At 45.7% G+C, this 72,089-nt stretch overlaps 3 protein-coding genes across 3 annotated transcripts; 2 read left to right on the forward strand and 1 right to left on the reverse strand.

The window, feature by feature from the left end:
- Positions 1 to 1,412: 1,412 nt before the first annotated feature.
- LOC136515828 (protein ALP1-like) lies at positions 1,413 to 2,789 on the forward strand. The gene is made up of 2 exons (XM_066509313.1): positions 1,413 to 1,654; positions 1,745 to 2,789. Exons 1-2 carry the CDS (start codon positions 1,413 to 1,415, stop codon positions 2,787 to 2,789), a joined length of 1,287 nt encoding a protein of 428 aa, XP_066365410.1.
- A 5,329-nt stretch (positions 2,790 to 8,118) lies between these two features.
- LOC136515663 (TATA box-binding protein-associated factor RNA polymerase I subunit B-like) lies at positions 8,119 to 11,608 on the reverse strand. Its single transcript, XM_066509192.1, has 7 exons — positions 10,990 to 11,608; positions 10,832 to 10,910; positions 10,552 to 10,742; positions 10,312 to 10,475; positions 10,069 to 10,225; positions 9,229 to 9,353; positions 8,119 to 8,748 (listed from the first exon to the last, which is right to left on the reverse strand). The coding sequence occupies exons 1-7, from the start codon at positions 11,606 to 11,608 to the stop codon at positions 8,287 to 8,289; spliced, it is 1,797 nt and encodes a 598-aa protein (XP_066365289.1). The 3' UTR covers positions 8,119 to 8,286.
- Positions 11,609 to 19,103: 7,495 nt separating this feature from the next.
- LOC136517671 (SAGA-associated factor 11-like) lies at positions 19,104 to 29,927 on the forward strand. The gene is made up of 3 exons (XM_066511303.1): positions 19,104 to 19,238; positions 19,325 to 19,663; positions 29,169 to 29,927. Exons 1-3 carry the CDS (start codon positions 19,197 to 19,199, stop codon positions 29,361 to 29,363), a joined length of 576 nt encoding a protein of 191 aa, XP_066367400.1. The 5' UTR covers positions 19,104 to 19,196; the 3' UTR covers positions 29,364 to 29,927.
- Positions 29,928 to 72,089: the final 42,162 nt, after the last annotated feature.

The raw sequence follows: 72,089 nt of genomic DNA on the forward strand, positions 1-72,089 counted from the left end.
AAAATTAGAGTAGGCATTAGTTTAATATGGCCACCAAAGGGGCAGATGTCCGTGTGAATGGTTGGCTTGTCCTTTTATGACTAACACCTTTTATTGCACTATTTCACCTTGTATATATTCGGTCCTCACTCATTGGCGGACCCAGGCCTAGGGCCGTGGCGTAGTCGTGGTTCACCGTGCATATGACCTGCACGTGCGGAAGAGGGCTACAGCACCCCGCTGTGGGAGCGGCAGATAGAGAAGATCGGCTGATCGTTCCAGCCTTCCAGGGAGGAAGATGCATGCACTGACTGTGACTGCACGTGTGTTCATGTATGTACGTATTCAAATTCTAGATTAGATAGATGTATATGTTTCAATCCATATACTACTTGCTCTCCGTGCTTGGATTGGCTTCAATTCAAATATGTAGGACTTGCTCGAACTTCACAAATATGCCGACTCAGTCATTCGGATGTGTTTATAGGGGTAGAGTTTGCGTACGCTTATTCATAGGGGTGGTGTGCGTGCATATTGTGGGCGTGTACGTGGTACTGTGTAATTCTAAAATATTCCAGTTCTGGGCCAATCATCTTCATCAAACCAGCCTATGTGTAATCTATCAATCACTTAAACCTAAGAATTTCGAAGCATTTATATCAGCTTTTATGTGTTTTCAGCAATATTATTTACTGTTTATTTAGTTACGTGCGAGCGATGTGCTCTTTGTTTCTTCCGAAAACACGGCATAGAGGAACAAGACTTAGACATGTTATTTTTCTCGTGCTCATGTTGCACAATTCAATGAACTAATATGATAGTCGATCTTTCAGACCCAACTTATACTACTAAGAGCAACTCCAACAGTTTGCTAAACATCACTTGGCAAATCTATAGTTTTGCCAAGTCTCAAAACCAAATGCCAAGTGAAAAAAGAGGCCTTCTCCAATAGTTTGCTATTTGGGCTTGGCAAATTGAAAATTGGTGGCCCACATGTCTTAATTTTTTGCGGGGTCGGTGCTGGGGCGACGCCCCTTCATCTCGCGCGAAGGAGATCGCGCGGCGCGTCCGTCCATCTTCGACGCGCGTACAGGGCCGCGGCGCCAATCTCCTCCCTCTGCCGCCGCCCGTTCTTCGTCCCTCTGCCGCCGCCCATCTCTTCCTCCCTCTGCCGTCGTGCAGAACGAAAGGCCGAAAGGAAGTCCAAAGTAAGTAAAGTAGAAGTCGAAGGAAAAGAATCGCAGAAGTTGCCTACTCGCGTTGCATTGGGATCCCCGGGAACATCGAGTGCCTCGACGGGGAAGGACTCGCGTGTGCACCGGTGTAGATCGATGTTGCCTGTGCTTTATTGGCTTTCTCCTTGCTTGCTTTTTTTTTGAGAATCTTCTCCTTGCTTGCTTGGCAGCTGCCCGGCCGGTGGCACTGGCGGCACCATGCCTAGGAAGAGATCCCGTGCTCGGAGACAATTAGATGAATCTTCATCCGATGACGACGACCTTCTCATATTCTCGGCTGCTCAAATTGTGAGCAATTTTTCCAACGCCAAAAGAAGGCCCGGTGGCTCTGTCCCTAGTCATCGAGTTATTTATCGTGATAGAGAAGGCGGCCATGACAGGATGTTTCAAGATTATTTGGCGGATAATCCAACATACGGCCCTGACATATTCCGTCGAAGGTACATGATTTGATCTATCACATCGGATTTGTTTGTAATATGTGCTTAATTATTATTTGAGTTTTAATTTTTGTTAATTTGTTTCTTTAGGTACATGATGTCCAGGGAGCTTTTTCTACGCATAATGAATGCTGTTGAAGCGCACGATGATTACTTCGTCCAGAAAAGAAATGCAGCCAATGTACTTGGATTGAGTTGCTTCCAAAAGGTCACTGTCGCAATGCGTATGCTCACTTATGGGGTTCCAGCTGATGCTACAGATGAGTACGTTCGCATTGGCGAAAGTACTGCACTGGAGAGCCTTCGAAGGTTTGTTGCTGCAGTGGTTGATATTTTTGAAGATGAATACTTGAGGTACCCCAATGAAAAAGACACAGCATGCTTGCTTGCAATGGGTGAGAGGAAAGGTTTTCCTGGAATGTTAGGATGCATCGATTGTATGCATTGGGCATGGAAGAACTGTCCATATGACAAACAAGGTCAGTACAAGGGGCATGTGGACAAGCCCACTATCATTTTGGAGGCAGTTGCGTTGGACGATCTTTGGATATGGCATGCCTTCTTCGGGATGCCTGGGTCGCACAATGACATCAATGTTCTTCACCGGTCCCCTCTGTTTGCAAACTTGGCGGAAGGTACAGCTCCACAGGTGAACTATACAGTTAATGGGCATGATTATACGATGGGCTATTATCTTGCAGATGGTATATACCCCTCCTGGGCTACATTAGTCAAGTCCATCACTCTTCCAATGGAGAACAAGAGGCAATATTTTGCGAAGGCACAAGAAGCAGCGAGGAAGGCTGTGGAGAGAGCTTTTGGTGTTCTTCAATCAAGGTTCACCATTGTTCGTGGACCAGCTCGTATTTGGGACATAGAGACATTAGCATTGATCATGAAGGCTTGTATTATCATGCACAACATGATAATTGAAGATGAAGGGCATGTGGATCCTGACGAGCGTTTCGATAACGGTGGTGAAAATGTGGAACCTGAACATGGCCAGACCACTCGAACACTACAAGAATTTATTGACGCGCACAAAAGGATCAGAGACCCCGAAACACATGTCCAACTCAAAGAAGACCTTATTGAGCACCTATGGAACCATCACCCCGATTTATATAGTTTTTAAATTCCATAATGAAACGGTTCTGATAAATTCCATAGATAATACTGACGCATTACAAACTGAATGATAAAAGGTTCGGATGATTAAACAAAAGACTGCGCATATGAAAAATAAACTAAGGTTCAATGTTTCGATGACTTGATCTAATTAGCCATACGACGAGCAATGATCTTCCTCTCCATGATCTCGTAGTACTCCAGCTGCACCGAGTCGAGTTTGCTCTTGTCCACTTGCATGATTTCTTTTTCTTCTTTCATCAACTTCGCTTCCGCTAGTTTTCCTTCATTTGATGCTCTCTCCTTGTCTACCTCTAGTGCAGCCTTGTCTAGCTCAAGCGTTTCCTTGAACCTCTCCTCTTTTGCCTTCTCTTTTTCCTTGTCCAAAGACTCCTTCTTTGCCCACATCTTTTCTATAGCCTCCATGCAAAGTTCAGCAGCTCCCCCTCGCCTAAGATTTTCTTTTGCCTTCTTGATCCCTTCTGACCTTTTTCTTGGTTCAGTTTGTTCAGCAGCGACATCTATTACTCCTTCATTGATGGTTGCTTCCTCATCCCTTGGCCTGGATGCCTTGGTGGGCTTTTGTTTTTTGTTTGCTTGTTTCTCCAGCTCGGCAAGTTCTATCCTCTTGGCTTTCCACTTATCCTCTCCCTTCAGTATGTCATAACAATGGATAAGCGTGAATGACTTCTTCTCCTTGTCTAATTCCGTGTACATCTTGGAGGCTTCAGAGATCTGTACAAGAAATTTGTCAATGTACATATATTTTAAAATAAACCAAAATAAGAAAATGGTTGAATAAATATCACATACCTTGTTTTGGATAGTCTGTCCACTCTGATTCCTTCGTTCAATTGCCTCATAGCATGAACAATACTTGTTCACTTGTAACTGAATTGTCAGCCACCTGTGCATAATGGAACTTTGTGTCCTCACAGCTGAAGTTTCCTTGTTCTTCTAAAAAAAGCATGAACTCTTTTCCAAAATGATGCACGAGATTGATTGGCACCGTGAATTGGATCCTTGCTAACATTCAACCAGCCGGAGCATATAACTTCGTCTTCATTCCAGAAATTTTTTTTGGTCCTCTTGGATCCCTTTGTGCTGCGACTTGCCTGCACTTCTTCCACATCGCCATGCTGCGTTTCTTGGGTCATCGGAATGTCGAGGTCGTCGAAACCAGCAAGATCACCATCAACTTCGTTGGCAACTCCGTTGAGAAGAATGTCACTCAGAAATCCATCCCCTTCCATATGAATGAGTCTACAAAAAATAAAACTGGCAGCATCAGACCACTGATCGATCTGTACGGCAGCAGCATCCATCCCCTTCAATTATCAAGAACCACATATCGATCTAGCAATTACCATGAAGCTACAGATGCATAAACCTAGCGGGCAAATAAAGATCGATCTAGCATATACCTAGCGTGCACCTACAGATCGATCTACGGTGCTTGATCGGGATAACAAAAAAGTGCAGCTCATCAGACCTAGCTGATCGGATCCTAGCAATACCCTAGCAGCCGCCGGCAGCCAACGAGAATAAATATCGATGAAACGAGATTGAGGGAAGAACCTACCTTCTCTGCTCGCGTCGATCCTTGTCTCCTCGCGACAGCATCCGCCGGCGATCCGGCCGTCTCCTCCAACTCGCGACGAAGAAGGACGCCGGCGGTCCGTCTACTACTCCTCGCGACGCTGCACACGCGAGATAAAGGAAGCCGCGCCTGGCTGCTCGCGCGCGCGGGAAAGGAAAGGCGGGACCGCTTCGCGCGCGCGGGACAAACAGCGGCGTCGCCCGAATTCGCGATGGCAAGCGACCGAAGCAGGCGCAAATATGCGCGTGGAAGGGCCTAGGATGCCAAGTTCCCCAAAATGCCAACTACTTTTGCCAACTTGTTGGAGGCTCATTTTTTGTTTTTGGCAAAAATCCTAGGATGCCAAGTCCTTTTAGCAAACTGTTGGAGTTGCTCTAAATTTTGGCTCTAGTCTTCATTAAATCCTAGGTCCGCCACGGGTCCTCATATCAATGCTAAACACGAGTTCTTCCTTTCTATTATCTCCCTTACATTTCATACTTTAACAACACTAACCCACCAAAACCGATATTCAAGGTGCAAATAACATGCTACACAAACATACAAATATTAATCATTGAAGCCTACATCTTAGTTCGACCAATTTCTTATACCTTTAAAACGGTCAGCTCTAGTTGCGGGAGGCCCTATATCTCAAGTACGCAGCTTTGTCCAATGTCTAGTTGGAACAAAACAGATGTTGCCAGCAAGGGTCTGTGTTGGTTCTCTTCTCAGTGTCCCTGCACTGCACCTGGCCATACAAGCTCCCGCTGACTAGGCTAGGGTGTGCAACTTTTATTTGGTTCGCATGAACTGCAGCGCCTGGCTGCACACAGGCGTCCGTGCGAGCCAGGCTGCGAGAAAACGGATTCTAAGGGCCTGCATCTGCCTGAACCAGGCTGGCGAGATGCAGGGTGCTCTTGTTTGGTTGCCTGCTCCTGGCGTCGGGCTAGGCTCTGGGCGTGCAAAAAGCACCCCGTGCCCGGGCTATGGGGAAACGCCCGAATCGGCCGTTTCTGCTGGGCCAGGCTCGCTCGGTGTAGCTGTTTACTCGACTAATGATGTATTAGTGTATGATTAGTAAATATCAAGTGATATTAATTTGTTTTAAAGATGTTTAAGACATAATTAGATAAAATAAGAACTTTAAGAGTGTATTTGTACAAAATAAAAATCATAATCATAACCTTATAATATTTTTATCCTATGCAATATCTCTTCGTACAGGCAACCAAACAGTATCTCTTCTCAGCCAGGCTGAGTAGATACACTCAACCAAACATGACAGCGTTGCATGTGCTCAGCCTATCTCATATGAGCCTGGCTCTCAGATACAAGCCAGCTCTACTGCTACGCGAACCAAACATGCCCTAAATCCGTTTTTTTAGACAGGCTCGGGTGCCTTGGCTGCATGCCCAGGGCCAGACCCAACGACGGGTGCAGGGAATCAAACATTATAAAATTGCATCCCAAGAGCCAAGCACAAGTACATCAGGGCAACCAAACAGGCCCGGGTGGCTCTAGCAGCCCAGCTCACACACCAGATCTAGGCCATGTTTAGAATGAAAAAAATTTCAATCCGATAAATAGTAGCACTTTCGTCTTATTTGGTAAATATTATCCAATCGTGGACCAACTAAGCTCAAAAGATTCATCTCGTGATTTCGAACTAAACTGTGCAATTAGTTATTTTTTTTACCTACATTTAATGCTCCATGCAAGCGGCTAAAAATTAATGTGATGGAGAGAGAGTGAAAAAACTTGGAATTTGAAGGTGATCTAAACAAGGCCCTAGACCCAATCACCATGTTCAATTATACCGTGTTGGAAGGTACATCAAGGTGATTCCATTGGAAGCTGCAAACACTTCAGTCAGCAGCAAACAAATACAGATGAGAAGGCATCGACAAGTCTACCCGCGGGTGTGGGTACTGTATAGGGTGGTGTTTGGATACAGTAACTAAAATTTAGGAGGTGTGTCGGGAGGATGTTGTATAGGGTGTTCGGATACTAATAAAAAAATAAATTACATAATCCGTCAGTACTCCACGAGATGAATTTTTAAGCCTAATTAATCTGTCATTAGCCTATGTTTACTGCAGCACATATTATCAAATCATGAACTAAATAGGCTTAAAAGATTCGTCTCGCATATTAGTCGCAAACCATGCAATTAGTTTCGTAATTCGTCTATATTTAATACCCGTCCAAACATTCGATGGGACAACGACTAAAATTTAAGAGGAGCAAACAAACACCACCTAAGATTCCCATGGAATAGATACGGGTATGTCGCTTCACCTATTAATGCTAAAAATACATGGAATAGATACGGGTATGTCGCTTCACCTATTAATGCTAAAAATACAAAGAACTCGCGGGTGAAGGTGCCCACAGGTATGGTACCCAACATGTGAGGGTACAGGTTTAAAATTTTACCGCGGGCATGGGTGTGGGTATCAATTTTTCTCAATATGCAATTTGCCATAGGTGGGCATTTACTCCACCCGCAACTGATCCGACCCGCTGCCATCCCTATCAGGTTCCTCGAGCTGCATGCCTGCATCAAACTCCACAACCTCAGCTTTTTTTTAAAATTTTTATTTTTAGTTCTGTCAGCAGCTTTGACAAATACCAATTATACTAACCCTGACAACGTCATAAATGGAAGCAAAAATGAAAAGTTCTTTGACAGACAAAGATAGCAGGTTTAACTGTCCCTAGTAGGTCAAAAAAGCACCCAATGGGAGAACCATCAAACAATTTCATTGTTCATTGTCTTTTGAGTAGCTACTAGATAGGACGGAAAAAGTCATCTAACTTCTGCAATCCATCAAGGACAACATTTGTGTTTCTGTTTCCCAAGATGCAAAAGTGTAATAGTAAGATAAGCGTTCAGGGCGATGTGACGTTTTCGGGTAAACTCTTAAGTTTAGTTTCAGAGCCAAAATCATCATTGTGCAATTGAAAGCATGCAAGTGAACTATTATTGTCCAATGATTCAGAAAATGGTTGCACCAACAATCTTTGAGAAATCACGTAAACACCATGGTCTTCAAATTAAATGTTGAATATTCATTTTGCATCATAACTAGGGAACAGAAAAGGTTTGCCAAATTCCCTTGTTAGGTTGTCACAAAAAAAAATTCCCTTGTCAGGTTCACCCATTTTCCTTGCTGTTCGTCCCACCCAACTAGTGTTCCAGATTCCTTCCTTTTTTTTTGAAAGCCTAGATTTCAGTGACCGGAAGGTCCCGGGTTCGAGTCGTGGTCTCCTCATATTACACAGGCGAGGGTAAGGCTTGCCACTGACACCCTTTCCCAGACCCCGCACAGAGCGGAAGCTCTCTACACTGGATATGTCCTTTTTTTGAAAGCCCAAATTCCAGTCTTTTTCCTCGTCACTCCAGTTCCCAAACTGAAACTGCCTCATGATTGCAGACCCCCAAGTATCATTGCTGCCAAGCAGTGAGATCTACTACTGGAACTGTTGCTGCATTCACCACAGTACTGACTAGGACCTTGACATAATTATGTCCATTCTAAAGAAGGGGAGCATAATTCTTGGTACATATTGCTTCAGCAAATAAAGATCCACATCCTGCCCTGCCCTTCTTGTGCTCAGGTTGCTTACCAATGCCAAGAGGCCACAGAAAGAAGCCCTTTGAAACCACAGTTACACAATGTGACTCTTTTTTCCAGAAAAGGAATGGAGGGGGTATTCCTTTGTGTGCCATCAGTACACAAACACATTCAGATAATACTCAAAAATCACATTGTATTCCTGGATTGAGAAGTGCATGAAACTAAATGCTTGTATACGTAAAAACAGCAGTACTGGGAGGCATAATGCTCAAGGACAATTATGTTTCTCAAGATGCCAAAACTTTACCATGTTAGCAGAGTATGAGACTACACTAGGAACTTCAGTCAGATACAGATCTTAGCTCATCTCCTGTTCCAGTAGAAAAGTTCTGTAAGGTGTTCAAGCTTCTCTCAATTCGCTCCTCAATACATGCAAGTCTCCTCTCAAGTTTTAACACACTAATATGCATGATACGAATATCAATTTCTGCAAGCTTTGCAAAAGCACGTAGCAACATGTAATAATCCGCATGTGCAACATAAATAAAGCCACCGCTTAACCGCTTCCTCCTATAACGAAGATAACCATCTGATTTCCTTGGTTTCCTAGGTGGCATATAATGAAATCCATGATCTTGCATCTCTGACTTGAGCATTTGCATTGCATCATGACCTGAAGATGCAGAAAAGGAACTTGCTTCAACAAAAGCTCCATCTCGGTAGCGCTTCTTCACTTCATTAGTAATTGGAATGTCTTCAACAGAATGAGACTGGGATTTTACATGATCTTTTGGATTATTGTCCTGCAATGAAACACCATAAGCATCGAAATAATTTACAGTTCGAAAAAGTTTGTGCAAGCCAACAAGAATGGTGTTATCATAATAAAATCTAACCAGGATTCTACACCAAACAAAATTTCAAGGTTCAAGGTCTAACTCAATTTGTGCTTATAACCTAGTGCCGCAAAGTTCTGCAAATAGAAGTCCCCACTCCATTCCTCTCTGGTTATTTTTCCCTTTTTTTCAAATATGGAGTTTAATTTGTATTCTATAGAAAGTTTACCGTAAAATTTACCTGATGTGCCACACCTTCTTATCAAGTCGTTTAAAGCTTACATAATTACCTATCAAGGACAGGAAGAACTGCGCAAGAGTATGATAAGGGAAAGCGATTGATCCATAATGGGCACAATTTAACAGTTACATATACAATATTTTATCCACCTCATGCAAAAGGAAAATAGGTAAGAATTAACAATATTGCCAATCAAAGTGCAGTACCTCTCTAGCTTTGTACATATCCCAAAAGATCTCTATTAGATGATTCTCTTCATCTGGAAATGTAATCCCAGTAAAAATAACTTCTTTGCAGTATTTGAGATAAGAGCGCAGATCACTCGAGTAGTCTGCAGAATAAGAAAACTTCAAGTCAGTGTCCTACCATTAAGAAGTATTCCCACCAGACACAAAATGTCAACCAAGATCAAGAATATGTCCAATCAACCCTTGATAACTTTTATCAAAGATATCAATTCAAATATAGACTAGAATACAATGAAGTCAGTAATTTATTCGTAATAATCTTTCACAAAAAAATCCCATATTATTTTATTCATGAAATAGCATCTTATTGACTTTGCAAAGTTCTACTTTCTGTAACTCAAAACCATAGAAAGATTCTTGCACTTCCCATTCCAATGCTGAAACAAAGTTACTCAACATCTTTAGAAAAAAAAGACAAAAGTAAAACTTTGTCTTAATTGAAGAACATGGCAAAGTGGTTCAATGTTCTCCATCAGTTTGCCCTGTTTGTGCATGGCAAAAGTTGATGCTAATTGCTCTATGTTAGGGTATTACTAGAAGAGTAATAATCATGTAGTGTAGGACAGTTATGCATATTTTGTTAAGTTTTGAGACACAGAATGATTGACAGAAAAAGACATATGTTACAGTCTAGGATTCAACAGATGTGAAATATGCAATCGACAATTCATACATTTAGTATAGTGTATAGCAAGTTGAATATAAACTACCGACAGTCAGCATAAGCATGCCACAAACTACCATGTGTACTACAAGATAAACATAATGTGTAGACAAGGCAATGAAATTCAAATTTACCATGTGTCGTATTGATTTTATCATAGGCAGCTGCAATAGCACACAACAGTTCTCTTGTGCCAAACTCCTCACTGTTACTATCCTCAAGCTTCCTGGAAGTTGATGAATTTGTATCATGGTGAGATTCACTTGGGTTTCTTCCTTCCTCACAAATCTTCTGCAAAGAAAGGTTACTTCAGGACATATGCATTTATCAAGGACCTAAGATGTTTTGAAGAAAGGTAATCAATGTGACAAACACACCTCCCATATCCCTTGACCATTGATGTTATAAAGAAGTCGTAGGGCCACAATTAGGATAGCCATCACACAAACCCGTGTAGGGACTCTAGCAGGATTACTAGACAACCATAATTCTGCAGGCATTGCCCACTCATAAATTCGGCATGCGTGGGGGAGGATTCTACCTATAGGCAGTAACAAGTCCTTCAAACAACGTTGAGCAATTGCATAGAAGTTAACTGAAGGAAGCCTCAAGCCTACTTTTTGTGCTATGGATCCAGCTGCAGCTTCCAGTTGCCATGCTCCGATAACTCGCACCGGCCTGAACAGCCTTGCATCCAAAGGGCAGTCTTGGAAAGAGCTCCCAAGGAACCTGTCTACTTCGGTAAATGCAGCCACGTAAGGGATATTCCCCTCCATTGCCCACCTGTAAATGTCGCTTGGCAGGATGGCTTCACGGGCAATATGACAGGCCAAGAAACAAACAGCCAACGTTGAGTAAACCGGCAGCATCATCCTCAACGAGCGCAAAAAGGCAAACTCCACCTTGCGCCTGTCTTTTCGTTGCAGCAACATATCATCATCCGATTCATACTTCACCTCATCAGGTTTCTTGTTATCTGCAACAAGAGATGTATGTCAGAGTCTGTTCAGTTCTTCCGATGGCAATGACTAACAAGGGCTAGCATAACGGCTCACCTCCGCTGCCAGAACAGTTCTCTCTCCCCGCGGCCTTGTGGTCCTCAAGCACCTGGCGCGCCCAGATTCCGTCAAACACCCTGGATGCAGCAACCCACCGCACCCAGACAATGCCAGCGACAGCACACACAAACGGGCCTACCTGGTGCCGCTCCACCAGCACCTCCATCTGCCGCTGCAGGATCACCTGGAGACCGCATACATAGCGCCAGCGGACCCGCACTGCCAAATCCTCGGGCTCCCCCCATGTTCCAGATCCAGGAGCAAAGTCCCGCGGCTCACTCAGCTCCGTGAAGTCGTCAAAAGCGGCAGCAGCAGGCATGGGAGCAGCCTGAGGGGTCCTCGGGTAGGGCGCGGGTGTGCGGGCACCAAGCTTGGGGGTGGGCTGGGTGGCAACACGGCGGACAGAGATGTTGCCAGTGACAGGAAAGTCATGAGGGTCAGCAACAGTTGCCTGTGTGGTGTGCACGGCAGAGCACGTACGGCACGTGAATTGGCCATCATCAGCGTCGTCAGTGTTGTAGTTGTCACTGGTGCCGCAATGATCACACACTAGGTGGATGCTTCCACCACCACCACTGTAAGGATCGGGGGAGGTGCCACCAAGGTTGTAATCCATGTTTTCACCTGAAGAAGGTGCACAAATTTAGAGTTATTTTACCTGGAAAAAAAGGTGTGTTACAGACAGAGATTCCAATTGCCAATAAAAGATTCAAGACAAAACAAGGAAACCAACACTTTTGGCATATGATAAAATTGAAATTAAAATATAGTGAAAGCATGCTCAGCTATCCTCCACAGTCAACAGTACCACACATATTCACTCCAATTCAACAACCGTAACCTGAGAGCAGAAGCTATAAACATGCATAATCTCCCAATTAAACAAAAAAAAAGGGCGTACCCAGTGCAGAAAGCTCCCGCTCTGTGCGGGGTCTGGGGAAGGGTGTTAGTGGCAAGCCTTACCCTCCCAATTAAACCAAACAAATAAATAATTGGAGCAACTAGCATTAAGATAAAATTGGATCCAAAATGAGTTTAAGCCTTTTTCTATTAATTGCTGATCAGAGTTTATGGCCCTGTTCGGCTGGCTGGAAAAACGGCTGATGCTGATGCTGATGTTGATTTGTTGTGAGAGAAAAACACTGTTATTTCGCTGAAACGGTACGGCTGATAAGTTCAAGCGAACAGGTAAACTCTGATAAGTGTTTCTTTTTTTAATTAAATAGTGGCATGGTACTGTTAGAGGTAACAAAGAAACTAATCAGCCAGGGCTTAAACACCCAGGCGACTGCTCTTTCATATATAGGAGATAAGTAGCACATTGATTACATTGATGGCTCATTAGAGCATTAACTAAACAGCTAACTGCCTGGGTACTTGCACAGTCACTTGTGCTGCCCAAGGCCTTAATAGCAGAAACATAATTAAGCACAGATAACTAAGTGATAACTGGGAGCAGGACTTAACTTCTACAGTTCTCCCCCTAAGACCTGCTTCCCCCATCCTTGATCTTCATGATCCCAATCTTGCTTCTCATGTCTTCAAACTTGGCCTTGCCTAAGGCCTTAGTCAGAATGTCTGCCAGTTGATCATTTGTGGCGACGGACTCAGTCTTGATGCTGCCTTCTTCAACACAATCTCTGATGAAGTGTTGTTTGATTCTGATATGCTTGCTTCTGTCATGAAAGACAGGGTTCTTTGCAAGTGCCATTGCTGATCTGTTATCCACTCGCAGCTCTACTACTTCCACTTTCTTTCCCAACAATTCAGCAAGTAACCTGGACAGCCACAGAGCTTGTGTTGCAGCAGTAGTCATGGCAACATACTCTGCTTCACAGCTAGATAAGGCAACCACTCTTTGTTTAATGGACTGCCAACTGACCAGATTGTTGCCTAGGAAGAATAGACAACCTGTAGTGCTCTTGCTTGAGTCAATATCTCCAGCCAAGTCTGAGTCACAGTAGCCAATGAATCTGGCTTCACTGGATGCCTTGGTGAAGTGCAGGCCATACTCCAGACTGCCTGCCACATACCGAAGGATACGCTTCACTGCCTGCTGATGCTCTATGGTGGGCCTCTCCAGAAATCTACTCACAAACCCGACTGCAAATGCCAAGTCAGGTCGAGTATGAACCAAATATCGCAGGCTTCCAACCAGCTGCCTGTACTGTGTTGGATCAACTTCCTTGGCTGTACTCTTCTTGCTCAATCTTAGCCTTTCCTCCATAGGAGTGGCTGCTGGGTTGCAGTCCACCATACCACCCAATTCCAGTATCCTTTTGGCATAGTGAGTCTGTCTAAGGGTGATGCCATCGGTGCTCTGCTGTACTTCAATGCCCAGATAGAAGCTTAAGAGCCCGAGGTCACTCATCTCAAATGTTGCTTTCATTTCAGCCTTGAAGCTTTCAACATCCTGCTCTTTGGCCCCTGTGATGATCAAATCATCCACATACACACCGACAAGCAACAGAGAGTTTCCAGAACCTCGCCTATAGATTGCAGCTTCATGGTTGCTTTGTCTGAAACCTTTCTTCTTCAATGTTGAATCAAGCTTTGCATTCCATGCTCTTGGTGCTTGCCGTAGGCCATACAGAGCTTTGCGCAAGCGATACACCTTGTCTTCTTGTCCAGCAACAACAAAGCCAGGCGGCTGATGCACATATACCTCCTCGTTGAGGTCTCCATTCAGAAATGCGGACTTGACGTCCATCTGATGAACAGACCAACCCTCCTGTGCCGCCAGAGCCAACAAGACTCGAACGGATTCCATGCGTGCGACAGGGGCGAAAGCATCATCATAATCCACGCCTTCTTGCTGGACAAAGCCACGAGCGACAAGTCTGGCTTTGTGTTTGATAACATTACCGTGTTCGTCCTTCTTCAATTTGAACACCCACTTCAGGGTGATTGGACGGTGACCAGCAGGAGGCTTCACAAGCTCCCAGGTCTTGTTTCTCTCTACTGATCGCAGCTCTTCTTTCATTGCTGCGCACCACGCTGGATCTCTCTTGGCTTCAGTATGCGAAGTTGGTTCGCCAGAGTGCGTTAGATGCAGCTCTGCGAGCAGGCGAGTTGCAGGTGGCGGTGTGGGCTGCTGGCCAATGATATTGCTGACAGTTCTGTAGCGAAGTGGTTCATCCTCGTGATAAGCATCCAGTCGATCATCATCATCCTCCAGAGGCGTGGCATGCTCAATCTGAGGACTTGGTGGCGGTGGTGACACTTCCAATGCCGCTGGAGCAGAATTAGCTTGAGGATGAGTTGATGCGGAGCCCTCTGTTCCTTCAACTCCAATTGGGCTGTTTGGTGCGGATGTTCTTGGTGAATCCGGGAGCAGAGGCGACGACGGCGGCGCTGGTTCGCTCACCTCCTCTGACCAGGCATACTCAACTGTGAATTCACTGCTGTTCACAGCTGATGGCCCAGATTCCGGCGAGGACCAATCCCAGCCATGTTCTTCATCAAATACAACATCACGGCTGATCCTGACACGCCCGCTCACAGGCTCAAACACCCTATAAGCCTTAGCTCCTTCTGCATAACCAATAAACACTCCAGCTTCACCACGATCATCAAGTTTCCTGAGCTGAGACAAACGGCGAGTATATGCCACACAACCAAACACCTTCAGATGGCCAACAGTGGGTGTTCGGCCATGCCATGCTTCATAGGGAGTGACATCACCTAGAGCCTTGGTTGGTGACCGATTCAGAATATGCACAGCAGTCATCACTGCCTCCCCCCAAAACTTGGCTGGCATCTGGCGCTGCTTGAGTAAGGCACGTGCCATGGCCACCACGGTTTGATTTCTACGCTCCACCACGCCATTCTGCTGTGGTGAATGAGGAGCACTGTAATGCCTTTTGACTCCTTCATTGGCACAATAAGCAGCAAATTCTGCAACAGTAAACTCTCCTCCATTATCTGTGCGCAGAACTTTCAGTTTACGCCCACTTTCCACCTCTGCAGCAGCCTTCACCTTCTTGATAGCATCTGCTGCAGCATCCTTAGATGACAGCAGCACTGCCCACATGAATCGTGTGGCATCATCTACAAGCAGCATAATATAGCGATTACCTGCCGAAGTTGCTGGTGTAACTGGCCCACAGAGATCACCATGCACCAATTCAAGGTGATCCTGAGCACGATATATTGCTGCAGCAGGAAATGATCGCCTCCTCTGTTTGGTGGTGACACAAGTGTCACACACTTGCTCAACATGATCGATCTTTGGCATCCCTCTTGCCATTTCCTCCTTGCCAAGCCTCCGCAGGGCCTCAAAATTCAGATGCCCAAAACGCTCATGCCATTTCCATGCCTCCTCATCCCTGCGCGCAGCAAGACACACTGGCTGTGCTGTCTTCATATGCAGTACATACAGCCGGTTCGCGCCACGCCTCACCTTGGCCAGTAGGCGACCGCTGCTGCGTTCCCAAATTCGCAGTACTCCATCATCAATCACCACCTTTGAGCCATTCTCATCAAGTTGACCGAGGCTCATGATCGAGTTCTTCAACGCCGGAATGAAATAAACTCCATGAAGAACACGATGCTCACCAGTCTTTGCTTCAAAAACAATTGAGCCAACGCCCTTGATTTCCACCTTGGACGCGTCCCCGAACCGAACCGTGCCTCGAACGTCCGTGTTCAGGTCTGAAAACAGGTCACGCTGCCCAGTCATGTGGTGTGTTGCGCCTGAATCAAGGTACCAGCCGCCAGCCATCTCTTCATCATCTGCTCCTAGATAAGCACGTGCACGTGGCTCAAAGAACTCAACGCGCTGCGCTGTATAGTTGAGCTCCAGCGTGCTCTGTTCCATCTCAATGAAGCCGTGAGACAGAAACAGAGCTGCATCTTCCTCACACTCAGCAAACTGGGCACGCCCTTCATGTCCTCCTTGCTGCCCAGCTTGGTTACCGCCGCCACGGCCTCCTCCACGGTTTCCGCCGCCGCGTTCACCACGATTTCCTCCCCCGCCGCCGCGCTCTGTTCCATCACGGCGCGGCTGGGGACATTCACGCGCCCAATGCCCTTCCTGATGGCAGTTGAGGCACGTGTTGGGGCCAACACGGCCGGCGCCATTTCCTTCTTCACGTCCGCCGCCACGGCCAGCACCTCTGCCCCGTCCGCGTCCACTTCCGCGGCTGCGTCCTCCACCACCGCCGCGCTGGTTCTTGAAACCAGAACCGCCAGCTTCTTCTGCGCCTTTCTTCTCCTTCCTGAAACGTGCACGCCACTGCTCCTCAGTGTACAGCAGCTTGCCGTTGATGGACACCGGCTCTGTCACAGCTTGCGCTTCACGGTCATCCACCGCCTTTAGCCTTCCTGTCACTTCTTCAAGCGTGAGCGCCTCGAAGTCGAGGAACTGCTCAATGGCGACGACGATCTGCGCGTACTTGGTCGGCACCGTGCGCAGAAACTTTTCCACGACACGCGCCTCATCGATGTCCCTGTCTCCATGAAGCACCAGCTGCTGGTGCAGAGTTGACAGCCGCAGGGCAAAATCCTCCACCGGCTCGCCAGGCTTGACGTCAATGTTCTCCCACTCCCGACGCAGTCGCTGCAACGTCGCTCGGCGGACCCTGTCCACACCGATACGAGTCGCAGCGATGGCATCCCATGCCTCTTTTGCCGTCGCCTTGTCGAGGAGCGGGAGCCCCAACTCCTTGGGCACAGCAGCGACGATCACCTCCAGAGCTCGCCTGTCGTCGCGAAACTGCACTGGGCCTCCTTCGACAGCTTCCCAGAGGTCGCGCGCCTGCATCCTGAGCTTCATCGTCTGGCTCCACTCATAATAATTGGTCTTGTCCAGCATTGGCCATGATGTGCCGCTGCCGGAATCGCGGTAGACCACCCTGCCTTGCGGCGACTCATAGCGACCGCCGCCACGACGCCTTCGGTCACGCAGTGGTGACTGTGAACGGCGCCTGTCCCGCGGCGGAGTCCGCGGCCGCCGGTTCCTCCGGTCCTCCTCTTCTTCTTCCTCCTCCTCCTCCTCATCTCCCTTCTCTGCTGCTATCTCCGCCCGCAGCTCCTGCGCTGTCCTGGCTGCCGCCTCCGCGGCTGCTGCAGCCTGCTGTGCCGCCTTGACAGCCAGCGCCGCCGCTTCCTCTGCTGCCTTCAAGCGCGCAGCCCTGCCAGAGGGGTCGCCCAGCTCGCCCTCAGCGGCTCCCTTGGACTTCCTAGCCCGGCGCTCAGAGGAGGTTGACGACATGGAGAAGATGAGAAGGTGAGAAGGTGTCTAACCTAAGCTCTGGTACCAATTGTTAGAGGTAACAAAGAAACTAATCAGCCAGGGCTTAAACACCCAGGCGACTGCTCTTTCATATATAGGAGATAAGTAGCACATTGATTACATTGATGGCTCATTAGAGCATTAACTAAACAGCTAACTGCCTGGGTACTTGCACAGTCACTTGTGCTGCCCAAGGCCTTAATAGCAGAAACATAATTAAGCACAGATAACTAAGTGATAACTGGGAGCAGGACTTAACTTCTACAGGTACCAGCTGAAGGGCGGGCCTGGTGCAAGCGGTAGAGTCTTACCGCATGTGACCGGAAGGTCCCGGGTTCGAGTCGCGGTCTCCTCGCATTGCACAGGCGAGGGTAAGGCTTGCCACTAACACCCTTCCCCAGACCCCGCACAGAGCGGGAGCTCTCTGCACTGGGTACGCCCTTTTTATGGTACCAGCTCCATCCAGAAGCCTATTTCAAAATCAAAACAGGGGGCGGGCAGTGTCAACGCTAACATGAAACATAACAAATTATGAGCTTCAAGTACATTATTTGGCTAATGATGAACACTTGAAATTTCCATTTTTTCATAATACGAATGTATTGCTCTGAAATAGGTTATGATCAAACAATCAGTCAATACTCATCTGTAGTACGGAATCAGCAACCAACGAGACAAATCAGATTCAACGAGTACCTAATGATTTATGAATGGTGTATAACATCTTTCTTCTTTGGAAGCCATAAAATGGATGGTTATTTTAGAAGAAAGCGAAACCATAAGTGCCAAAGTTTACAGATTAAAAAGGAGAAAATATACACCCCTGAAGGCAAGGAAGACTACAGCCTCAAAGAATCAATAACCCAAGGCAGACTTTCCCTTTCATCATGCACCTAGATGTCGAACAATAGATAAGCAACACGACTATATACACAATAGGAGGATTAGCAGGCGATGCAAGTGATTGGCATAGCATGGCAATCTAATCTGGCGGTAGTGCGCACGAAAGAAAAATATTTCTTGTGCATAGAAGCAACAACAGATATATGGATACATGTATTGGTATCGACAGATACGGGTATACACAGATACCTTTTACTATTTTTAATAAAAATAATAATTCATATTCTAAAATTCTAAAAGCAGTAAATTATCTTGCAAATGCAATCGCTGGCCAAAGCAAGGTTGGAAGCATCTCTCTGAGCATTCCATATGTAACCTTTGGACATTTACTCCCTGAGCAAATGAGCTTCAACTCTAGCATAGCAATGAGCTTTTGAATAATAGTTTTGGCCTGCAACGACAGACGGCCTGGCACTTCAGCGTGCACTAGCAGTAGCCCTAGCCAGATTTGGAGAAGCCGTTGACGGAATCACGGAAGAGCGAAACAAGTAGATCACGAAGGGGGGGGGGGGGGGGGGGGGGGGGCGGAGAAAATGAAGCAACAGAAAGAACCTACTGAAGAATCTACTAATGTCTAGGCAAGGAACTCACCGCAGGAGGACAGCCGTCGCGGGCGTGGCGGTCTGGCGGAGGACGAACGTTGGTCGCAGACTCACGCTCACGGGCATGGCGGCTGGCGGAGATTCGTCGCTGGCGGCTAGCGGGCAGCGGCGCTCATACGTGCGACCGTGAGCGCCTGCGCGGGTGGAGGCGGTGTGATTTCAGCGTGTGGGACAGTGGGTAAAGGCTGCTAGGGCGTCCCGTGAGCAGAGGTTCGTCGCCGGCGGCCGGCAAGCGGCGGCGCTCCTCCGTCCTACGTCGGCGGCGGCTCAGTGCTCGTGCTGTGCGGGAGGCGGAGCGACGAGCGCTAGGGCGTTGGGGGGCTGTGCTAGGCCTTGTGGATCTGGCACTATTGGGCCCTAACAGCCCGGCCCGAAGCACAGGATTACCCTGAAAGAGTGTCCCTGTGCGGCTGCGGCCGAGCACGGAGTACGTCAGAAACGGCCGGAAGCAGGAAACGAAAGGCATGTCGTCGTCCAAGGACGCTCCACTGAGCCCTCGATCCCAGGTACGCCTCCCCTCCTCCCTCTCACGATCTCACTCCCAATTTCTCTTGATCCGCGATCTGACCGGTAAACCACCCGGCGCTGGCAGCTGGCGCTGAGTTGCTTCGAGGAGCTCCTCGACTGCGCCGTGGCGGACGTCGCGTCGGAGTGCCACCGCATCGCGCGCCTCGGCCTGGACCGCAGCGTCGACGCCGAGGAGGAGGAGCTCCGCGTCTGGGCGGCACGTACGGCGGCGGCCGCCGCCGCCGGAGGCGACCACCACCCCGGTGGAGGCGGGGCCGCCGAGGAGGGCGGGAGCAAGGGCGGGGTCGACGTGTTCGGCCAGACGCACCCCGCCATCGCCGCCGATGTCGTCGAGTGTATGAACTGCGGTCGCCCTGTCGTCGCCGGCCGCTTCGCCCCGCACCTCGAGAAATGCATGGGCAAGGTAAATCAATCCACCACCGTTGCCAGTACCGTCCCGTCCCTTTGGATCTCGGCTACCTCATATTTATGTAGTCCCTTTTGCTCCTAGCGTTCGTATGTTTAGGCCGTTGAACTGAGTCCGAAAGAGGAGAAAATTGGAATTTTGCCCTCATGGCAGGTGGGCTTCGTTCAAATGCCATCAAGTTTGTGGCCTTTGTTGAAATGCTCTTATGAAATGAGTCCAACACGTTATAATGCCATTTTGAGATTTAAATCCACTTTTAATATTTTTCACCCAAAATTTTAGCCTGAACTGACCATTTTGCCCCTGAGCTCATTGACTCCTGCCCCCCTCTCAGTCACACGGTCACGGCAAAGAACAGTCCCCTTGGAACCCTGACCGACGCTACGAACAGAAAGGAGAAGGGAGCTCGAACGCAAGAACATGAAACCGGCGGCCACAAAATCGACGAAAAACTGGACCAAATCAAAACAAATCGCGACCAAACTTTTCACAGGCCATCACAAGGGAGTTGGTGAGCATACTCTAAGAGATCATCGCCCAATTTCAACCCAAACTCCGGGAAAATTAGATCACGGCCAAGAACACGAAAAACTCCCCAAAAACGAAATTGGTTCAATTTCTTCGTGCTCGACTCGATTCAATCAAATTCACTTAAGGGGTAGCATCAACTCATGTCATAGCACGAATCTGAGCAAAAAAGAACGAACTAAATCGGTCTCAAAATGAAGAATCGAAGCAAGAACGGGGGAGGGAAAAACTGAGAAAAAAAGCTGCAAAAATAAAATCACAAACACAATCTCTTGAATCCCACACAGAGGTGTTAATTTGATCTCATCGATGGAGACTTTTTCATCTTTGAGGTAAGTAGTGTCATTGCCAATTGGTGCCGTCCTTTCACAGATAAACACAGAGAAGGCAAACATTGGAACAACATGCATTCTAGGCCAAACCCTAGAACACGAATCGAAGTCATCGAAGGGAAGAATCAGAGAGGCAAAAGCAAAATCCCAAAATACAAGAGGAAACGGGAGCACCTGAGACTGCTCTGTGCCAACCGCGGCACCGCCGAGACCCACCGGCACCGGGCACGAGCACCATGAGCGGCCACAGCAGGAGAGGGGGAAAGATGAGGACGACTGGCCTGCAAGGCCATGCCTCTGCCCTGTCCTGCGCCGGCCGCACGCACGGCCCAGTGGTAGATCGAGACGGAGGGAGAGGGAGAGGGAGAGGGAGAGGGAGAGGGGAGGGGGGGGGGCGCCCGCGCTAAGCCACCGCCGCGGGCCCGTACGGTGCGCCTGCACACTGGGAGAGGGGGGAGAGAGAGAGGCGGCGCGATAGAGCCGTGCCACGCCGAGCCGGGCTCGCCCGCCGCCGGGGCCCACGGCCACGCGCAGCGCAGGGAGGCCGCCGCGTTCGGGCCCGCCGCAGCGCCGCCACCTCGGGAAAGAGAGGGAGAGGGAGAGAGGAAGGGGAGGCGACGGGAGCGAGAGAACGAGAGATGAGAGGGCAGGGGTCAATGAGCTCAGGGGCAAAATGGTCAGTTCAGGCTAAAATTTTGGGTGAAAAATATTAAAAGTGGACTTAAATCTCAAAATAGCATTATAACGTGTTGGACTCATTTCATAACGGTATTTCAGCGAAGCCCACAAATTTGATGGCATTTGGGCAAAGCCCACCTGCCATGAGGGCAAAATTCCAATTTTCTCGAAAGAGAGGGGGTGAATTGGACTTTTCCAGGAATTAAATGGATTGTGCTGCTGCTTTGTCGTCTGGTTTAGGCTTATCTGAGTGATGCCACTATGTCTAGTTCGTTGGTTCGTGAGAACATTTGTTGTGATGTTCCAAGAATTTTATTGTTGGCAACAACCCTTGCAATTGTGGGGGTGATTGTTGCAGGTGTTCACTGCAATTGTATTACCTGTGAGGTATGAGCTGAGGTCAGTACCCCGAAAAAGGAATAAGCAGGCAGTTAGTTCAGTTTTGTATATGGTGTAAAGCACCATAGTAGGTAAAATAGTACTTACAAAATCAGTTGAGTTCAGCTTAATGAGCTCTGTTCTTTTTCATTCTAACCCTGAACCTGGATTTGAGTCAAGCCTATTATCTGTAAGGTCATCCACCTTAGCTTCTTTCTAGTGTTATGCCCATGTGGCTAATTATGTACTTTCTTCTATGTATAGCTGTAGAATACTTTTTTCTTTTTGGAAATCCTATGTTGTGCACACTGCCAGGTGGCTAGATAGTCGCTAGAAGTAGTTTGCCTTCCCCCCGCCCCCCTACCATTACATTAACTTCAGAGCTAAAGTGATATTATCTAGTACATGATTTCAAACCGTTTAACTTCAATGTATTTAAATTGGACACATATACCTTTTAAGTCAAACGATGTGATAATGTAGAATTATTTCTACACTTAAACAGGTTAACGATTGGTTGCTCACCAATTTTTACTTGTCATTTAAGACAGTTACACAGTCTCCAGTAGTTTTAATAAATATTTTGCTGTGAAAATTTCTAAAAAAAATTAATGCTACAATTTTCTTTATGGATTTACTAGTATTATTTCCATGTACTAAATTCTAAAAATATGTGTGTATTCTTGGCCAAAGTTTTTAGGTTTGACCGCACCTTCTAATGTACAACAACAACAACAACAACAAAGCCTTTAAGTCTCAAACAAGTTGGGGTAGATTAGAGTTGAAACCCAGCAAAAGCAATCAAGGTTCAGGCACGTGAATAGCTGTCTTCCAAGCATTTCTATCTAAGGCTAAGTCTTTGGGTATACTCTATCCTTTCAAGTCTCCTTTTATTGCCTGTACCCAAGTCAACTTCGGTCTTCCTCTGCCTCTCTTCACGTTACTATCCTGGCTTAGGATTCCACTACGCATCGGTGCCTCTGGATGTCTCCGTTGGACATGTCCAAACCATCTCAACCGGTGTTAGACAAGTTTTTCTTTAAATGGTGCCACCCCTAATCTATCACGTATATCATCGTTCCGAACTCGATCTCTTCTTGTATGACCGTAAATCCAACGCAACATACGTATTTCCACGACACTTATCTGTTGAACATGTCGTCTTTTCGTAGGTCAATATTCTGCAACATACAACATAGCAGGTCTAATCGTTGTCCTATAAAACTTGCCTTTTAGCTTATGTAGTACCCTTTCGTCACATAGGACACCAGATGCTTGCCGCCACTTCATCCACCCTGCTTTGATTCTATGGCTAACATCTATATCAATATCCCCGTCTCTTTATATCATTGATCCTAAATATCGAAAGGTATCCTTCCTAGGCACTACTTGACCTTCCAAACTAATATCTTACTCCTCCCGAGTAGTAGTGCCGAAGTCACATCTCATATACTCAGTTTTAGTTCTATCGAGTCTAAAACCTTTGGACTCTAAAGTCTCCCGCCATAATTCCAGTTTTTTATTCACTCCTGTCCGGCTTTCATCAACTAGCACTACATCGTCCGTGAAAAGTATACACCAATGGATATCCCCTTGTATGTCCCTTGTGACCTCATCCATCACTAAGGCAAACAAATAAGGGCTCAAAGCTGACCCTTGATGTAGTTCTATCCTAATCGGGAAGTCATCCGTGTCCCCATCACTTATTCGAACTCTAGTCACAATATTGTTGTACATGTCCTTAATGAGCCCGACGTACTTCGTTGGGACTTTATATTTGTTCAAAGCCCACCATATAACATTTCTTGGTATTTTATCATAAGCCTTCTCAAAGTCAATAAAAACTATGTGTAGGTCCTTCTTCATCTCCCTATACCGCTCCATAACTTGTCTTATTAAGAAAATGGCTTCCATGGTTGACCTTCCGGGCATGAAACCAAATTGGTTCATAGAAACCCGAGTTATTGCTCTCAAGCGATGCTCGATAACTCTCTCCCATAGCTTCATAGTATGGCTCATCAACTTAATTCCCCGGTAATTAGTACAACTTTGAATATCCCCTTTATTCTTGTAGATCGGTACCAATATACTTCTCCTTCACTCATCAGGCATCTTGTTCGATCGAAAAATATAGTTGAACAGCTTGGTTAGCCATACTATAGCTATGTTCCCGAGGCATCTCCACACCTCGATTGGGATACCATCCGGTCCCATCGCCTTACCTCCTTTTATCATTTTCAACGCCTCTCTGACCTCAGATTCTTGGATTCACTGCACAAAGCGCCTATTAGTGTCATCAAAAGGGTCATCCAACTGAAAGGTTGTGTTCATATTCTCACCATTGAACAATTTGTCAAAATACTCTTGCCATCAATGTCGGATCTCATTCTCCTTCATCAAGAGATGCTCCCTTTCATCCTTAATGCACTTAACTTGGTTGAAGTCCCTTGTCTTTTTCTCATGAACCCTAGCCATTCTATAAATGTCCTTCTCTCCTTCCTTCGTACTCAAATGTTGGTAAAGATCTTCGTACACTCTACCCATTGCCACACTTACAACTCGCTTTGCAGTCTTCTTTGCCATATTGTACTTCTCTATGTTGTCCACACTCCTGTCATGGTACAAGCGTCTATAGCATTCTTTCTTCTCCTTAATAGCCCTTTGGACTTCCTTGTTCTACCACCAAGTATTTTTAGCCTCGTCTCCACTTCCTTTGGTTACTCCACACACCTCTGAGGCCATCTTCCGAATATTGGTTGCCATCTTCTCCCACATGTTGTTTATGTCCTCTTCTTCCTTCCAAGAGCCCTCTTTGATAACCCTTTCCCTGAATACCTCTGACGTCTCTCCTTTCAGTTTCCACCACTTTGTTCTTTTAATCTTTTAGCTTGTTTATCCCTACGGGCACGTATCTGAAAACGAAAGTCTGCCACCAAAAGCTTACGTTGAGAAACAACACACTCCCCTGGTATCACCTTGCAACCCAAGCATTCTCGTTTGTCCTTTCTTCTTGCGAGGACAAAATCAATCTGGCTAAAGTGTTATCCGCTACTGAAGGTCACTAGATGCGATTCTCTCTTTCTAAAGAAAGTGTTGGCTATCATACCGTGAAGTCCAGAACTTCCTCCCCCTCCTGATTCCTACTACCATACTCAAAACCTCCATGAACTGTCTCGAAACCTGCGCTTGTAGTACCTACATGCCCATTAAGATCTCCTCCTATAAAAAGCTCTTCACTACTGGGTACAGTTCTAATCAGGCCATCTAAGTCTTCCTAGAACTGTCTCTTAGCACTCTCGTCGAGGCCTACTTGGGGGGCATATGCACTAATTACGTTCAAGGCCATATCACCAACGACAAGCTTGACTAAGATAATCTAATCTTCTTGCCTTCTCACTCCCACCACACCATTCTTGAGGCTTTTATCAATCAAAACTCCTACTCCATTTCTATTCGCGACTGTCCCTGTGTACCAAAGCTTGAAACATGTATTGTCCACCTCCTTCACCTTCTGACCCTTCCATTTAGTCTCTTGAACGCATAATATATTTACACGCCTCCTAGTCGCGGTATCAACTAATTCTCTTAACTTACCTGTAAGCGACCCTACATTCCAACTACCTAAACGGATTCTAGTTGGTTCGACTAGCTTCCTTACCCTTCACACCCGTCGACTCAGATGTGAAGACCCTTGCTCATTTTTCACTACACCCGGGCGCCGATGTAGCACGCCACTAAGGAAGCGACGACCTGATCCTTGCTCACTTGACACCATGCCCAGATCACGACACGGCGTGTCTATTATATTTCAGAACAAAGAGAGCGGAATTTAGTCTGTGGAATTATCATTACAAACTGATTTCTATGCCATGTAGGAAAAATCACTACCCCCGATATCTAAGAAATGTTATAGCTACATCATAATCATTCTTGCGGATCATTATCAGGCTTGTAGACTCAAGTCTAGAATGGTATGTTAATGTCGTGTGAATCCAATTAAAATATTTCGAAACTCCATTCTTATTCCTAAATTTCTGTAAAGTTTTGGGTTGATCTGGAAGAAAGAGATAATCCCTTTATACCACTACTTTGAATGCCAATCACTTATCTACCTTCAATCTTGGCATTCAGGCTTTGCTAGCCAAGATCCCTTACAGATGGTGATCAGCCAATGTTTTCTGATCGTCCGATTAATCGCGATTAATCGTCCTTATTGGTACTTAGCACTCGATTAGGCCCTCCGATTCGAGCGATCAGAAACCTGATCGTCCGATTAATCGTCGATTACTCGCGATTAATCGTCCGATTAGGTCTCTTGGCCGATCAGCATTAAATAGGCAGGTGGGCTGCTTCAGTTTGCTGGGCTATATTTATTTGGGCCAGGCCCATTAGGGTTTCTCTTATATACCTCACCCTCACTCTTTGTCTCCTCAGTCTTCACTTCCACTCCAGCCGTCATCTGAGAATCTACAGGGCCACAACTTGCCTACGGCTGCTGCTGCTCATGCAGCAGCCTCTGTCTGCCAGATGTATACCAGGAAGCGTCCAAGGACTGCTGCAGCTGCAGCTGCAACTCCAGATATCATTGATGATGAAGATGATGACCATGAAGCACAAGTTCAGCCAGATGCATCTAATGCTGAAGTAGGAATGGAGGTGGAGGAGACTCGGATGCTCGATGTCTACTATATAAATATATAGTATATGGTATATATACCATATATATGATATATAGTCCTGCTATATGCTGGACGATTATATGGACGATTAGACCGATCAGAGGTCGATTAATCGTCCTAATCTGTACCAGACCGATTAGGGACGATAAGCCGATTTAAAAACATTGTGATCAGCTGTTAAGTAATAGTGCTGAAAATACTACCTTGGCTTTTGAAAACCATGTGCCTACATTTGGCATTGAATAGGTTGCTCACACAAACTAGAAGGGGTGTTTTTTTTTCCACAAAATTTTGTTAAGACCTATCCTTTCATGCCATTTGTTGACACACCATTTTGACTAGTTTGCCAGTTGCCACGTTCTGCAACACTAATATGACACCCAGATTTACGCCATTGAAAATACAAACACTCCTGTCTTTCCAAATTTCCTAGGTCACTAGAATAATAAGGGAGTTGAGCCCTTTTCTGATTTCTTTTTGCACCTACTTGATTGCACGGCACCACCAGCTTGAGAAATAGCTGGCGTTGGGCTGTGATGAGATGGAAATCAAACCCGGCCTCTGAAAGATCAAGGACCATACTTGCCAGGCAAAGACACAGGGGACTAGAATGTGTGGTGTGGCAACCTTCGCTTAGCGAGGCGGGGTCTGCAGTCCAGCAGCGGTTATTAATGGCAAGCCAATTGAAGAACTCGCAGTGTAAAGGAGTCTAAGTTTTCCAAATTCTCTTGATCTCTTCCATGGAGCGAAATGGATTGTCCTGAGGAAGAAGGCGTTGTAGGCTGATTTGCTAAAATAAGTGCCTGACCTTGAAAGCCTCCATCGATGTTGATCCTCTATGCCTTGCTGCAGGTTCAAGCCATCCACCAAATCCCAGATAAATAGGTGTTCTCTAAGGATAGGAACAGTGAGCACCCCTTTGATATTACCAACACAACTACCATTATCTAAAGCCTGAGCCACAGTGCACCATTTGATGGTTCTTTTGGGGATCTTTTTTATGAGATTTGGGGCTAATTCAGAGATTTTTCTGCCGTCTATCTATCTGACCAGAACAGGGTGGATTCATCATTACCAACAATTAATTCCATGTCCACGTTGAATAAAGCTTGGACATTGCACAACACTTGAATGGGCAAACCTGCCCATGGTCACGAAGCATCAGTTTTCTCCAACCAAAGCCACCGTATGCGAAGAGACCAGCCCAAGACCTCAAGGTTATGAATACCAAGAGTCCAAGACCCCTATCTTTGGGGTGGCCGATTCACTTGTTCCCAAGAGAAAGACAATTGCCACCATTTGCCTTCTCCTGTGCAGTCCATAGAAAACCTTCCATCTCTTGTCGATGGTTCTAATCACCAATTTGGGGAGATCCATTGCAGTCATGAGATAAGTGGGGACAGCAGTCAGTACCACCCAACACGGTTCATGAGATGCTTTCCAGTTTGGAGGGTTATCTGCCACTTTACCGATCGAAGTATGCAACTCGGCTTTAAATAGTTTTCTGATGTTCACCAGAAGACCAAGTTAAGTGCATGGGGTCTCACAAGCTAGCCTGCTATCCTCTTGCTTGCACTGAAGAGGTATTTTTGAAAGCAAGGTGATCACCCCACACCTATTACATAGATTGGTTACTGATTAAGCAATTCAATTGAATTAGTAGGTTTCTGTGCTCAGCTAAAATTATGATCACTGTCAGATCTATTTGTAATCAGAAGTTTGGGCACCTGATTCAATTTTGTTCATGGTAGTGGTAGTTCAGGCTTCACTATTCGTCTCTGCTCGACGGGTGAGTCTTGCAATCAAGCTCCCTTCTGCCTTGGCACTCGAGGATCAGTGTCCGTTTGGCCCGAGGAAACCTTTGCACGTCTCCGTACCCATTGGCGGATCCAGGGGGGGGGGGGGCTGGGGGGGCTGCAGCCCCCCCGGGAGATTGATTTTGCCTTGATATTACTGTAGAAAAAACGTGATTTCATCGTTAATCTTCGACATTTGTTCTAAATCTCTATTGATTAGCCCCCCCTGAGGTGCTCATCCTGGCTCCGCCACTGTCCGTACCTTTTGGATTATGTACTCCGTACTTGATTTTTGGTGCAAATCTACATTATGACATGACAATGGATAAAGCAATCCAAGAGGCTAATTGAACTCATGGTATTGGAATGAGATGACACAAATTTATCAAGCAGTTGGTATGAATTGGCATTCATGCTGAAGGGGAATATGAATTTTCATGGTAAGTTCTTAACATATTTTTATGTTGACCCCAGATGGAAACAACCACATTCAGCATGCTCAACTATAAGGGTAAGGTCTCAAAAAATCCTTAAGACCATCCATGCAGAACTTGAGTTTGTCAGCATCTCAAAAGAATGATCTCCTACACCACAATAATAGGTTTGAGGATTGATGCTCTTGTCCAGCTTTTGAATGGGGCTCATGGATTAATGTTAACATGTAACCAGTTCCCAACTATCGAGGGGAACTTTTATCCTTTGCTGCCCCAACCAGTCAATTTGCCTTAGAATGGTCACTTCTTTTTTGTTTGGATTAATTTTGGCAAGCACTTCATCTTGGGTTTACATTTGCAGTGGTTGGGATAATTTCTTTTCCCTCTCTGTCGACTTGGGTTGACTACATCCTGGTTTCCCCTGTCTGGGCCCTGTTTGGCAAAGTTCATTTATTCTAGTTTACTAGTTGGAGAATGGAGTATTGGAAATGGCTTCATGTAGATGCAGCATTTTTTTCATGCTATCGTCCTATTATTCGTCAACTGTACCTACTTTCGAGTTGGAACTTGGAACTAGTATTTCTTGCATAAAGAAAATACATTTTATTTTTTGTCCTTCAGATCCATTGATTGTAAGGCTCTGGTCCACTGACACCTCTGATCATTTGCTATTTCAGGGGCGGAGAGCTCGAACGAAAATTACAAGGAGCAGTACAGTTGGGCGCACGAGAAGCAGCAATGGCAGCGCTGCTACTTCCTACTCTCCATACCCCACCACGGTAAACCCTAATAGGGGGAGCATCCCTAATGGTTTGACTGACAGTGGCAGCGGCGGCGGCGCAAGGGGAGATTACAGCAACCATGCGCCGTAGGGGTGCTGACTGAGCCTGTTCTCAGGTTTGGTTGTGCGGTTGTGCCGTAGTGGGTGCTGACTCAGCCTGTACTCAGGTTGCCTTGCCGTGGATGACATGAAACACGTTTCGTTGGTAAGTATGGTCTATGAACCGCGAATAACACTCTGGTGATCAGTGAAGGTCAGGAGCCATGGGCGAAGGTTGAATCCTGCTTTTAAAACCCGTCGAGAAGCACCTTTTGTACAGCTTGTTGCTTCGATCAGTATTCAGTAGTACTAGTTTGTTACAGTACCTTTTGTAGAGCACTTTGTATGACTTGTCTATGGCATATCTGGGTTTGCGAGAAGAAAAGTGAGACGGACTGAGCAAGCTGCTGAGTTGATCCGTGCCATCATCGCGCACGTGAATAAGCGAATTGCAGGCCTGCCATTGCTGCTTATGGTGGCGAACAAATTAGGTTTTCTTTTCTTTTTATTGTCCTTTGTGCCTGCTCACAGGCCTTGCCGTGCTGTACAATAATGTCGGCCAGTTCCCAGGCTCCCAGCAAGATATTTCTGGTTGGGAATTCTCCAACACCAACAAGATGCATGCGTATCCTAAATCCTTAAAGAAAATATACGCACGTACGTACGGTTTCTTGTCATGATCCGAGAAGAGGGGCATGTGCTTCTCAACTTTCTCAGTTTGCACACTGCAGCAGTGCTGCTAGAGTATCTTTCTGCTTTGAATATGATGGTCCAAATTGGAATTTCCCGTAAAGGTAGTTATCCGAACTAATGACCCGCTGGTTCACGTGGCACGGTTGCGGGGAGCAAAGTCGGGACCATGCTTGCTTGCCGTCGTCTCTCTCTCTCTCTCTCGATCTCGATCTCGATCTCTCTCGAGTGATCACCCAGAGCACTCGTTACTCTGTTTGATCTTAAATCCACACGAGGATACAACTTTCCCTTTACCTTACGATATCTAACATTTAGGTTTTGTTTGGATGTTATCGGATTCACCTCAATCCATATGTCATGGTGTAGATTGGGGTGGGTAGTTCAAATTTCACTCTGATCCACCAACACATGTTGATTGATGCAAATCCGATTACATTCGAACAAGACCTCAGGGAATATATCGCATAGCCGTACATGAGTTGATCTAAATTGTGGTTTTTAATTTCCCTTATTGACCATTTCATTGGCCTAAAGACTATTTCTCGATCTATTATTTTGTACTTAGGGGGTGTTTGGGACTGCTTTGCTCCACGTTTTTCAGCCAAACGGTTTTAGCTCTACGCACTCTGTTCGAGGAAAAAGGGTGAAGTTGTGAGAGCACCTAAAGAGGAGTGAAAGGATCAAGATGCCCAAGAGGGAGGTGAATTGGGCTACTTTTAAAATTCTTTGTAATAATTAAGTCATATGGTTAGCCCAATTAACCCCTTGTGCCTAGAAAGTGTTTCAATTGATCTACCGCACAAAAGTTTAACAACATATGTTCCAATCCTACTCTAGCATGGCAATTCTATGAATGTAAATAACAAGAATTGAATTGCTCAAAGTAAATGCTTAAAGTAAAGAGAGAAGGAGGAACGCGGCAATGTTTTATCGAAGTATCGGAGAGTCGCCACTCCCCACTAGTCCTCGTTGGAGCACCCGCGCAAGGGTGTAGCTCCCCCTTGATCCGCGCAAGGATCAAGTGCTCTCTACGAGTTAATTCTTCGACACTCCGTCGCGGTGAATCACCCACAACAGCTCATAACTTGAGTTAGGTCATCCACAAGCTCCGCCGGATGATCACCAAGCTCTCAATCACCACCAAGCTGTCTAGGTGATGGCGATCACCAAGAGTAACAAGCACGAACTCTCACTTGACCACGACAAGCCTAATGAGAAGGGTGGATGCACACTTTGCTACTCTTGCTTTCACTAGTGAGGGCTCTCTTTGGGATTCTCAAATCTCAATCACCTCACTAGGACCTTGCTCTTCTTGACACTCTTAAAGGTGTTTCTCAGCTGTTGGAATGAACAAAAGTACCCCCTCACATGAATGGAAGAAGTATTTATAACCTTGGTTGAAAAATGAACCGTTATGTGCCTCTGCGGGGTGACCGGACGCTCCGGTCATGTTGACCGGACGCTCTGGTCAGTTCTCTCTGAACTCCAGTGTTTAAGTTGTGACCGAACGCGTCCGGTCACGATTTTCCCTCTCTGGAACCTTACTGGAGTCGACCGGACGCTGGCACCCAGCGTCCGGTCACTCACCTCTCAGCGTCCGGACACGCCAGACGATTTCACCTTGATCAAATGAACTGATCGGACTCTGCGCCAGCGTCCGGTCACTGCGGAACCAGCGTTCGGTCAGCATTTGACCCTCCATTCACTTCCAACTCTCGATCATACGTGAATGGAGTTTGCTTCAATGGATCTAAGGCCTTTTTAGGAGCTACCTAGTGCTAGATTTAGCAAGTGTGCACCACACCTAACCCACTAGACTCACCTAGGTCAAGCTACCCGTCCATACCCCTTAATAGTACGGCCAAAGGAAAAACAAAGTCCTAAACTACTCTAAGTGTCTACTCAACACCAAACGACACTTAGAACTAGTCCATCCTTAACCTTGTCGTCCATCCTTTGAAAACCGAAACGATTTTCATCGTAGGGGCATGACCACCATGATAGCCCAAACGATCTCCATTACTGTGACCTAACTTAATTGCCTCTGCAAAACCACGTTAGTCACAGTAATCATGTATTGTCATTAATCACCGAAACCCAACTAGGGGCCTAGATGCTTTCAGAGGTGCTCCACAAACTTTAGTTTTTTGTGGAGCTACTCTATGGTGGAGTTTATGGAGCAGTCCCAAACACCCCCTTAATCTCATTAGTCGCGACAAGTTGTGACTAGCGGTACTTCCTATACCAAGAGTCAGGGACTAAAGTTTAGTCTTTGTCATATCGGACGTTCGGATGTTAAATAGGAGTACTACACATAAGTTAATTATAAAACTAATTGTACAGATAGAAACTAATTTGCGAGATGAATCTATTAAGCCTAACTAATCCATCATTAGCACATGTTTACTATGGCATCACATTGTCAAATCATGGACTAATTAGGTTTAATAAATTTGTCTCGTAAATTAGTCTCCATCTGTGCATTTAGTTCTATAATTAGTTTATGTTTAATACTCTAAATTAGTGTTTAGACATCTGATATGACAGTGACTAAACTTTAGGAGGTGAAACCAAACATATTTTGACTCCAGGCTCCAGAAAACATAGGAGCGGGCTGGGTGGATATAGTTGATCATTCTCATACTGTGATGGTTAAACTAGTTACAAAAATCTACCCTTATATGCCTCGTTCGCTTCGCTGAAAAAACAAGCCAAAACACTATTTTGGCTGATTTGTTGGGAGAGAAAAACATTGTTCCGGCTGAAAAAAAAGAAGCTGAAAAGTATAGATTATAAGTCTGTGTTTAGTTCCCAAAAAGTTTCCCAAAAAGTGCTATAGTAGCCATCACATCGAATCTTGCGATACGTGCATAGAGCATTAAATGTAGACGAAAAAAAACTAATTACACAGTTCGGTTGAAAATCGCGAGACGAACGTTTTGAGCCTAATTAGTCCATGATTGAACACTAATTGCCAAATAAAAACAAAAGTGCTACAATAGCCAAATTCCCAAATTTCACGAACTAAACACAGCCTAAGTTAAGCAAACAGGGCTATAATTCACATGAATCTCAGTCTCATACTCTCATTAATTTTGATTCCTTGCTCTCTAAGGAAGAAAGTGAATACCTATGGCTGTAGACAGAACAGCTAGGACGATGTACCTCCTTCACGCCAAACTACACACTGTCGTAAAGTGACCAGCTCGCTCTTGCTAGGTGACAGCTACGTACCCACAGTGAGCAGTACCTATATGAGCTAGCGTACAATAATGCCCCATGCTGCATGCACATGCTTTCATGAATTGTTTGCAGTTTCGTTCACAGTTGCATCTGACGCATCTGACGTCGTCGGTCACCAGAATGAGCCATGGATGAGCTTTTGTTCGTTTTCTTGGAAATGTAGTTTCCTTCATGGGGAGTCCAGACCTCTGGGCTCTAGATTATTATATTCTGGTTTGTGGTTTGCCCCGTATTTCTACAGGAAAGACAAAAGAATGCAAGCAAGTAAAGAAACATGCCACATGAGCATTTTCGTTGAGCACTACTAGAATATATATACTCTACTTGTTTTTTTAGAATAATGTTCATTAGGCTCATGCGTAGTTGACGCCAAAAAAAAATTTCGAGGGGAAGGAATTCTATATTAATAAAATAGCACAGTTACATCCACGTTTACATGTAAGTCTCTTGACGCAATATATATATATATATATATATATATATATATATATATATATATATATATATATATATATATATATATATATATATATATATATATATATATATATATATATATATGCTAAAGTATATCTAGGTCCCCTAAATAGCAATCTTCACCTCTGAACCATGTTGACAACTATTTATAAATTCCAACAGTTGGAACTCAATAATGCCGACAATAGTCAAAGGAGCATAAAAGGCATCAAAACTTGGAAACACAACATGATCCAACACCATGAAAACTTCCTGGGACGTATCTAACACGTTCAAAGAACATCGACTACTCGTTGTCAAAGATGATCAAAAGACAATCAATCTGGCACCGCCAGTACCAGCAGTACTAGATCTGGAAGCTTGATACATGTTCGGCCGTCACAAGATCAGAATCCAGCGAGCTGGTAACCATAGATGCAAACCGGAAACTCGATTATCCTCCTAGACGCATCAACCCTGCAAAAACAAAAGCAACATGAAAACCACTGGATAAGAGCCAGTGGTACGTGCTATATTTTCACCAATGGTTTTAACGAAACCAGAGGTGAAAATGCCATTGGTATAAACTTTTTTGTGGTAGTGCTAGTCCATGTTGAAGCTCTACTAGGTACACTCCTAGTCACCAAGTCTCTCCCAATCAAGGTATACTAAAGGTATTGAAGTCACAAAATCTCCCCATGCCACCTGATCACTACTAGGTGTGGAATGCCACACAAGGCCACCACCAACCAAAAATAGTGTCATGAGTCACCAAGTCTCATAGTTGCCACTGCTGTCACCCAATTTGATCACAGTGTCAAATGCAAACCAAAGGCAGGTGTGAGTCACACAATCTAACTACCTTCACTTGATTGTGCGCACGTTGACAACGTATCCACTAGTACAAACTGCCTTTTTATAGGCGGACAAATACCATTTCCATAGGAGAGAGGCTCATTTGCCTCTAGATGATGGTCACTCTAAATCACAATTTATAGAGGTGACATCTCTAGAAATGAATTTCGAGAATAAAAAGGAAATCTCGATGAGCCCGTTGTACAGGCCTACCGAACCTAAGCCGTGGTGGAAGCCACCGACCACCATGGAGCTTGTGGAGCTCGCGCTCCATCACCACCTGTTTCACTAGATCTACAAGCACTGGCATTGGATCTAAGGCTTGCTCGTTGATGCCGACCCACACAATGCCCCTAAGCTATGGTTTGTCGCTGGAACTGGACGCCTTGCCATCGACAGCAGATCTAGGACAGGGAGAGAGTGAGCGCGAGCTAGAGAGGAAAGGATGAGGGAGGGAAGAAATGAGCACTCACCTTGCAACTCTAAAATAAAGAAGATGGATTTAGATTCAATATCGATCTAGGCAGTAGAATCTTTGGAGAAGATGGACTCGTGTGGATCTATTGAACTCAGGCGCATGTAGACCTAGGCGGCGGACGCAATGGTGGTGATGTTGTGAAGGTTAGCCTTGCCCTTGTCGAAGGTAGAGGGTGGGAAGAATTCACAAAACCCGTTGGAGGCAGTGAGGAAGGTCCAAGACGCAACAACATGGTCGGTGTTGAACTCGTTGTTGACGATGGTATGATGCCCCAGAGGTTGGCCTCGCCCTCGAACGAGGTGGAGGAGAGGGGAAGAGCATGAGGAACTTGTTAACCTGAGGAAGGGTAGTGGCGGCAGTGGTATCTTTGTGGGGATTTTATGGGGAGAGAGATGGGAGAGATAGATAGAGGGAGGGGCAGTGGCTGATAGAGAATGAGAGTGGGGAGAGGCAGCACTTGGTTATGTTTCTTGATAGTATTTGAGCGGTTATATTGGGCTCGAGGGTGCTAGCGGATGGGAATGGGCTTGGGCCTCTCTTAAGAGGTTTGCTCTAAAAATAGTTCTTAGATTTAGAGACAGACCCATTAAGATGCTCATCTCTATTAATTGATTTTAGGAGGCAATGGATTGTTGGACTGCCTTCGTACATAGACCTGCTCTGAAAATAGCTAGGTAGTTTTGGAAACGGTGTTAACTTTTGTCCACCTTTGTAAATGAAATGGATTGTCTCCTATAATCAATATTGTGGTAGTGAACCACTTGTCATATGCATTTAACAAGATCACCATTGCAAATATTTATCACGTATATCATGCTAATTTTATGGGGAGAGAGATGGAAGAGATGAGTACTCACCCCGTCGGGTCTACACTTCCGACTTTGAAGAAGATGGATGCGATATCAATCTGGGCAATAGAATCTTCGGAGAAGATGGACTCATGTGGATCTGGAGAACTCAAGGCGCATGTAGACCTAGGCGGCGGACGCAATGGTGGTGATGTTGTGTAGGCTAGCCTCGCCCTTGTCGGAGGTAGAGGATGGGAGGAATTCATCAAACCCGCTGGAGGCACCGAGGAAGGTCCAAGACACCACAACGTATCCACTAGTACGAACTGCCTTTTTATAGGCGGACAAATACCATTTCCATAGGAGAGAGGCTCATTTGCCTCTAGATGATGGTCACTCTAAATCACAATTTATAGAGGTGACATCTCTAGAAATGAATTTCGAGAATAAAAAAGAAATCTCGATGAGCCCGTTGTACAGGCCTACCGAGCCTAAGCCCGTGGAGGAAGCCACCGACCACCATGGAGCTTGTGGAGCTCGCGCTCCATCGCCACCTGTTTCGCTGGATCTACAAGCCTTGGCATTGGATCTAAGGCTTGCTCGTTGATGCTGACCCACACAATGCCCCTAAGCTATGGTTTGTCGCTGGAACTGGACGCCTTGTCGTTGACAGCAGATCTAGGATAGGGAGAGAGAGTGAGCGTGAGCTAGAGAGGAAAGGATGAGGGAGGAAAGAAATGAGCACTCACCTTGCAACTCTAAATTAAAGAAGATGGATTCGGATTCAATATCGATCTAGGCAGTAGAATCTTTAGAGAAGATGGACCCATGTGGATCTATTGAACTCAGGCGCATGTAGACCTAGGCGGCAGACGCAATGGTGGTGACGTTGTGAAGGTTAGCCTCGCCCTTGTCGAAGGTAGAGGAAGGGAAGAATTCACAAAACCCGCTGGAGGCACCGAGGAAGGTCCGAGATGCCACAGCGTGGTCGGTGTTGAACTCATTGCTAACAATGGTGTGATGTCCCAGAGGTTGGCCTCGCCCTCGAAGGAGGTGGAGGAGAGGGGAAGAGCACGAGGAACCTGTTAATCTGAGGAAGGGTAGTGGCGGCAGTGGTATCTTGGTGGGGATTTTATGGGGAGAGAGATGGGAGAGATAGATAGAGGGAGGGGCAGTGGCTGATAGAGATTGAGAGTGGGGAGAGGCGACACTTGGTTATGTTTCTTGATAGTATTTGAGCGGTTATATTGGGCCGAGGGTGCTAGCGGATGGGAATGGGCTTGGGCCTCTCTTAAGAGGTTTGCTCTAAAAATAGTTCTCAGTTTTAGAGACAGACCCATTAAGATGCTCATCTCTATTAATTGATTTTAGGAGGTAATGGATTGTTGGACTGCCTTCGTACATAAACCTGCTCTGAAAATAGCTAGGTATTTTTGGAAATGGTGTTAACTTTTGTCCGCTTTTGTAAATGAAATGGATTGTCTCCTATAATCAATATTGCGGTAGCGATCCACTTGTCATATGCATTTAACAAGATCACCATTGCAAATATTTATCTCGTATATCATGCTAATTTTATGGGGAGAGAGATGGAAGAGATGAGCACTCACCCCGTCGGATCTACACTTCCGACTTTGAAGAAGATGGATGCGATGTCGATCTGGGTAGTAGAATCTTCAGAGAAGATGGACTCGTGTGGATCTGGAGAACTCAAGGCACATGTAGACCTAGGCGGCGGACGCAATGGTGGTGATGTTGTGTAGGCTAGCCTCGCCCTTGTCGGAGGTAGAGGATGGGAGGAATTCGTCAAACCCGCTGGAGGCTACGAGGAAGGTCCAAGACACCACGGCGTGGTCGGTGTTGAACTCGTTGCCAATGATGGTGATGCCATAGAGGTTGGCCTTGCCCTCGAAGGAGGTGGAGGAGGGGAAGAGGACGAGGAATCTGTTGGAGCTAAGGAAGGGTAGTGGAGGCAGTGGTATGTTGGGGATTTTATGGGGGAGAGATGGGAGATAGATTGGGGGAGGGGTAACGGCTGATAGAAAATGAGAGTGGGGAGAGGCGGCGTTTGGTTATGGTTCTTGGGCCTCTCTTAATAGGTCTCCTCTAAAAATGGCCCTTATTTTTAGAGACGGGCCCATTAAGATGCTCGTTTTGATTAATTGATTTTATGAGGCGATGGATTGTTGGACTGCCTCTGTAAATAGATTGACCTACTCTGAAAATAGCTAGGTATTTTTGGAAACAGTGTTAATTTTTGCCCGCCTTTGTAAATAAAATGGATCGTCTCCTAAAATCAATATTGCAGTAGTGATCCAGTCGTCATATGCATTTAACAAGATCACCATTGCAAATATTTATCACGTATATCATGCTAATTTTCTGGATTAAGATATGTCATAATTTGTCTAAATTTCTACCATATATGGTGGCTATGAAAACTAATGGAGACAAAATAAAGAGCAACACATAACATAAAAAAATCTGCGGGTAATCTGTAATCATCATGATATAAATATATTGGAAGGGTCTTCGACCACACATAGGCTGCGTTTTTTTTTTTGGTGAAGACACATAGGCTGTGATTTTTTTTTATGAAGACACACAGGATGTGGTACCTTTGCATAAATAAAAGATCAAACTTGGAATCCCACGAAATAGGCGTGGTACGCGTAGCGGGACTCAAACCGGAGCAGGAGTTCCTGGGAAGAAATTAAACCGTTTCCGCGTTCTCTTTTTTTTTTTTTTTTTTTTTTTGTTATTAAGGCCCCGTTTAGTTCCATCCAAAAACCAAAAATTTTTACGCAGTACCCGTCACATCGAATCTTACGACACATGCATGGAGTACTAAATATAGACGAATAAAACTAATTACACAGTTAGCCGAGAAATCGTGAGACGAATCTTTTAAGCCTAAATAGTCCATAATTGGACAATTTTTGCCAAATAAAAACGAAAGTGCTACCATAGCCAAAAGCTAAAAATTTTCAGAACTAAACGGGGCCTAAATGAAAAAAGCATGCCTATTCATCGTCAGCTACAAACATCTTTGCTCGTTCCCAATGCATTTGCTCCACTGTCTCTCTCCACCGGAGATTTTGCGAGTAGGGCCTTGTTTAGATGCCACCCAAATTCTAAGTTTTTTTACTCTCTTTCCATCACATCAATTTTTAGCCGCTTGCATGGAGTATTAAATGTAGGTAAAAAAAATAACTAATTACACAGTTTAGTTGGAAATCACGAGATGAATCTTTTGAGCCTAGTTGGTCCACGATTGGACAATATTTGTCAAATAAAACGAAAGTGGTACTATTTATCAGGTTGAAAATTTTTCGTAATCTGAACGAGGCCTAGCATAGTATACTTTTCTCTCTCTCTCCACGGTGTCCACGAGTATCTGTCACGTAACTCGAACTGTATATCCATTTTGTAACAAACAAAACAGACCTACACATCCACGAGCTGAACTGTCCCTGCGTACCACGCCCAAAGACACATACAAAATTCATATTATTTTTGCACATTATTAAGACCAGCAAACATGCTCGGGCATTGTATGAAACTGAATAAGAAGCATGAGAGCATCTCTAAGAGATTAGTAAAAAAAAAAACTAGCTAAATTTACTGATTTAGTTATTCTCTAAAATAGATTTGACAAGAGTACTCCAACCCACTCTGTAAAACCAAGAAAACGAATGGCTAGTGAGGTAGGCTATCCAAAAATAGAGAGGTGGGATGGAGAGCTACTAAATTTGGAGAGTCATTTGCAGAGTCTATTGAAGACGTTTTTCCTTTAATAATAACCAAATTTACTTATAGAAAGTGATTTAGCTTAGGATGCTCGAGATGCTCTAAAGAGGCCGTATAGAGGTGATCACCTTAGGATGCTCGTCTCAGAAAATCATACAATCATTTTAAGGGTCTATCTCTAATAATGATTAGAAGAGGTGGGCATTTTAAGGGTCCATCTCTAAAATAGTTGCATCACCTTAGGATGCTCGTAGTCGGATAAAGATAAACTTTATATCAAAATTGTAGCTCCCGATGCAATATGTAACTTTGTCGTTGAGAAGTTTTTTATTTGAAATTGTTTAGAGTTCCAAAATATTATTGTAAATTCACAAATTTTGAAATTTGAAAGTTTCAAACAAACATGGATGTTGACATGGCCTATACTAAAGTTGTAGTTCTCGATAAAATATCCACACTATAGTTGAATTTTTTATTTAAAGTTTTCTAGAGTTCCAGATATGTGTTTTAACTTTATAGATTTTGAAGTTTAAAATTTAGAATTTCCTTAAATGTTCACAAAGTTAATTCCAAAGTTGCAGTGGCAAACCTAATCTACATGTTTGAAGTTTTTTAGTGTATCAAAAACTTGTTTTAAATTCACATATTTTAAGATTCAAAGTTTTGGATTTTTCAAACAATCTTGTATGGAGATACATCCTCTACCAAAGTTTTAGTGTTTGAAAATATTTAAAACTTTGAGTTGAAACTTTTTTCATTTAAGTTAATTTAGTAGCCAAAATATTTAATAAAAGATTATAAAATATTGATGATATAAAAAGATAGCATCTTATATATATACTCACAAATTACTATACGGTGAAGCGGTAAGAGGTGTTGCTATTGAGGCAGACATGCTGATCTGCTCGCCCATATTTAATTAGAGACGGACATGTTGACTATCTTGTAAAGAAACGGTATCTTTGTAGAAAAAACGCCTTGTCTCTAAAAATCTTTTCCTGTCAACAATTTATAGCGTCATGCATATCACTAAGGGCATCCTCAACGGTATGAGACAACAGCTAACTTATACATGCCATGTCATTGCCACTTTATTATGTGAACTCCACATATAAATGATTTTTTATCCTTTGTCTTCTCCCCTCCCTCTCTCATTCTTCATGAGTAGGTACACAAACTACCTTGTTTTCTGAGCGAGATAAGTATTGAGATAAGAGATAGTCTCTTCTCTTTTCATCTTCTCTCTTCCACATAAAAAAATTGTTGACATGAATTCCTATGAGCTAACTGAAGTGGCACAGTTGGGGACGCCCTAAGGCCAGTCTCAATAGGAGTTTCATGTGAGTTTCATTTGCGTTAAATAGGTTGCCACACAGGCATTTTTTATGACATGCATGGTAGCGTATTTAAGAAGACAGAGAAGAAATAAATTTCATCCAGATTAAACTCTTTTGGCATGTTACCAACTACCTATGAGTCATGAAATTAAATGTCTATGAAACTATAGAATAAAACTTTGTATTGAGAGTAAGTATTTTATCGAAGTTTTATTGTCTTGAAAACAACGTCATGAAACTATCCACTGAGACTGGCCTAACGAAAATGATACTACAACACTAACTGCTGCAGATGCTTAAACAGACACTGGCGCGCTGCATATTATTAAGAATAAACAACTCTTTAGGATAATACAATACATTCAATGATAATTCATTCATACCCCTACACAATAACATTAGCTAGGGTTTCGGAGTGGCAGGTGTATTTAGCATGGGGCGTGGGGAATAAGTTTTTCTTTCCCTTGAAAATGTTCCGGAGGATGCCAAGGTGACGCGGGGGGGGGGGGGGGGGGGTTGATCGGGTTTGTCCGTATGTACTGCATACACCTGCTTGGCTGCTTTTGGAGTCTTCCGTCTGTAGCATGCTTCGGTGTGCATCATGCAATGCATATGGTTTGATAGCTTTCCTTCCTGGGAAATGTAACACCCCAGGTGTTTACCACCAGTTAAGCAATGGGTTGAGCTCAAATATGGCATGTTAAGTAGTGATGGAGATGTTAGGTTAAACATATGAAAATGAGTCACCACTTAAACTTGGACCATGCACCATTGCTTACATGCTGCCCTTTCTAAAAAGTATGCTTGGGAAATGTTGGATGTACTTGTTTCATGTGTCTTGCATCAACATCCATCTATATTGATCACTGGAAAAGTTTCATGAAGTTTGGAATCAAGAAGTCACATGAAATGACAAGTTATGTCCTTGTCGGAATTGTCTTCTTAAGTGAATGGAATTATAGGTCATCAACCAAACCTTGCAACCTTGCCCAAATGACACTAATTAAACTCTACAACAAAAGTCATAAAGGGTTCGTGTTGAGCGGAGGACAAGAAAATACCTCCATTGGTCTAAAACTTGGATTTAAGCTTTACCGTGATGCTACTTTGACCTATGTTGACCAATCACTTATATTGCTTGCATGGAGTTGCACCTTAAATCAAAGTTGAAGTTTGAGTAGAGTAGAACAAACTTTGTTTAATGGTCAAGAGCTAGATCAGCTTTGAAGCAAGTCAAACCGAGCCCTCAAGTTGGAATCCATGGCTGTTTTGGAGCTCAAAAATTTGGCTAAGTCCCTAATGGACTGAAACTGAGATTTCAGTTATCGTTTACCCTTCTTTGGAGCCTTGTATCTCTCCAACCAGGCCGAATCAGACTTTGACACTTTAAGAAAAGTTGGAGATGTCGCGTAGATCTACAACTTTTATTAATAGAGTTTTTGCTAACTCGTCGTGGTTTAGGAGTTACGGAGGCACGAAATATGGGTTTCAGTGGTATGTTTGAGGTAGAATTGGAAATTTGAAATTGTTGAATAGTGCGGACACCGTGCACTGAGCTGCTGGCCGCGTGTTGCACTGCTCGCGCCGCGTGGCTCCGCTGTGCTGCGCCCGTTCGCCACCTCGCCTCCATCTGCTTGAAAGGCCGAGCACTCGCCCTCCTCCCTCCTGCGCTCTCATTTCTCCCTTGCTCTCTGCTGTTTGTGCGCGGCCGCGTCCGCCACGGACGGCCGGCAGAGCTCGCTGCCACCGCCGCTCGCTTCTTCGTCCTCGTAGCCAATCACCGCACAGCCAAGTACGGCAGAGCCTCCACCGCAGCGCGGCCACGGCCCTCCTTCGCAGCCAGCCAGCAAGCCCCAGAGCTCCACCGCCGTCGTGCAGTCGCCGCTACGGCCGCATGTGCACGTGGCCGGTCCGCCTCGGGCCGCGTCCCGGCCATCCGAGACCACCAGCGGGTGCGTGTGGGGCCCCATGTTCTCAGCCACCCCTTCTCCGCCACCAGCGAGCCTCCTCCGGCCGGCGTCGGTGATTCCGCGTCCGCCTCCTCTGTTTTGCCCCGGTGAAGGACTGCGCGCAACAATTAGAGCAAGTCTGGGGTCTAAGTGCGAAGCTGTGACTCATTTGAATAGTGCTCTTGAGGACCTCTTCGCTGACGTTTGATTTATATTTTCCACAGGGTCCTCGATGCAAGATTTAAATTTCCTTTCTCTGATTTTTTTTACAGTTTTGAATGCTCCACTTTGAAAATTCATAGCAATTCATACAAAAATCGTAAAATAAAAAATGATGACTTTTTGGAATCCTTGTGAAATTGTCTATGTATTAGATCTATAATGTGGCATGTTTTAGTTTAAATATTTTGCTGTAAAAATAGATCTATGCAGCTAGGTTCTTGATACTTGCCATGTCTTGTCTTTTTCATAACTGCAGTTTTTATGCTCAAATAAATGTGAAATTTTTGTGGAGTGCTACTAAGCTGATTGTTGTTGTCTGGTAAAAATTTTAGGAGTTTAGGATTCATAGTTTAAGAGGTATAAAAATAACAAATGCCCTGTATTGCTTTGCTTCTACTCTGAACAATTCTGCATGTTTGAATTAATTGGCTTAGTTAAGTTATGAATCATGACTTGGTGAAAATACATGAGTTGTGGTACGTTTCTTAAGCTTTCCAAAAAGTTAAATATCATGATTTTTGGCTAAGTAGATCTTGAGTTATACTTGCTTAAATCTCTGTGGCTGTTTCTGCCCAAAACCAGAGAGGGTTTTCCTTGTTCTTATTGTGGGGTCTTCTTAGTAGTAGATTTAGCTTTAAGTGTTTACAACAAAGTTGTTTATAATTTGCTAAGCTTTCTAAAAAGTCTAGAGCCACATTTATTGGACATGTATAACTCCATTTATAGCTGTTTAAAGTGGCATGTCAGTTTCTGTCTATGTTTTGGACAGAGATGCAATTATTGCATTAGTTGACCCTTCTAACTGTAAAATCATCTTAATATGAGAATAACAAAGTTGTAGATAATTTATGTATCTAGCTTCTGTTAAAATTTGGTGGTATTTGGTCTTGTGGTTTGTGAGTTATGCCTGTTTAAAATTGGGTTTCAGAAATGGCTGCTTTCTGTCAATTGTGGACCAGTTTCTGTAAATGGGTATAATTGACTTAGTTAACTTGAGAATCATGCTAAAAGGATTGAAGATGAATTGTAGAAAATTCCATAAGCTTTCCATATTGTCTTGTTGCATGTGTTTTGGATTAGTACAACTCCTGTTATGAGTAAAATTAGCTGCTGCTGTTTACAGCCTTGACTCTATGATTGCCGTGAATAACTGGTTTGTCATGAATGCTTATGTGATGCATCTTGTGTTACCATTCATCACATTCATACACATGCATCTTGCATCTCATCTAGGTGCGCTAGATGAACCACGTGAAGAACATGATGTTGGAGCCGAACCCGAAGACGATGTATGGAGGATCTATCCCAAAGATGGAAGGACTAAGCAAGTGCTAGGACCGGAGATGTCACCATGACGGTGCAAGCTAACGGAACTGACTTGTGTCGGATCCCAGGCAAGCCCCGGAGCATTCTAAGTCTCCTACTTTATAAAAGCAATTCTTTCTATATATGAGTTATATATTGTTGCCTTAAGTTGTAGGAGTTGATTGAAACCGTTGATGCATTTATTACTATCCTTGCCTACCTTATTACCTTATTACCCTGTTAGGTCGGGATCAAATAACTGCTTAGCCTTGCTTAGACCGGTAGCGATCGGTGATATCCGGTCACCTACATTATAGGTGGTTACTGGAAGAGTTTAGCTATGGAAAGAATGATATCCTAGAATTAACCATGTGTGATGGATAATTGGAGACCGGACGGAAAAAAAAGTTGGAGGCAACCAGACAGGGTTCTGGGGTGCTGTTAGTTTCTGTCTGTGTCGATTAAGGACCGATCGTTGCTCGTCCCTCTTGTCATGTTGAACGCATGCCTTACATTTAGCTGGCCGAAGAAAGTACCATTCGACCGCGAAGCTGGGAGATTATTCGGGCCGAGTAGATTGCCCGCAGTGCACTGTACCGGAGCAGGTGTGGTAGGACACAGGGGCGCGATGATAAGACCAAAGGGTAGTCGGTCGGCCCCCAGGTACATGTGGTTCCTAGCAAACTCGAGATTCCTGGATAGTTGACTCGGTGACCGATACCTCACTTTAGCGGGTGAGTGAGGTTTGTGTAAGGAATAAATCACCAGCTGGTTAGGAATCGATTCGAATCGCCATCGCTCCTGGATAGTGAGCACTTGACTCGAGTTACGGCATCGTAGTAATTATTATGGAACAAGGATGGTTATCTGGATGATATGGGATATGCTAAATCTAAGTTGGTAACTAGATGTTATTGGTTAATCAAGTGATTGCTATAGTACAGGTGCTTACCTAGATGGATAGGTCATAATAAAGATGATGCAAAGTACTTAAAATGGTTTCTTTATGATAGCTTATGCTTTTCGCAAACGAGTCAGCTAGCCCACTAAAGAAAGCCTTGCATAATCCTTGGTGTCACTTTATTTTGGTTTAAGACGGGTAAGTCTGGCTGAGTACATTCGAGTACTCAGGGTTTATCCCACCTTGTTGCAGGTGATGTTCTCGACCTGTCGATGATGGTGGCTAACCGCCGGTGGGCTCGGTGATTCTATACTTACTTCTCATCTATATGCTTTTGTCGGATGATATCACTTATGCTAGCCATATATTTGGAACTTATATTAACGTATTTATTTGAAAGCTATGTTGTTTTCACTAAATGGTTTTGAAGCCCAAACTTGTACTATTATTTGTGAACCCATTTGTAATATTATTTCCGCTGCAACCCTGTGTATGTGATGTGTATTTGCTTAATCACGCGATCTTGGTTGTGATGTTGATTTACCGAGGTCTTTCGGGACACTCGGCGGACTACCGGGTTTATATGAGTGAAAGTATGGGTGTGTCAACGTGTTAGCGGGGACAACCGTACTTGATCTTGTATAAATTGGGCGGTTCTGTCACAGGAAAGGTAGATTGGTAGATGAAAAATATGATTATGTTTGGATTTGTAGGACTAACAACTAATTAATTAATTAATTTTAGTCCTAAGGATTTAAATAGATGGACTAATGTTTCGTTGATCTTAACTAATTGTTAGTTCACTAGTTGGCCAAACCTAGCTATTTGCGACTAATAGAAGCAACAAAACACAATGCAAAAATATTCATAATGACCTCCTACCAATCACATTTTCCTCTCCTCCATGCACTGAGTGCCATTCCCCCCTACGGCTCCTGCCTCCATGCCCAGCCCACCGCTATGCCACCCTCACCCTCCTGCCCAAGCGCCACCGTCTTCACCTCTTGCCCTGGCTGCCGCCTCTAGCTTCAACTGTTGCCACACTTGTGGATTTGCCCACCCTGATCGATCGACATTGCGGCCCCACGCCTCCACCACACCTAGTCTATTTCGGCCCCTGTCATGGCCCCGTGCCTCCACAACAATCATTTGCACCTCCCACATCCGCTGTGACCCGTGTATGCCCTGTGCCCCCACCCCTACTGTGGTCCGCCTTTGCCACGGCCGACCTCGTCCTCTAACCCTGCCTCAGTAAGGGAAGGGCATCATGGTGTGGCCGAGGGCGGTGAACGAGAGAGAGGAGAGAAGAGAGGGTGAGACGAGAGAGAGAGAGAGAGAGAGAGAGAGAGAGAGAGAGAGAGAGAGAGAGAGAGAGAGAGAGAGAGAGAGGAGAGAGTAAGGACTAAAAAAGAGATGGGTGAGGAGAGAGAAAATAAAAGGATAATGTAGGAGGTGTTTGGTTCCCAGCCTTGGATTGCCACGCCACGGATGCGGCTCGCCATAGAGAATCGGATGTTTTTTTGGTTCCTGCGTAAAGTAAGGTTCATCATAGGAATCTTAGTTCATTTGCGTCAGGTTTTTCGCCACAGCTGCGGTGAGCCTTTTCTCCACCACAAGACTGCGGTACGCCACAGCCTGGCGTGGCTTCCAACGGCGGGCATCCAAACAGCCCCTACATCCAAATGTTGCCATATAACTAGCTAGGATCTAAACATCCCTCAACTTTGGCTGTCAAAACTTTAGCTCGCTAATTTTAGCTAGGACTAACAATTAGTTCTAGTCCAGGCAAATAGGCCCTAAGCCACGGTGGTTGTGTTCGATGAATAAAAGATGTATATTTTACACGATAGCAAGGAATGAAGTCCTGAAAAATGTTCCTTTCTATTACAAGCTTCATTTGAGAAAAGTACCCATCACGTTTGGTCTGACTTTATTGTACACTAGTGGCAAAACAGTGTGTAAGCTCTAATAGCCGTTGTCCATTATTTGGCCAGACTAAGATTTTAATAAAAGTTAAAAAATTATGAAGTTTGGTTGCAATTAGTCAAATTGTGTGCACATATACTATACCTCGTATTAAAGAGCGAAGTGATTCCACGTGTCTTTTTTACTTTTCAAAGTGTCTTCGTGTCTCTTCTGATTCGTATTTGACTCGGACTCATGACCTGTGCATATACAAGTTTGTGCATGCAACAATGATACCGAGTCTGATTCTAATACATATATTGAAATAGATGACGCAACCGTTACATAACCGAGTCACAAGTCATGCATTCAGGTGACCGCACGTAACAAGGTGTATATTCCGTTGGAACCTACAGACACATTTGTCAATTTAGTATACAAAGATGATTTCAATGGATTGTCGAACATTTTATTATGATTTCAACATGGTCTTCATAAGAAAAACATGGTATGCAAGGTGAAACTTTGAATAAACCATTAGAAAACTATTTGAAATTAAATAGAGGTAGTTAAATATTTAAAAATATGTTTGTGAACCTTGCAGTCTATTTTCTAATATCATAAATATTTTGATTATCTTTATAAGTCAACCTAGATTTATCCTAAGTCAAACTACCTATTACTATAATATACATACGTTGAATGGAAAGCGTTATATATAATTTAAATATTTTTATAATGAATCCAATAATGTGTCAATCTTATGCTGTCATTCTATGCAAAAATTTAGATATACTTATGTTAGGACTTAAAATGATTAGAGTTTAGAAGTTTAGAACAAGTAGTAGTAGTCAAAGTTTGTAAAGATATTTTTTCAGTCATACTACTACAACAAATATAGTAGGAGTAGCTGTATACTCCATTAAAGGATAATTGATTCCCTGCTGCTGCTGGTTCCGCTTATTGACTGTTGACATGCAAGTCAAGCAAGAGGCTTTATTACTCGTATATATCCGTTGATATTACTGGGAAATGGAGTTGACCGCGTGCAGTAGTCATTTCCAAGAAGCTTTCAACCAAGTTATTGACAGAGAGACACGAAGGAAGCCGATGTCGAGTGATTTCAATCTGTTGGATGATCGATCCAAGCGAAGTGCCATTGAACAGAGACGTTGGCACATCATCAAGTCATCTAGACACAGACCACATCGATCCTGTCCCTGCATGCATGCATGGCATCGACTGCACACACTAGCCAGAGCCAGCAAGTGAGAAGTCAATTGCTCCATCAATCTGGGCTCTACTGCTCTGTAGTCTGTAGCTTACATGCAGGATTCCGCAATTACTCCGTCGATTTACCGCATTATGCATGGCATCGACTGGCCAAGCTTTTTCTCTTTTACTAGGTTAACGTGCCCTTGCGTTGCTACGGAACTGTTAAACTTTTACACTAAAACACGGATCACACGATAAGATAACAATACTGAGTGACATTTAATCCAAAACAAAGTTCGTAAAATTAACACAGTCACAGAGAGCACGGCGTCGCAAGCTCTCAAACTCTATTGTATAGAACTTTCCGTGATGTAGCAAGATAATGTTTTATATTGTCAGGAAGAAATCTTCGATATCAATTTCTTTGGTTCGTTGATAAATCCACAAATAAGTTCTGCCGCATCTTCGTACCATCCTGTACATAGGTTCGAGTATATATATATATATATATATATATATATGTATGTAAATATTAGTGCCTGTCACATGGGTAATACTGCGTGTCTTAAAAATAATCTTTCATAAAACCTAAAAACAAAATATGTTATACTCACCGTATAAATATATGTGGCTTTAGGACTATTCCACGCTGACATATAATGTAGAATAAGTTATCCACTGTGGTAAGATTCAACTTATATGACATCATTATTTCCGACGTACCCATCATTTTGTAATAATTTACAGTGGAAAATCTACCTAACCGGCCCGATACCAACCTCAACATCGGGCCAGTTGTGCCCTTCGGCCTGTCTGCTCCAATATGAAATATATCTCTTTCCGCAATCCAACTCCTGTTGTATATGACCATATATATAGTCTGGAAAACAGTCATGCATAACAAGGGGGTAAGTTGCTAGTTCCTTCTTACTGCCTGAGTCTCGATGATATTGGCAACTAACTTGAGGTCCACATTTGGTGCCAACATTTCTCGGTTCTATGCGTTTGGAAGGTTCACCATTATTCTGCCAATAAAAATTAGTGCCAACTACCAAGAATTAGCTATAGAGAGTAGGCATAAATCATTGGGTCTATTGTGTTCTTGCCCCTATTTTGAACCCCAATTGTGATTTTACCCCTATTTTCTTCCACTTTGTGTTTTTACCCCTGCTTTTCCAAAACTGAAGGTTCAGTTTACCCCTACTCCGTGAACAGCAGGTAACGGTGTTAAAAAAGTTGAAAGATGACATGTTTGCCCTTCCGAATATTGCGTTTTTGCACCTATTTCAAACCCCAATTGTGATTTTACCCCCAATTTCTTCCACTTTGTGTTTTTACCCCTACTTTTCCAAAACGAAGGCTCCGTTTACCCCTAATTCTTAACTCAGTTATCTACATCAGGATCAAAGCAATTAAAAATTAACAAAAGCCCTGTGAAAAGACAAACTTACCCCTTATCTCTCAGTCGTCTCTCTCAGGGTCGTCCCTCTCAACGCTAGCAGACAGCGGGCGGCTAGGTGCGGCGGCGGTGGAAGGACAGCGTCGGGCCGTCGGGCGGGCACGGCGAGCGGGCGCAGTGCGGCCAGGTGGAGGAAGCGACGCGGAGCGCGCGCGGCTTAGCCTGACGTGGGCGTGCAGCTAGGCACACGGCTCTGCTTGGCGCGGGCGCGCGCGGCTTGGCCGGCGTCGCGAGTGCGCATCTCGTGAAAGCAGCCGACCATGGAGCCAAAGACCCGTCTCTCTCTCTCAACTCTAGCGGATGGCTGGGTGCAGCAGCGGCGGAAGGCCAACGGCGGGCCCATCGGGCGGTGTGCGGCGAGTGGGCGTGTGCGGCCATACAATGGAGCCGACGGGCCCGCTGTTGGCCTTCCATTGCCTAGACGCACATGCCCACTCGCCGCACACTGCCCGACGGGCCCGTTGTTAGCCTTCCATTGCCTGGCCGCACACGCCCACTCGCCGCACACTGCTTGACGGGCCCGCTGTTGGCCTTCCACCACCGCCGCAACTAGCCATCCGCTAGAGTTGACAGAGAGAGGTGGGTCTTTGGCTCCATGGTTGGCTGCTTTCATGAGACGTGCGCTCACGACGTCGGCCAAGCCGCACGCGCCCGCGCCAAGCAGAGCCGCGTGTCTGGCTACGCGCCCGCATCGCTTCCTCCGCCTAGCCGCACGCGCCCGCTCACCGCGCTCGCCCAACTGCCCGACGCTGCCCTTCCATCGCCACCGCTGCCGCACCCAGCCGCCCGCTGCCTAATAGTGTTGAGAGGGATCACCCTGAGAGAGACGACCGAGAGATAAGGGGTAAGTTTCTCTTTTCACAGGGCTTTTGTTAATTTTTAATTGCTTTGATCCGGATGTAGATAATTGAGTTAAGAATTGGGGTAAATGGAGCCTTCGTTTTGGAAAAGTAGGGGTAAAAAGACAAAGTGGAAGAAAGTGGGGGTAAAATCACAATTGGGGTTTGAAATAGGGGCAAAAACGCAAAATTCAGAAGGGCAAACTTGTCATCCTTCAACTTTTTTAACACTGTTACCTGCTGTTCACGAAGTAGGGGTAAACTGAACCTTCGTTTTGGAAAAGCAGGGGTAAAAACACAAAGTGGAAGAAAATGGGGGTAAAATCACAATTGGGGTTCAAAATAGGGGCAAGAACGCAATAGCCCCTTGTTGGGAACCTTAATACCAGGGTACCCAATGAGGTAGGACTAATAACCATCGAACGTTGACGCTTCCAGCCAAACAAGGGCATTGCTATTCTTCTTGTCCGGGCGACGGAAGGTTGGCTCCGCCTCGCCCGACGTCCGAGGGAGGGCTCTGCCTCGCCCGACCCCCAAGGATTGGCCTCTATCTTGCCCAATGGCTAGGGGCTGGCCTCCGCCTCGCCCGACGATCGCTCCCTACTCCTTCCTAATAATAGGCACAGGGTATGACAGGACGTTCGAGTCGAACGCAATACCAGAGACCATGCCCTACACGCCTGCTGGAAAGTACCGTCAGTTTACGACGGGATAGGCGCTTTAGGCCCTTTCCTATGTAACAGTGCCTGAATAGTATTTTAGGCTTCGACTTTTGTCCCACAGTGTAGTAGGCGCCGCCTTCAGTCCTCAGGCGTGGATACTGACACAGGCATATGACAGCCACTATGGTCCAAGATAGAAATCACCTCATCTATAGTGACGAGCGTATTGTCACTTCTCCTGTTACTCCCCTAAGGGGTCATAGCTTAGCTCTCCGGCACGCCGCACCGTCCGCCGGCACAGGATGGGACGCACCCACTTGCTAAAAAAGGCTAGGGTATGGCCTACGAAGATCAGCGAACACGCCACCTCTGACACGATCTGTCAGTGTTAAGCAGGGAAGGCACAGGGAAAAAGGAAGACCCAGCTCCCTCGAAGGACCTTCAATACCTTTGATATTTTCCTCTTTCTCGATCTGTAACCCCTACTCCCCCTTGGTCTATAAAAGGGAGGGCAGGGCCCCCCCACCAAAAGGATGGATGGCGAACGAATAAGTTCAACACACACAACACTTCACAGACGACTGAGCAGCGACCAAGCTCTCAGCGACCTTTTCGATCACTCCATCAGAGACTTGGGACTCGTCCCTCTCTCGACCATTTGTACCCCCTACTACGAACCATTTTCGGTACTAATAACATGAGTAGCAGTAGACTAGACGTAGGGATGTTCAGCCCAAACCAGTATAAACCTCGTGTCTTTTTAGCACACCATCCGGGCCTAACGCGCAATAATACAAATTTACTCATTGGTGTTTACTCAAAACACTGATAGTTGGCATGCCAGGTAGGGGACTTTGCGTGTTCCAAATTAGGCCGCGGATGGCTAACCATGCAATCAGTTGGGTTCTAGGGCGCACACGTGTATTTCGGTGACCTAGACTTCATTGTCACACTAGGAGGAGAGTTGGCGCTGGCCCACAGTGGCTATCCAGTCTTTTCCCTCTATCAACATCAACAATGGGAGGCTTGAGTGCCAGCCCGACTTCTCCCTTGGACCACAGCCATCTAGGGAGGACCTGTGCTGCCTCACCCTCTCTCTGGAACACTCCACACGGAGCGCCTCAACCGTGTTTCTGTTCGGTCTCCACAACGCCGCAGCGACCATTAGCCACCTTATGGCACAACACACGATCCTGTCCCCCTCGAACAACGAGTTCATAGGGATGATCGAAAGCGCTACGGAATCCCTCCACGGCCTCCTCGCAAAGGGGCCAGGGTCAGACTCTGACTCTGACTCTGGCAGGGGAAGCCATCATCCCTCCCGAGAATGTTTCATGGCAGAAACCTCCAAGGGACATGTCAAAAGCATCTTCGTGGAGGAGACTACCCCAGGAGGCAACCACGGTGGCGTAACCGAGAGAGGGACAGCCATCCCACATCACGTTGGGGTGGAGCAGCTAAGAGCCCGAAAGCAGGAGATAGACGAGGCCAGACAACTTGTTCAGGAGTACGAGAAGATCGACGAGGAGATCAGGCGCCGCGAAGATGGAGGGCACGCACACGCCATGGCCCACGACGTAAATCAAAGGATCATCACCAATGATGAAACCCTTCCCCACTTTGCTCGGGCAAGCCAGAACATCGCCGCTGCAACGGCCTTGCTCTGTGGCCTTCCAGAGGCTGCGACGCCCGAGGATCACCGGGCCCACCACGAAATCCACATGCTACTTGAGCGTGCGGCAGCACAACAGGTGGAGAGCTCGTTGTCTCGGCGACGCGAGCCCGACACCAGCCAGCGTACGCCCTTGGTACATCTCGCTAGGGATGCATCCGTCCACCAGGCGCCGCAAGGCGATGGGCAGCGCACTGCAATCCCAGTGCATCAACGTCTCGGCCATAAACGTGACACACGCAGCACCCTCGACGCCCGCAGATGCGCCTACAACGACCCAAGGGAAGGAGCCCACCGTGGCTATCATCCTCGACGTGGTGGATGCTACGACAGCGACAAGGACCGGAGCCTGAGCCCTGGCCTCCCAGGGCCTTAGGCCTTCAGCCGGCACATCCTCAACGCTGCATTCTCGCCAAGGTATCAACCACCTACTAATATCCCTAAGTACTCCGGGGAGACAAACCCCAGGCTATGGCTTGAAGACTATCGGCTTGCCTGCCAAGCCGGTGGTGCAGATAATGACGACTTCATTATCCGCAACCTTCCACTATTCTTGGTCGATTCGGCTCGGGCATGGTTGGAACACCTACCGTCCAACGTAATCCAGAGTTGGGCGGATCTAAAGGAGATCTTCGTGGAAAACTTCTAGGGTACGTACAAATGCCATGGGAACCCATGGGACCTCAAGAACTGTAGCCAGAAGGCCACTGAGACCCTTCCTGGGTACATCCAGTGCTTCTCCCGGCAATGCAACAAGCTTCCTAATGTCGCCGACGCTGACATGATAGGAGCCTTCCTGTCTGGAACTACCTGCGAGTCCTTGGTTCATAAGCTGGGATGCAAGGGCCCGCGAACCACCAAGGAGCTCCTGGACATCGCCACTAGCCACACCTCAGGAGAAGAGGTGGTTGGAGCGATCTTCGATCGCCTCGAGGGCAAGGCAAGGCGAGACGAGCGTGCCGGCGAAGGCACCTCCAATCGTTCCGCCAAACGGAAAAATAAGAAGCAACGGCGCGAGGACCCACTCGTGGCTGTTGCTGACTACAAGGGTGGTCGAAAGCCCATGGAGGGCGCTCCGAACCACTTTGAGAAAATGCTCGAGGGGCTATGCCCGAACCACGTCTTCCCCATAAAGCATCTGCTCAAGGACTGTAGCCTCATGCGGAAGTTCCTATTCTGGAGGCTCCAACAAAGGGGAACAGGGGAAGGAACCTGCCCCCGCTATGAATGACATCGAGGAGAAGGACGATGGCTTTCCAACGCTAGATAGCTGCCTCATGATCTTTGGAGGATCAACGGCCTACGACTCCAAACGTCGTCGGAAGATCGCACGCCGCCAAGTCTACATGGCCTAGCCGGCCACACCCCTTTTTCTCTGATGGTCGGAGTCCGCCATAACCTTCGATCGGACCGACCATTCGGATGCCATCCCACACCCGAGAAGGTATCCGCTTGTCGTTGACCCGATCGTCGGCCCAAAGTGCCTCACCAAAGTTCTGATGGACGAAGGCAGCGGCCTCAACATCATGTACGCAAAGACGCTCGACTGTAATGGGCATCGACTGAACGCACCTCCACCCATATCCGAGCGCCTTTCCACGGCGTCATCCCCGGGAAGTAGGCCATGCCACTTGGACAAATCGATCTGCCCATTACCTTTGGGGATCAGTTCAATTATAGGACTGAGACCCTCACCTTCGAGGTAGTAGGGTTCCCTGAAACCTTCCACGCCGTCCTAGGACATCCATGCTACGCGAAGTTCATGGCCATCCCCAACTACATGTACCTCAAGCTAAAGATGCCAGGCCCCCATGGGATCATCACCATCGGCACCTCCTTCCAGCGCACCTACGAGTGCATGGTCGAGTGTTGTGGCCATACCACAATGATTGTCGCCTCCGGGGAGCTCACCACCCTTAGGAGGAGGTCGTCGAAGGAGCACCCAATGCAAAGAGGTCGACCGAGTCGTTCAAATGGCCGAGGGCTCTAGGGAGGTCCTCATAGATCACAGTAGCTTCGAGGGTAAAACAATACGCATTGGTACCACGCTCTCCTCCGAATAGGAAAGCACGCTTGTCAACTTCCTCCGCGACAACAAAGACATCTTTGCGTGGAAACCCTCGAATATGCCAGGCATTCCGAGGGAGGTCGCTGAGCATACCCTGAAAATCCATCCTAGCTCCAAACCGGTGAGGCAATGCCTATGCCACTTCGATGAGGAAAAGCGTAGGGCCATCGATGAGGAGATAGCAAAACCGTTAGCCACCGGGTTCATCAGGGAAGTACACCACCCAGAGTGGTTAGCCAATCCCGTCCTTGTACGAAAGAAGAATAGAAAATGGAGGATGTGTGTTGACTATACATGCCTCAACAAGGCATGCCCAAAGGACCCATTTCCTTTGCCATACATAGACCAAATAGTCGACTCTACCTCAGGGTGCGAAACCCTCTGATTCCTTGATGCGTACTCCGGCTACCACCAAATCGCAATGAGAGAGTCTGACCAGCTCGCGATGTCTTTTATCACCCCCTTCGGATCATTCTACTACATCTCAATGCTGTTTAGTCTAAAAAATGCTAGGGCCACTTACCAGTGCTATATGCTCAACTGCTTCGGAGACCTCATCGGGCAGACCGTTGAGGCCTACGTCGACGACATCGTAGTTAAGTCCAAATGAGCTGACCACCTTGTTGCTGATCTTGAGCAAACCTTTGTGAAACTCTAGGAAAATTGCATCAAACTCAATCCCAAGAAATGTGTTTTCGGGGTCCCGAGGGGCATGCTGCTCGGCTTCATCGTCTCTGAGCGTGGCATCGAAGCCAACCTAGAGAAAATCTCAGCCATCACAAGGATGAGTCCGATCCAGAACATAAAGGGGGTTCAATGGGTCGCAGGGTGCCTTGCCTCCCTCAGTCGATTCATCTCACACCTTGGCAAACGAGGACTCCCCCTTTATCGACTCCTAAAGAAAGCCGACCACTTCGAGTGGATAGCCGAGTCCTAGGAGGCGCTTGACATGGTCAAACTACTTCTAACAAAACCCCCGGTCCTAGTTCCTCCAAGCGACGGAGAATCCCTCCTGCTATACATAGCGGCCACCACACAAGTGGTCAGCACCGCCCTGGTAGTAGAGCGGGAAGAAGAGGGGCACACCCTCAAGGTACAGCGCCCTGTGTACTTCATCAGCAAGGTACTGTCCGACTCCAAAACCCGCTACTCCCAAATCCAAAAGCTCCTATACGCCATCCTCATTACCAAAAGGAAGCTATGCCATTACTTTGAGTCACACCCTATGACAGTAGTGACATCATTCCCCCTTGGCGAGGTTGTCCATAGCCAGGACACCATAGGAAGAACCGCAAAGTGGGCACTCGAGCTGATGGATCAAGGCATCGCGTACGGTCCCTGAATAGCGATCAAGTCCCAGGTATTGGTTGACTTCATCGTGGAGTGGACCGAGGTCCAGACACCTCCGGCGGTCATCGATCAAGAGTACTGGACGATGTACTTCGATGGATCACTGATGAAGAAGGGCGCTGGCATGGGGCTGGTCTTCGTATCGCCCCTCGGGGTCCGCATGAGGTACATGGTTTGGCTCTATTTCCCCACATCAAATAATGTGGCTGAATACAAAGCACTCATCAATGGCCTACGCATCGCCATCGAGTTGGGCATACGACGCCTCAACATTCAGGGCGACTCTCAGCTGGTCGTTAACCAAGTGATGAAGGAGTCAAGCTGCCACGACACCAAGATGGCTGTGTACTGCCAAGAAGTCCGATGGCTAGAGGACAAGTTCGACGGCTTCGAACTCAATCACATCTCGAGGCGCCTCAACGAGGCGGCTGATGCACTCACGAAGGTGGCATCCGGTCGAGAGCCGATGCCAATGGGCGTCTTCACCAGCGACTAGCATAAACCCTCGGTGCGCTATGAGGGGTCGAAATGGACCAACGATGGCCCATCTGATCCAGCCTCGGAGGCTGACCAACCGACCGCTTCGCCCAGCCTCGGTGTCTTGGAGCTCGAAGAGGATCCAGCGATAGAGCCTGACCCTCTGGACGACTGGAGAATGCTCTACCTCGACTACCTCCTCCATGACACGCTGTCGATGGACAAGACGGAGGCTCGATGGCTCGCACGTCGAGCCAAATCCTTTGTTCTTGTAGAGGGAGAACTCTACAAATGGAGCCACACCAGGATCCTATAGCTCAGTATCCTCGTCGAACAAGGAAAACTTCTACTAAGCGACATCCATGGTGGGGTCTGCGGTCACCATGCTGCGCCTAGAACCTTAGTTGGGAACGCATTTCGACAGAGCTTCTACTGGACCACTGCGGTAGCTGACGTCGAGCAAATCGTGCGCACCTATGAAGGGTGCCAGTACTACGCTCGGCAAACTCACCTCCCGACTCAGGCACTCCAGATGATCCCTATCACGTGGCCCATCATGGTCTGGGGGCTTGATCTGGTTGGGCCTCTCAAAAAGGCACCCGGGGGCTACACCCACCTGCTTGTCACTATAGACAAGTTCATGAAATGGATCGAAGCTCGACCCATCTCCACGATCAAGTCCGAGCAAGCGGTGCTATTCTTCCTCGACATCATCCATCGCTTCAGAGTACCAAACTCCATCATCACAGATAACGGCACGTAGTTCACCAGAAAGAAATTCATTCGATTCTGCGATGAACAACTGAAAGGTCCTAATATGGCTAGAGGGGGGGTGAATAGCCTATTTAAAAATCTACAAATTAACTAGAGCAATTTGATTAGTATGACAAATAGCGTAATGCAAACTTGCTCTAGCTCTACAAGGGTTGCAAGCCACCTATCCAACAATTCTAGTTGCAATGATTACTTAGGCACACAAACTTGCTATGTAATTACTCACTAAAAAACTCTCAACCTTGCTACTCTAAAGAGCTCAACTAGATGAATGTAAATAATAAAGCAAGCTCTCAATTCTAATTACACTAAAGAGCTTGTATCAACTAGTTTGCAAGAATGTAAATAAGTGAGTAGGGTGATTATACCGACGTGTAGGGGATGAACCAATCACAAGATGAATATATAGCCAATCACCGGGAGAATGCCAAAGACAAGAGACAATCAATTTTCTCCCGAGGTTCACGTGCTTGCCAACATGCTACATCCCCGTTGTGTCGACCAACACTTGGTGGTTCGGCGACTAAGAGGTGTTTCACAAACCTCGTCCACACGATTGGACACCGCAAGAACCGACCCACAAGTGTGGTAACTCAATGACACGAGTAATTTACTAGAGTTACCTTTTGGCGCTCCGCCGGGGAAGGTACAACTCCCCTCACAATCACCGGAGATGGCCACGAACAATCACCAACTCATGCCGATCCTTCACCACTGCACCGAGCCGTCTAGGTGGTGGCAACCACCAAGAGTAACAAGCGAAATCCGCAGCGCAACACGAATACCAAGTGCCTCTAGATGCAATCACTCAAGCAATGCACTTGGATTCTCTCCCAATCTCACAAAGATGATGAATCAATGATGGAGATGAGTGGGAGGACTTTGGCTAAGCTAACAAGGTTGCTATGTCAATGAAAATGTGCAAGAGTTACCCCTTGAGCTGGCCATGGGGCTATAACTAGAGCCCTAATCAAATAGAGCTGTTATACCCCTTCACTGGGTAAAAACGCGCTTTGATCGGACCCTGGACTCAGCGTCCGGTCCATTGATTCATGCCACGTGTCACTAGCTTCAAACACTGTTCGTCAGATTTCAACGGCTACGTACTTGACCGGACGCTTCGGCTAAACTGACCGGACACAGAAGCCTCAGCGTCCGGTCATTTCCAGTAAGCTCCCCGAGGCATATTTCTTCGACCGGACGTGTCCGGTCCACCTTGACCGGACCAAGACCAGCGTCCGGTGTAGTGCCCTAGGTACTGTGCTGACCGACCAGCTCGACCAGACGCATGCTACCAGCGTCCGGTTAGTTGACCTACGCCAGCGTCTTCGTGGCCAACTCGTTTTCACTTCTAACTTCTTCACCCTTGCTCCAATGTGCCAACCACCAAGTGTATCACCATGTGCACATGTGTTAGCATATTTTCACAAACATTTTCAAGGGTGTTAGCACTCCACTAGATCCTAAATGCATATGCAATGAATTAGAGCATCTAGTGGCACTTTGATAACCGTATTTCGATACGAGTTTCACCCCTCTTAATAGTACGGCCATCAATCCTAAATGTGATCACACTCATTAAGTGTCTTGATCACCAAAATAAAATGGCTCCTACATTTTATACCTTTGCCTTGAGCCTTTTGTTTTTCTCTTTCTTCTTTTCCAAGTTTAAGAATTTGACCATCACCATTGTCATGATCTTTGTCTTTGCTTCATCACTTGGAGTAGTGCTACCTATCTCATAATCACTTTGATAAACTAGGTTAGCACTTAGGGTTTCATCAATTAACCAAAACCAAACTAGAGCTTTCAATCTCCCCCTTTTTGGTAATTGATGACAACCCTTATACAAAGATATGAATTTAAGTTCATTTGAGTCCATGTTGCTTGCCCAAGCATATTTACCATGTGTAAAGGATATGGACAAGTTTCATGAACTCCAAATGGTAGTAATTGCTCTCCCTACATATGTGCTAAGAGTTTGGATTGAAGCTTACACATATGCTTAAATAGGAAATATAGGAGTCAATTTCTACCAAATGATGCTAAGGTATAAGAGATGGACCTTTGAAGCATGATACCAATCGGAGTGCACCAATATACCATCCTTAGCACCATTAGTAACTAGACATATACAAGAACTAGAATACCCCATGAGATCAACATTACATGCAAGGGTCTAGTTTCCATAGAATGAACATAAGTCTAGTTACTTAGCCTATGCATGCTAGTTTTTCATTTCAACATTCAAACCTACAACTAGCATACACCACACAAGCATGGATATTAAAAATTAAACTTATGCCATGCAAGTAAACATATGTAATGCTTATTCAAATGCACCATACAAGTTTATGAGCTTTGTATGCTCAAAATTTTAATTGATCCCCTTCTTTTGTCATATATTATCTCTCCCCATTTGTTTCACTATCTTTGTACACTATTTCTCCCCCTTTGTCATCAATGACCACAAAGGCTTAAAGTATAGATAGGGGTGACCTCAAATTATAGATATGTTGGGGTGAAACCATGTGAAATGAGGATCATTTTCCCAATTTGTTCAATCTAGAGTACTTGCAAAAGTTATTTAACTCGGTTTGATCCAAGGACAAGCTTCTTCACACCTCCAAATAAGGGTTATCTTGTACCATGTTGAGTTAAACACTTATAGCTCATTTTCTAAATCAAACACTAGGTTTACAAGCCCACAAACATGTCATATGCTACCACTAGATCATTTCAAACATACAAGCAATAGTGGTACCATACAAGCATCAAATTCATTTAATCTTCATGAATGAGCCTATTCAAATGAGAAATATGTCTAGATGCACTAAACAAGTCCTTACCAATGTATGGATGACATGTCAATCAACTTTACCTTGCTTGGCTCGAAGGAGAGGCATGTCATATAAATTGGGGGGGGGTGCATCAACACATATTGGAGAAGTCAAGTATGTTCAATTCATTCCTTAGCTTGCAAAACCTCTTCTCATCAAGTGGCTTGGTGAATATGTCGGCAAGTTGATCTTCGGTGCCCACACTCTCTATGCAAATGTCCCCCTTTTGTTGGTGATCTCTTATGAAGTGATGACGAACATCTATATGCTTTGTTCTTGAGTGTTGAACTGGGTTGTTGGTGAGCTTTATGGCACTTTCATTGTCACATAGCAATGGCACTTGCTTGAACTTGATTCCAAAGTCACTCAAAGTAGCCTTCATCCAAAGTAATTGAGCACAACAACTACTGACCAAAATGTACTCCGCTTCGGCGGTTGAAAGTGCTATACTATTTTGCTTCTTTGATGACCAAGATATAAGTAATCTTCCCAATAGTTGACATATGCCCGATGTGCTCTTTCTCTCAACTTTGCATCCCGCATAATCAGAATCTGAATATCCAATCAACTCAAACCTTGCTCCTTTGGGATACCATAATCCAACATGTTGTGTATGCTTCAAGTACCTCAATATTCTCTTTGTTGCCTTCAAATGACTTTCTCTTGGTGAGGCTTGAAATCTAGCACACATGCATATACTAAACATCACATCCGGTCTTGATGCGGTCACATAGAGTAGGCTTCCAATCATAGACCGATACATCTTTTGATCCACCATGTTGCCACTAGTATCACTATCTAAGCTTCCACTTGTCCCCATTGGTGTACTAATAGCTTTACTCTCATCCATTTCAAACTTCTTGAGCATGTCTTTGATATACTTGCCTTGACTCACAAATGTGCCATTCTTCATTTGTTTGATTTGAAGACTAAGGAAGTAACTAAGCTCTCCAATCATAGACATCTCAAACTCACTTGCCATCATCTTGCCAAACTCCTCACAAAATTCTTGATTTGTTGACCCAAAGATGATATCATCAACATAGATTTGCATTACAAACAAGTCATTCCCAAGCTTCTTGGTGAAGAGAGTGGTGTCAACCTTTCCCATCTTGAATCCCTTAGAGAGTAGGAAATCCCTCAATCTCTCATACCATGCTCTAGGTGCTTGTTTCAATCCATACAAAGTTTTTCTTAACTTGTAGACATGGTTGGGTTTCTTCTCATCTTCAAAACTAGGAGGTTGCTCAACATACGCAAGCTCATTGATGTACCCATTTAGAAATGCACTTTTCACATCCATTTGGTACAACTTGATGTTGTGGGCACACGCATAATCTAGCAAGATCCTAATTGCTTCCAACCTTGCAACCGGGGCATATGTTTCTCCAAAGTCAAGACCTTCAACTTGAGTGTAACCTTGAGCCACTAATCTTGCTTTGTTCCTTATTACTATCCCATCTTGATCTTGCTTATTCCGAAAGACCCACTTAGTTCCAATCACATTATGATCCTTAGGCCTCTCAACTAAATCCCATACTTAGTTTCTTGTGAAGTTGTTTAGCTCTTCATGCATAGCATTTATCCAATCAATATCCCTCAAAGCTTCATCTATCTTCTTAGGTTCAATGGATGACACAAATGAGAAATTCTCACAAAATGAAGCCAATCTTGATCTTGTTTGCATACCTCTTGAAATATCACCAATGATAGTGTCCAATGGATGATCTCTTGCAACATTGGTTGGTTGAAGCACTTGCACTTGATTGCTTGCATTAGATTGATTACTTGGTTGAGATGATGAACTAGCCATTTGTTGATCTTGCACATTGCCATTACTAGTGCTTGCTTGGATTTGATCATGAGAACCACTAGATTGCATATTTGAGTTAGAGAGCACTTGATTCTTGTCATCTTCAACATCAATCACCTTTCTAGGCCTTAACTCACCAATGTCCATGTTCTTCATTGCATTGACCAATTGAGTGTCTTTTACATCATCTAGGTTCTCATCTTTCTCTTGGGAACCATTTGTTTCATCAAATTCCACATCATGAACCTCCTCAAGAGTACCACTAGCCAAATTCCAAACTCTATAAGCCTTGCTAGTAGTGGAGTAACCAAGCAAGAAACCTTCATCACATTTCTTTTCAAACTTGCTCAATCTAGTGCCTTTCTTCAATATATAGCATTTATGACTAAAAACCCGGAAGTATGCTATGTTGGGCTTTCTTCCATTCAATAGCTCATAAGGTGTCTTTTCCATCATAGGGTGACAATAGAGTCGGTTGCTATAGTAGCATGCCGTGTTGATTGCTTCGGCCCAAAATGAATGACTCACATTGTACTCACTCAACATTGATCTTGCCATATCAATCAAGGTTCTATTCTTTCTTTCAACTAGCCCATTTGATTGAGGAGTATACTTGGCCGAGAATTGATGTCTAATTCCAAATTCATCACACAACTCATCAATTCTAGTGTTCTTGAATTCACTACCATTGTCACTTCTAACTTTCTTGATGGTTGTTTCAAACTCATTGTGAATACCCTTGACAAAAGATTTGAATGTTGCAAACACATCACTCTTGTCACCAAGAAAGAACACCCATGTGTATCTAGTGAAATCATCCACAATGACAAATCCATATTTGTTTCCACCAATGCTAGTGTATGTGGTTGGTCCAAACAAGTCCATGTGCATCAACTCAAATGCCTTGGATGTGCTCATCATGCTCTTCTTAGGATGTGTGTTACCAACTTGTTTTCTGGCTTGACATGCACTACATAGCTTATCTTTCTCAAAAGTGACATCTTTCAAGCCTCTAACTAAGTCATGCTTGATTAACTTGTTTGATTGTTTCATTCCAACATGACCAAGCCTTCTATGCCATAACCAACCCATGCTAGACTTAGTGATCAAACATGTTGACAATTGAGCTTCTCTAGCATTGAAATCAACTAAGTATAGATTCTCATATCTAAATCCTTTGAATATCAAGTTAGAGCCATCTACACTTATGATCTCTACATCATCCACACCAAATATGCACTTGAAACCAAGATCACACAATTGAGCTACCGACAATAGGTTGAAGTTCAAGCTCTCTACTAGTAGCACATTGGAAATGCTCAAGTCATTGGATATTGCAATCTTACCAAGCCCTTTGACCTTGCCTTTGCCATTGTCACCAAATATGATACTATCAATCCCATTGCTCTTGCTTTCATTGATTGAATTGAACATTCTTGGATCACCGGTCATGTGTTGTGTGCACCCACTATCAAGCACCCAATGCCTTCCTCCGGCTTTATAATTTACCTACAAAAGAAGATCAATTCTTTTTAGGTACCCAAACTTGCTTGGGTCCTTATAGGTTAGTCACCAAGGTCTTTGGTACCCAAATGGCCTTCTTCTTTGGGCCCATAATTGGTGTACTAATGAACTTAGCCTTCACACCATTGGCACCCTTATAAAGCATGTAACAAGAATCAAATTTGATTGAGGATACATTAGGTAGCTTGTTCTTGTTAGTCTTGCAATTTTGCTCTATATGCCCAACTTGCTTGCATCTATTGCAAAACCGACCATTGCCCTTCACAAAGCTAGCTTTGGGAGTGACAAAGGCCGCCTTGCCTTTCTTGGGGGTATAGCCTAATCCCTCTTTGTTGAGAGAAAACCTTTGGCTACCCAAGCACTTTAGCAAGTGGGCATCTCCACCATAGTCATTTCCTAAGGCACGAGTGAGCTCATTCACCTCCTTCTTGAGGGTTTCATTTTCCACCATTAGTGATGTATCATTCATAGGTGGAGTGGTAATGGTTGTGCTACAAGAAGTGTTAGTGGGATCAATAATAATGGGTTCATGAAAAGATTCATCAATAAGATCACATGTTAGTCCCACATCACATGTTACTATCACTTGCTCCTTCTTGGCTTCCTCCTTCTTGACTTGCTCAATGAGAGAGGAGTGAGCCTTTTCAAGCTTAGAGTGAGCTTTGCCAAGCTTCTCATGGGCATCCACTAGCCTCTCATGAGTGGCATTGAGCTCATCAAAGGATTGCTCAAGTAATTTTACTTTCTTGCGCAATTCTTTGCACTCCTTTCTCTTCATCTCATTGCAAGCATGCACTTGCACACACATGTCCAAGAGCTCCTCCTTGGAGTACTCCTCTGCATCATCATCATCATCCCTACAAGAATCACTTTCACATTCATCATCACTCTCATCATATTTTACCTTGGTAGGCTTTTCCATGAGGTATGTCGATGGAGTGTCGAAGATGGATAGCTTCTTGTTGATGGCGATGCTTGCTAATGCTCTCTTGAGATGTTTCTTGTCATCATCACTAGAGCTATTGTCATCCAAAGAGCCATCACTATCCCATGTGACCACATAGCCTCCACCCTTCTTCTTCTTTTGGAAGGTCATTCTCTTCTCTTTCTTCTCCTTCTTTTCTTTCTTATCATCCTTGTGCTTCTTCTTCTCATCCTCATCATTGTCACTATTGTATGGATAATTTGCTACTACATGATCAGGGCTTTTGCAATTGTAGCATCTTCTCACATACTCTTTCTTCTTGGTGTGATCTCTTCTCTTTCTTGCACCATAGCCCTTCTTCTTCATGAACTTGCCCATCTTGCGCACAAAGAGAGCCATAGCTTCATCATCAATATCACTAAGATCATCATCACTTGATTCTTTCTTGGACTTGCCCTTGTTCTTTGATGATGATGATCTAGCCTTGAATGCTATGATTTTCTTCTTCTTGTCTTCTTCTTCCTTCTTGTCATCCTTGTCATCCCCCTCCCTTTCCACACGGTATGTCTCTTGTGTCATGACATCACCTAGTACTTGGTTAGGGGTAATATCCTTCAATCCTCCTCTTATGATGAGCAATCTCAACATCTCAAATCTTGGAGGTAAGCACATCAAGAATCGATGGGAGACATCATCATCCTTGATCTTTTCTCCCAAAGCCTTCAAGTCATTAACAATTACTTGTAGCCGATGGAACATCTCCGGAATGCTCTCATCATCCTTCATCTTGAAACTTGTCAACTTGTCCTTGAGGATGTACAACTTGGCACTCTTCACCACCGGTGTGCCCTCATATGTTTCCTCCAATCTCTTCCACACCTCATTTGCTCTTTCACAATCCTTGATTTGCTCAAACACCTTGGAATCAATGGCATTGTATATGGTGTTGAGAGCCATTGTATTGTATTACTTGTTGATCTTATCTTGGTTGGTTGGATCATCAGGATCAATGATAGCATAGTCATTCTCGGTCACTTCCCATACTTGATCATTGATTGAACCAAGATACATCCTCATCTTTCTCTTCCAATAATCATAGCATGTGCCATCAAAGAACGGTGGTTTGCCCCCCACATGGTTGAACACAACTTGAGCCATAATTTGACACCGAGGTTGTTAAGCCTTCAATCAAACGGTGACCATGGCTCTGATACCACTTGAAAGGTCCTAATATGGCTAGAGGGGGGGTGAATAGCCTATTTAAAAATCTACAAATTAACTAGAGCAATTTGATTAGTATGACAAATAGCGTAATGCAAACTTGCTCTAGCTCTACAAGGGTTGCAAGCCGCCTATCCAACAATTCTAGTTGCAATGATTACTTAGGCACACAAACTTGCTATGTAATTACTCACTAAAAAACTCTCAACCTTGCTACTCTAAAGAGCTCAACTAGATGAATGTAAATAATAAAGCAAGCTCTCAATTCTAATTACACTAAAGAGCTTGTATCAACTAGTTTGCAAGAATATAAATAAGTGAGTAGGATGATTATACCGACTTGTAGGGGATGAACCAATCACAAGATGAATATATAGCCAATCACCGGGAGAATGCCAAAGACAAGAGACAATCGATTTTCTCCCGAGGTTCACGTGCTTGCCAACACGCTATGTCCCCGTTGTGTCGACCAACACTTGGTGGTTCAGCGGTTAAGAGGTGTTTCACAAACCTCATCCACATGATTGGACACCACAAGAACCAACCCACAAGTGTGGTAACTCAATGACACGAGCAATTTACTAGAGTTACCTTTCGGCGCTCCGCCGGGGAAGGTACAACTCCCCTCACAATCACTGGAGACGGCCACAAACAATCACCAACTCGTGCCGATCCTTCACCGCTGCACCGAGCCATCTACTTGGTGGCAACCACCAAGAGTAACAAGCGAAATCCGCAGTGCAACACGAATACCAAGTGCCTCTAGATGCAATCACTCAAGCAATGCACTTGGATTCTCTCCCAATCTCACAAAGATGATGAATTAATGATGGAGATGAGTTGGAGGACTTTGGCTAAGCTCACAAGGTTGCTATGTCAATGAAAATGTGCAAGAGTTACCCCTTGAGCTGGCCATGGTGCTATAAATAGAGCCCTAATCAAATAGAGCCGTTATACCCCTTCACTGGGCAAAAACGCGCTCTGACTGGACGCTCCGGTCATACTGACCGGACCCTGGACTCAGTGTCCGGTCCATTGATTCATGCCACGTGTCACTAGCTTCAAACGTTGTTCATCATATTTCAACGGCTACGTACTTGACCGGACGCTCCGGCTAAACTGACCGGACGCAGAAGCCTCAGCGTCCGGTCGTTTCCAGTAAGCTCCCCGAGGCATATTTCTTCGACCAGACGCATCCGATCCACCTTGACCGGACCCAGACCAGCGTCCGGTGTAGTGCTCTAGGTACTGTGCTGACCGACCAGCTCGACCGGACGCATGCTACCAGCATCCGGTGCTTTCAGACCCAGCGTCCGATTAGTTGACCGACGCCAGCGTCTTCGCGACCAACTCGTTTTCACTTCTAACTTCTTCATCCTTGCTCCAATGTGCCAACCACCAAGTGTATCACCATGTGCACATGTGTTAGCATATTTTCACAAACATTTTCAAGGGTGTTAGCACTCCACTAGATCCTAAATGCATATGCAATGAATTAGAGCATCTAGTGGCACTTTGATAACCGTATTTCGATACAAGTTTCACCCCTCTTAATAGTACGGCTATCAATCCTAAATGTGATCACACTCGCTAAGTGTCTTGATCACCAAAACAAAATGGCTCCTACATTTTATACCTTTGCCTTGAGCTTTTTGTTTTTGTCTTTCTTCTTTTCCAAGTTTAAGCATTTGACCATCACCATGCCATCACCATTGTCATGATCTTTGTCTTTGCTTCATCACTTGGAGTAGTGCTACCTATCTCATAATCACTTTGATAAACTAGGTTAGCACTTAGGGTTTCATCAATTAACCAAAACCAAACTAGAGCTTTCAATAACACATCCAAGTCAATTGGGCTACCATCGCGCCCCCCCGAACAAACGGGCAGGTCGAGCGTGCAAATGACATGCTCTTACAGGGTCTCAAGCCTAGGATCTTCAACCGGTTGAACAAGTTCGGCGCACGCTGGGTCTCCGAGCTCCCTACGGTACTCTGGAGCCTGAGGACTACTCCTAGCCAGGCCACCGGCTACACACCTTTCTTCATAGTGTATGGGTCTGAGGCCGTCCTCCCGATGGACCTCGACTACGGAGTGCCAAGGATCAGAGCATACGATGAGCAGGGAGCTAAGGCATCCCACAAAGACACCATGGACCAACTAGACGAAGCTCGTGACATCGCCCTTCTCTGTTCAGCCAAGTACCAACAAGCGTTGCGATGGTACCACGGTCGACGGGTGTGGAACCGAGCCTTCAACGTTGGGGACCTTGTCCTCCGCCTCATACAGAGCAACAAAGATCGCCACAAGCTCTCCCCACCCTGGGAGGGGCCGTACATCATCGTGGAAGAACTCTGGCCAGGCACCTACAAGTTGAAAACCATCGACGGCAAGGTCTTCACCAACGCCTGGAACATTGAATAGCTATGTCATTTTTACCCTTAATAAACACATACTTTCCCTTATCAAGTTTTCATCTTCAGAGTCCCCAACCTTTAGTCACATCTGACCCCTGCAAATTGCGAGGGATCAGACCTCACTCGGGGTCTGATATAAGTAATACAAGTACGTTTATCCTACAAACATTGCCTATGTTACCTTCACAAACATTCTCTAAAAAAGTTTTTCGTTCTTCTCATAACAAGTCATAAGGGCTAGGGTTTCGGGAATCAATTCTGAGTACAACTGGTAGGACTGCGGGAAACCCACGCCCCAGCGGCTACGACCTCCTTGCTCACCAGCATGATCAAAATTGATTCACCCCCACTCCTAGTTTTTGCGACCTGGTCTATGGGATGAGCTGGAAGGCACCGAAACCTCTTATGCAAAAGAAAAGGGGAAGCTGAAAAAACTATTTGCCATAGCGAAAGATGAAAGCTTATGCACAAAATTAATTGCCCACAAAGTGATCCCATCACAAAAAAGACTAATGTATCCACAAATACAAAAGACTATTCACTCAGGGACTCCCCCACAAACTTATTCGATTACAGTCTCTGACCAGCCCTACTACGAGTACAGCTACGGTCACCACGCCACGCTCCCCAGTAGTGATGCCCTACCGTTCTACGGGATCCTCAAAGGCACTAGCCTCTACAAATGTCGAACACCACGTCGGCAACTATGGTGCCTTCCGCCAGGGCGCCTAGGGACTACACCATCGTCATCAGCCGCGACCCTAACAACGGCGCCCCCACCAGGGCGTCTAGGGACTACACCATCATCATTAGCCGTGACCCTAACAATGGTGCCCCTGCCAGGGCATCCAGGGACTATGCCATTGTCATCAGTCATGACCCTGACAACGGCGCCCCCGCTAGGGCGTCCAAGGACTATGCCATTGTCATCAGCCACAATCCTGACAACGACATCTAGGCGGGGGGTGTCTCCTACCAAGGAAAGGCCGCAACGCTTGGTACCCTCCAGTGCTCCTCCTCCTTCGGCAACAGTGGCCCCTTCTTGGCAAAGGCGGCCTGCACCATCTCATCTATGTTGGATGACCCCTAGCTCGACATCGTGCTCCGGATTCACCGACGGATCTATGAGCTTTTCTCTCCCTGGCATTACCCTCTCTCACTTAGGACCCGCCGCGATGCATGAACTCATTCGGTGGAAAGGGATGAGAAGAGATAGCGGTTCTAAAGCAGGCGAAGGAGTAGGGCAAGAACTCCCCTCCCCCTCCCTATTTAAGGGAGAGGCGTAGAAACTAGGGAAAGGCGAAAGGTTGGAACAAAAAACTCTCTGCCTTCCCCTATTCATTACAGGTGGGAGATCAATCCTGATGGGAATCCGAGGGGATGTGCCTAGACCGACGGGACGCACTCTGACCAACAAGACGTTGCCTGGGAGTGGCCTGCCGCTAATGCACATCGGGCATGAGAACTAGGAGACACCAGCATGCAGACGACTCTCCGCTTCCCTAGGCAGGAACATGGAATGACCCGACGAGGGAGGTCCCGTTGGGCCTCTTGGGTCAATCGAATGGCCCAGGTGAAACGACGAATGAACGGACACAGAAAGATAAGCACCTCTATTTCCTTGCTTTGCGCATTAGTTTCATTACTAAGTTTCCAACCCCAGCAACGGTAGGGGCACAAACATCGTTTAGGGGCTACCGAGAGTGTCTACTTGTTCAGACATCCTACTCGCTCGCCCCCCTTACGTTGAAAACCAGAAGCACGGCGTGTGGGTATAAAACTTTGAATACAACTGGACGAACTGTCAGACCCTACGCCCCGATGGCTATGGTGTTTTTGTTTACCAGCATAATCGAATTCACAGTTGCCCACACCACAAGGTTCAGCTCTCGACTTCCCAAGAGGGATTTGGGGGACCCCTCCTGCAGAATCTCCTTCGAGGAGAAACTGTCAGGTCACCTAAAAATCAATTGAATGACTCGGATCGCCACCAAGAAACAGAAACGAAAAATGGCAGTGTTTATACAGGTTACGCCGACCTCGTCACAGACGTCGGACCCGAACCCCGCATGAACCAAGGTAACATTATCGACCCCCTGCTTTCGTTTCAATTAAATTATACGCTAAATCAATACATCCAAACATTACATATGAAAATCCCTGCATCCCAACGCTTCATGTCGCGTCACGAAGCAACAGCCGCCTCATTCAATGAGCAGCGACCAACCAAGGTTCGAAGGTCGGCCCGCGAAGGGCTTGAGGCCGCCTCGCGTCAAACAGAGCCAGGGGAGAAAAAATAGAAATGAGCCCCAGCGGCCTTGCCCAACCCCGCTCAGAAGCGGAAAGGGACATTTCGACCTTTCTCGTTTGATTCTAACCCTGAGCCAAACCCACAGAATCTCCGTCAAGGAGAGGCCAACGGGCCACCTAAGCCTATTGAACGGCTCGGGCATCTGTCGAGAGGCGGGTTAAGAAGTAGTGAAATGCCACATGAGGGCTCTACCGACCCCATCAGCGAATGATGGACCCGGATTTCACATGAACATACTCGTTAGCGAGCTCATTGAGCGCGACACTCGAGCCATTGAGGCAAGTATCATCCACTCAGCCCCTCCGGTTGCGGAAACCGAGGATGGGGTAATGCGCAAAACATGGCCAGCCCCTATCAGACCCTAAGGGGCTCAGGGGCTCGAGCCGCTCGATCCAAGAGGGATATGCATGGTCACGCAGCGATCGCCAAAGTCCTAAGTAAAGGATACACGCGAATACAAACGTAAGTTCGAGGTCCGGTCTCCAGTAACATCCGACCCCAGCGACCACAAGGGGTCGGATCTCACTCGGGGGCTAATAAAGGTACGAGTACCTCCTTTCTTTTTTTGAAACAAACTCATTTCATCAGACCTTTTCCTCGCATCGAGACTAACGACAAGGTTCGAGGGAACAAATAGGTAAGACTACAAAAAGCCCATGCCCAGATGGCTATGGTAATTTTGCTCCCTAGCTCAATCAAAGTTTCCCCTTAACACCATGGGTCCTACAATCTTAACAAATGAAGGGGTCGGATCGCATAAATCTTTCCTCATTTGCAAAAAAAGGAAGAAGGTAAGATCAAACAAACGAAACAAAATTGCGAAACAAAGTCATGAATCTATTTTCAGAAGTATTGACACTTGTTCACATATTACGAATAAATGTTTATCAAACTTATTCAACTAACTACTTCCATGGAGGGAGAACCGTTTCTTTCAGCCTGTTCGCTAGGTTCCATGCAAGGGGAGTCACCGCCCTCTCAATCTCGTCTAGCTCGGGGTCTTCATAGATAGGCGCAAAGCCTTGGCTCATTACCTCCAAGTTGATCTCCCGATCATAATGAGAATGGGCAACAGTGAAGGCTTGGGTGGTCCCGACGTGGAAGGCATCCTCCTCAAGCTGGCCCACCCACGCCGTGATACCGGTGGTACGAATCGGGAGGGAGTCGATCCCCTCTCCTTGCGCCACCTGCAGGTCGTCGTAGACCACCACGATAGCAGCACGCAGAAGATCATGCTCATCACTTTCAGCCCAAAGGATCCCTCGCACCTTGGCGAGTTCCATGGCTAGCCCGGTAGAAACTTCCTCGGCGTCCAGCCTTCGAACCACC

This window comes from Miscanthus floridulus, chromosome 17, assembly GCF_019320115.1.
Source record: "Miscanthus floridulus cultivar M001 chromosome 17, ASM1932011v1, whole genome shotgun sequence".
NCBI lineage: Eukaryota > Viridiplantae > Streptophyta > Magnoliopsida > Poales > Poaceae > Miscanthus > Miscanthus floridulus.

What these genes read in the sequence shown, in the direction of transcription:
- LOC136515663 (XM_066509192.1), bottom strand. Translation starts at nt 11,608, where the DNA reads ATGGATTACAACCTTGGTGGCACCTCCCCCGATCCTTACAGTGGTGGT. An exon ending in CTGGATCCATAGCACAAAAA is followed by an intron (nt 10,476 to 10,551) that starts GTAGGCTTGAGG and finishes TACTGCCTATAG; the next exon opens with GTAGAATCCTCCCCCACGCA. An exon ending in ATATGTACAAAGCTAGAGAG is followed by an intron (nt 8,749 to 9,228) that starts GTACTGCACTTT and finishes GTTTCATTGCAG; the next exon opens with GACAATAATCCAAAAGATCA.
- LOC136515828 (XM_066509313.1), top strand. Translation starts at nt 1,413, where the DNA reads ATGCCTAGGAAGAGATCCCGTGCTCGGAGACAATTAGATGAATCTTCA. An exon ending in CCTGACATATTCCGTCGAAG is followed by an intron (nt 1,655 to 1,744) that starts GTACATGATTTG and finishes TTGTTTCTTTAG; the next exon opens with GTACATGATGTCCAGGGAGC.
- LOC136517671 (XM_066511303.1), top strand. Translation starts at nt 19,197, where the DNA reads ATGTCGTCGTCCAAGGACGCTCCACTGAGCCCTCGATCCCAG. An exon ending in CACTGAGCCCTCGATCCCAG is followed by an intron (nt 19,239 to 19,324) that starts GTACGCCTCCCC and finishes CGGCGCTGGCAG; the next exon opens with CTGGCGCTGAGTTGCTTCGA. An exon ending in TCGAGAAATGCATGGGCAAG is followed by an intron (nt 19,664 to 29,168) that starts GTAAATCAATCC and finishes TTGCTATTTCAG; the next exon opens with GGGCGGAGAGCTCGAACGAA.